The sequence below is a fragment of the Salmo trutta genome, chromosome 21, assembly GCF_901001165.1.
Source record: "Salmo trutta chromosome 21, fSalTru1.1, whole genome shotgun sequence".
Taxonomy (NCBI): domain Eukaryota; kingdom Metazoa; phylum Chordata; class Actinopteri; order Salmoniformes; family Salmonidae; genus Salmo; species Salmo trutta.
Genome location: NC_042977.1, coordinates 38,530,946 through 38,603,034, shown reverse-complemented (window position 1 = coordinate 38,603,034; position 72,089 = coordinate 38,530,946). Strand labels below are relative to the sequence as shown.

The 72,089-nt window shown below is 43.1% G+C and overlaps 1 protein-coding gene and 1 long non-coding RNA gene across 2 annotated transcripts; one reads left to right on the top strand and one right to left on the bottom strand.

The window, feature by feature from the left end:
- Nucleotides 1–43,494: 43,494 nt before the first annotated feature.
- LOC115157387 (uncharacterized) lies at nt 43,495–49,807 on the bottom strand. Its single transcript, XR_003868444.1, has 2 exons — nt 49,351–49,807; nt 43,495–43,927 (listed from the first exon to the last, which is right to left on the bottom strand). It is a non-coding gene; the product is annotated as an uncharacterized LOC115157387 (long non-coding RNA).
- Nucleotides 49,808–50,324: 517 nt separating this feature from the next.
- On the top strand, nt 50,325–56,112 carry LOC115157386 (uncharacterized). Its single transcript, XM_029705586.1, has 2 exons — nt 50,325–50,492; nt 53,423–56,112. Exon 2 carries the CDS (start codon nt 53,430–53,432, stop codon nt 54,861–54,863), a length of 1,434 nt encoding a protein of 477 aa, XP_029561446.1. The 5' UTR covers nt 50,325–50,492; nt 53,423–53,429; the 3' UTR covers nt 54,864–56,112.
- Nucleotides 56,113–72,089: the final 15,977 nt, after the last annotated feature.

The window sequence follows — 72,089 nt, the reverse complement described above, 5'->3', positions numbered from 1 at the left end:
CCTCGATTTCCTCCCGTGGGCGACAGTATTCCCCAGCCTGGTGCCAAGATCCAGCCCCGTCCAGAACTTCCTCCCAGGTCCATTTCTTCCACCAGTCCATCTCGAAATCCCCTTGCTCCTTACTCTGCTGCTTGATCCATTTGTGGTGGGAGATTCTGTCACGGTTTTCATCTGGAATGGAGGACCAAAACGCAGCAGGAATGTGGATGCTCATCTTGATTTATTTTAAAATAAAGTGAACACCAAAATAACAAACAACGAAGAACTCACGAACAACAAAACAGTCTTGTAAGGCTCACACAGGCAAAACAAGAAACAATCTCCCACAAACACTACACCAAACAATTACCCATATATAGGACTCCCAATCAGAGGCAACGAGAAAACACCTGCCTCCAATTGAGAGTCCAACCCCCATTAACCTAAACATAGAAATACAACTAACTAGACTAAACATAGAAATACATTAACATAGAACAGTGCCCAAAAACCCCGGAATACATAAATCAAATACCCTTCTACAAAACCACCACCCCGAACCACATAAAACAAATACCCTCTGCCACGTCCTGACCAAACTACCATAACAAAAAACCTTTATACTGGTCAGGACGTGACAGAGAGAGAGGTCTAAGGGTGGGAACAGGAATGTGCAGCGAGAGAGAGTTCCTAGAGTGGGAACAGGAACGTGCAGAGAGAGAGGTCTAAGAGTGGGAACTGGGACGTGCAGAGAGAGAGGTCTAAGAGTGGAAACAGGAACGTGCAGAGAGAGAGAGGTCTAAGGGTGGGAACAGGAATGTGCAGAGAGAGAGGTCTAAGAGTGGGAACAGGAACGTGCAAAGAGAGAGAGGTCTAAGAGTGGGAACAGGAACGTGCAGAGAGAGAGAGAGAGGTCCTAGAGCGGGAACAGGAACGTGCAGAGAGAGAGAAGTCTAATAGCGGGAACAGGAACGTGCAGAGAGAGAGGTCTAAGAGCAGGAACAAGAACGTGCAAAGAGCGAGAGGTCTAAGAGTTGAAACAGGAACGTGCAGAGAGAGAGGTCTAAGAGTGGGAACAGGAACGTGCAGAGAGAGAGTTCCTAGAGTGGGAAGAGGAACATGCAGAGAGAGAGGTCTAAGAGTGGGAACAGGAACGTGAAGAGAGAGAGGTCTAAGAGTGGGAACAGGAACGTGCAGTGAGAGAGGTCTAAGAGTGGGAACAGGAACATGAAGAGAGAGAGGTCTAAGAGTGGGAACAGGAACGTGCAGAGAGAGAGAGGTCTAAGAGTGGGAACAGGAACGTGAAGAGAGAGAGGTCTAAGAGTGGGAACAGGAACGTGCAGTGAGAGAGGTCTAAGAGTGGGAATAGGAACGTGCAGAGAGAGAGGTCTAAGAGCAGGAACAAGAACGTGCAAAGAGAGAGAGGACTAAGAGTGGGAACAGGAACGTGCAGAGAGAGCGAGTTCCTAGAGTGGGAAGAGGAACGTGCAGAGAGAGAGGTCTAAGAGTGGGAACAGGAACGTGCAGAGAGAGAGAGAGGTCTAAGAGTGGGAACAGGAACATGCAGAGAGAGGTCTAAGAGTGGGAACAGGAACGTGCAGAGAGAGAGAGATCCTTGAGTGGGAAAAGGAATGTGCAGAGAGAGAGAGGTCTAAGAGTGGGAACAGGAACGTGCAGAGAGAGAGAGGTCTAAGAGTGGGAACAGGAACGTGCAGAGAGAGAGAGGTCCTAGAGTGGGAACAGGAACGTGCAGAGAGAGAGGTCTAAGGGTGGGAACAGGAACGTGCAGAGAGAGAGGTCTCGCACAAAGAATTCAATGGAGCACATCTAAAAAATCAAACTGTGAAAAGAGAGAAGATGAAAGACTGTTTTTATTGCATGTAGACAAAAATAGCAATTTTCTGTTAATTTAATTAACATTGGAATCAATAGAAGGTAATGAGGTCTGCATCAAATGCTGGAAATTCCAATGAGAACTTTAGGGTGAAAGTTGAGCACAGGAACGTGCAGAGAGAGATCTAAGAGTGGGAACAGGAACGTGTGGAGAGAGAGGTCTAAGAGTGGGAACAGGAACGTGCAGAGAGAGAGAGTTCCAAGAGTGGGAACAGGAACGTGCAGAGAGAGAGAGTACTAAGAGTGGGAACAGGAACGTGCAGAGAGAGAGGTCCTAGAGCGGGAACAGGAACGTGCAGAGAGAGGGAAGTCTAATAGCGGGAACAGGAACGTGCAGAGAGAGAGGTCTAAGAGCAGGAACAAGAACTTGCAGAGAGAGAGGTCTAAGAGTGGGAACAGGAACGTGCAGAGAGAGAGGTCCTAGAGTGGGAACAGGAACATGCAGAGAGAGAGGTCTAAGAGTGGGAACAGGAACGTGCAGAGAGAGAGAGTACTAAGAGTGGGAACAGGAACGTGCAGAGAGAGAGGTCCTAGAGCGGGAACAGGAACGTGCAGAGAGAGGGAAGTCTAATAGCGGGAACAGGAACGTGCAGAGAGAGAGGTCTAAGAGCAGGAACAAGAACTTGCAGAGAGAGAGGTCTAAGAGTGGGAACAGGAACGTGCAGAGAGAGAGGTCCTAGAGTGGGAACAGGAACATGCAGAGAGAGAGGTCTAAGAGTGGGAACAGGAACGTGCAGAGAGAGATCTAAGAGTGGGAACAGGAACGTGCAGAGAGAGAGATCTAAGAGTGGGAACAGGATCGTGCAGAGAGAGAGGTCTAAGGGTGAGAACAGGCTACCGTCCCACCCACGGTTCACACTATTCAACAGCCACTGAAATATCAGGGCGGCAAATTCAAAACCACAAAATGTCATAATTCAAATATCTCAAACATACAACTATTTTAAACCATTTTAAAGATAGACTTGTCCTTAATCCAACCACATTGTCCGATTTCAAAAAGGCTTTACGGCGAAAGCATAAAGTTCGATTATGCTAGGACAGTGCCAACACAAGAAAAACCCCACAGCCATTTTCCAAGCAGGAGAGGGGTCACAAAAACCATAAATACAGCTAAAATTAAGCACTAACCTTTGACGATCTTCATCAGATGACACTCCTAGGACTCATTGTTACACAATACATGTATGTTTTGTTCAATAAAGTTCATATTTAAATCCAAAAACCCCATTTTACATTGGCGCGTGATGTTCAGAAAATAGTTTTCCTCCAAAACTGCCGGTGAATAAGCACAACAATTTACAAAAATACTCACTATAAACGTTGATAAAATATTAAACTGTTATTCAAAGAATTATAGATAAACATCTCCTGAATGCAACCGCTGTGACAGATTTCAAAAAAGCTTCACGGGGAAAGCACACTTTGCAATAATCTGAGTACAGCACTCAGAAAAATACACTAGGCAATACAGATACCCGCCATTTTGGAGTCATCTAAAATCATAAATAGCATTATAAATATTCACTTACCTTTGATGATCTTCATCAGAAGGAACTTCCAGGAATCACAGGTCCACAATAAATGTTGTTTTGTTCAATAAAGTCTATAATTTATGTCCAAATACCTCCTTGTTGTTAGCACGTTCAGTAAGCTACTCCAAATGTAGGAAGTGCGCCCAATATTTCATGACGAAAAGTCAAAAAAGTTATATTTATGTTCGTTGAAACATGTCAAACGTTGTATAGCATCAATCTTTAGGGCCTTTTTAACATAAAACTTCAATAATATTCCAACTGGACGATTCCAATGTCTTGAAAAACGTTATGGAACACAGCTACCTCTCACATGAACATGCGCCACTAAACTCATGTCATTTTCTGAGTCACCAACTTCCCGGCCTTCTTGTTCGCTCTGTGTTCACCGCAAAAGCCTGAAACTAGGTTCTGAAGACTGTTGACATCTAGTGGAAGCCTTAGGAAATGAACCCTAAGTCACTGTGTGTTAGATAGGCAATGACTTGAAAAGACTACAAGCATCAGATTTCCCACTTCCTGGTTGGATTTTTCTCAGGTTTTTGCCTGCCATATGAGTTCTGTTATACTCACAGACATCATTCAAACAGTTTTAGAAACTTCAGAGTGTTTTCAATCCAAATCTACTAATAATATGCAAATATTTGACTCTGGACCCGAGTATTAGGCAGTTTACTCTGGGCACGTTTTTCATCCGAAATCGAAAATACTGCCCACTATACCTTCACAGGATAAGAGTGGGAACAAGAACGTGCAGAGAGTGAGGTCTAAGAGTGGGAACAGGAACGTGCAGAGAGAGAGAGTTCCTAGAGTGGGAACAGGAACGTGCAGAGAGTGAGGTCTAAGAGTGGGAACTGGGACGTGCAGAGAGAGAGAGGTCTAAGAGTGGGAACAGGAACGTGCAGAGAGAGAGAGGTCTAAGAGTGGGAACTGGGACGTGCAGAGAGAGAGAGTTCCTAGAGTGGGAACAGGAACGTGCAGAGAGTGAGGTCTAAGAGCGGGGGCAGGAATTTGCAGAGAGAGAGGTCTAAGAGCGGGAACAGGAACGTGCAGAGAGAGAGAGAGGTCTAAGGGTAAGAACAGGAACATGCAGAGAGAGAGGTCTAAGAGTGGGAACAGGAACTTGCTGAGAGAGAGAGGTCTAAGAGTGGGAACAGGAACGTGCAGAGAGAGAGAGATGTCTAAGGGTAAGAACAGGAACATGCAGAGAGAGAGGTCTAAGAGTGGGAACAGGAACTTGCTGAGAGAGAGAGGTCTAAGAGTGGGAACTGGGACGTGCAGAGAGAGAGGTCTAAGAGTGCGAACAGGAACATGCAGAGAGAGAGTGGTCTAAGGGTAAGAACAGGAACATGCAGAGAGAGAGGTCTAAGAGTGGGAACAGGAACTTGCTGAGAGAGAGAGGTCTAAGAGTGGGAACTGGGACGTGCAGAGAGAGAGGTCTAAGAGTGCGAACAGGAACATGCAGAGAGAGAGGTCTAAGAGTGGGAACAGGAACTTGCTGAGAGAGAGAGGTCTAAGAGTGGGAACAGGAACGTGCAGAGAGAGAGTGGTCTAAGAGTGGGAACAGGAACTTGCAGAGCGGAACAAGATCCAATTGCAGGTAAAGACTAGTTAGATTGGTTCAACAGCATCGCTTACTACCTGATTTATTTAATCTACTTTACATTAGCTATGATAAGCTGATAGCCTACCCCTCCACCTTCTCTTTTAAGATTGTGATGCTGACAAAAAATAAAAGCCTATACTAAAGAACAGATGTTGAAATTTGACAACAGGAGCATTACATAATTAGCTATTAATGTAAGAAATGTATATGGGTTTTTCCCTTTTTCTTCATTTTGAGCACCTGCCCCTTCAAAGGTCTGTGCACGGCCCTGGGTGGGAAGGTGTGAAGGGTTTAAAAAAATCACCAAAACATCACAAGTCCTGTTGAATGATGAATGAATATGACTCACATAGGCTACTACACAAACCTGACTTTAAACCTTAGCACCTTGTTTTCTAAGAGTGTTCAGAATGAAAGGCTGTTCAACACTTGATATATGCTTGTTAGTAAAACAAAAAAAACACACAGCTCTCTGTGGAGTGTTCCAGGCAGCCGGATCTCAATTCAGTCACTATTCTGACTCTCTCCAAAGTAGCATCCACTAACAAACGTACGTGTCATTTCATTTCCCATTAATTTATGTATTATTAGATACAGTTGAAGGGTTGTTTAAGTCTATTTAGAATGCTTCCGACGGCAGGAAGGATTCCCGCTGGTTCCGAGCTCGATGGACAGCATCAACACATCGCCAGTGGGAGAGGAAGAAATGGAGGGAGTGAAGTAGTCGTTTAATCAAATGAGGACCTTCAGGGCCCTTTCCTCCATTCTTCCCTCCATCCTTCCCTCCATCCTTTCCTCCATCCTTTCCTCCATCCTTCCCTCCATCCTTCCCTCCATTCTTCCTGCTCGGTGCCTTGCTTTGGTATTATTAGGGCACCTTCTGTGTGACTCACTGCCAAGTGTTTTTTGGATGATGGTTGATATTTATAGAAAGAAGTACATGGACGTCGAACCGAGGACCAAGAATCACATGTAGTGGAGTGGTTAGAAACGTACAGTGTTCTTTTCTATCTCACACTCACAAATCAACTAGCCTACCCTTGCAAAGGGGAAAGGAATACCTCTACCTTACAGTCTCTGTCACTCATTGTCTGCTTAGTGTGGCTGAATATCTCTTTCACATTGAAATACACTTATCGTAAGGCGTGAGGATCAAGATAAAGACCTAGCTAATGATCAATGACATCTCTGGAACGTGGAGGTGTTGGCTTTCATTCTTGTCCTGATATTTCATTCATCCGTGGCACGTACTCCTACCATCTGTCATGTTCGACTCTTTCATAGATTGTCTCCATCATCTCTTCCCTCCGTCTTACTCTAGGCCTAGGGTTTTTAAGATGATGTATCAGGTTCATTTCCCCATCTTTTTTCAAACCTGGCTTCGCAGAGTCCGCCCACTCACCTCTCCTTCTCTCTTTCTCTCTCACCTTATTCTCCTCCCCCCATCCTTCAATATGGTTCCCATCAAATATCTTAGACAAGCAGGCCTGGAATCAGTCTGTCTTTATGTGTTGAGGTGATGAGGGTGAGTCAGTCAGAGTGTCAGATGGCAGTGGTGATTTCTGAAGGTCTTTCTTACAATATCTCAGTTTCAGACTGTTCTGAGAAAACATTCTGAAAGATTCCAATTGCATTTTGTTCTTCTCACATATGAAATGGAAATGTCTCACAGCTTAAAGGGATAGTTACCCAGAGTCAGATGAACTCATGGATACCTTGTTTATGTCTTTGCATGTGGTTTGAAAGAAGTTCAAGTTCGTTTCTGGAGCAATTTCTAACAAGCGTTAGCACAATAACTGAAAATCTATGGGATCAGCTAGCGTAAGCACAATCAGCTAGCGGATCCCATAGACTTTCAACTTCCTTCAAACTGCATACAGAGACATACAAATAGTGTCCATGAGTTAATCTGACTCTGGGTAAATAGAAAATAGAGCTTAATTGCCATAATCTTTAACTATCCCTTTAAGGGGAAACACAAAGCTTTGGTGCATAGCCGAAAGGGGCGATCGGATTGATTTAAGCACAGAAGATCTATGACAGTTTCATGAAATTGGCAGTAGCAGCACTCATTCTGGTTAGGCTATGCTGTAAACGTCCTATTTATAAATGTGAGATGTGCTCTATAGTACCTCCAATATCGTATTAAAAGTCTGTGCACAAACTCTCAACTGTCTCTCAAGTCTCATGTCATATCCAGACAAGAAATGTTCTGGACAGCAAGGTCTGCATGCCTCACTGCGTCTGTCTGGGACCACTCAGAAACATGACATGTCTCTAACAAAGCCAAGGAGGTGAAGAGAAGGAGAAAGGTGCACAGATATACTCATGTTCAATCAAACCCTCTATGTGGAAATCCATATACAAGTAAGATGCAAGTTGATAAAATATTTTTTTTTTGTTATGGTCCCTAGAGCCGGACAGTTACCGTGGTAATATAAGCAATAGAAACAGGTTGCAGTTCACTCTGTCTCCCACAGCCACTACGCAGGGTAAACAGCTTGAGAAACATCTAAAAAACAATCACAGCGTTACAATAGAAGAGTGCAATTTAAAGTAATCACATACTGTGGTGATGACTAAAGGGTATTAACAGTGGGGTTCAACACAAGTGCTGGCAGAAAGACGCAGAAAGTCAGCTGGCTGTTTGTTATTGTGGCAGTTTCTCTCATCCAAAGAGACTTCCAGTTAGAAGAAAGGGCACAGAGACAATGCCTGTAGTGTTCACCGTGGAGGGGGAGGAGAAATACAGGCGGAGGTGTGACAATAAACAGGCCTGCTATGAGAAAGAGAGAAAGAGAAATAACACTCCCACAGGCCATCATTTACGGATAAACACTGGTGCGGCGGGGTCCAAGATCAAAACATGGCACAATCTTCATTTCAACCCGAGTTGAACTAAGTTCCTTATATTATACCTGTAGCATTGATGTAATCACAGCTACCATCTAAAGCAGTGCTTCTCAATTCTATGGTAATGCTCCTGTTGTCATGCCGATAATCAGAGTTACAAGGATATATATTATCATGGTGAGGGGAGTGCCATCAACCCACACCTTGCACATATTGTTCACACATGTTGTCGGCAGCACTTACTCTGATGTGTTTCCAGTATGATAATACACCTCTTAGATCAAATTAAAAGCATATTGTATTTTATTTTCAAACGTAAAGGGGGAATGACATAAATAAATAAAGACAAAATAGATACACTATATAGACCTCATTATGAATCAATATATTCTCCCCAGTCAGACAGTAACATCTGTCCAAGCATATGCCAGCAGGCTTTTATGTTTGGCCAACTTACTCACACCACCCTGATGCTCCCCATTCCAGACACACAACACATTAGGTGACTCAACGTGATCTCATAGCAGTTCGTATTATTCTGTACGTAAATCCAAGACATTCCATTTAGATATTTTATATTTTGTATGGTACACTTTATGTACAAGAGTATGTGGACACGCATTCAAATTCTGCCCTCCTAGAGCTGCCCTGATCAACTGTAAGTGTTGTTATTGTGTGAAAATGTCTAGGAGCAACAATGGCTCAGCAGCAAAGTGGTAGGCCACGCAAGCTCAAAGAATGGGACCGCTGAATGCTGAAGCGCATAGCGCGTACAAATTGTCTGTCCTCGGTTGCAACACTCAGTACCAAGTTCCAAACTGCCCCTGGAAGCAACGTCAGCACAAGAACTGTTTGTCGGGAGCATCCTGAAATGGGTTTCCATGGCTGAGCAGCTGCACACAAGCCTGAGATCACCACGCGCAATGCCAAGTGTTGGCTGGATTGGTGTTAAGCTCGCCACCATTGGACTCTGGAACAGTGGAAATGCGTTCTCTGGAGTGATGAATAACGCTTCACCATCTGTCAGTCCAACGGACGAATCTGGTTTTGGTGGATGCCAGTAGAACGCTACCTGCCCGAATTAATAGTGCCAACTGTAAAGTTTGGTGGAAGAGGAATAATGGGGTGGGCTTTTATTCATGGTTCACTCTAGGCCACTTAGTTCCAACGAAGGCAAATCTTAACACTACAGCATATGACATTCTAGATGATTCTGTGCTTCCAACTTTGTAGCATGACAATGCCCTGTCAACAAAGTGAGGTCCATACAGAAATGGTTTGTCAAGATCAGTGTGGAAGAACTTGACTGGATAGAGCCCTGACCACAACCCCATCGAACACCTTTGGGATGAATTGGAACATTGACTACAAGCCAGGCCTAATAACCCAACATCAGTGCCCAACCTCACCAATGCTCTTGTGGCTGAATGGAAGCAAGACCCCGCAGCAATGTTCCCACATCTAGTGGAAAACCTTCCCAGAAGAGTGGAGGCTGTCATAGTAGCAACTCCATATTAATGCCCATGATTTTGGAATGAGATGTTCGACGAGCAGGTGTCCACATACTTGTGGTCATGTAGTGTACGTATTAAATTGTGGATGTCATCATCCATATCGTATGATACGTTACGAATTACAAATCCTATGATATGTTACAAATTGCAAATCGTACAATATGTTACAAATTCCAATTTCTTGTCAGTAATGTTAGCTAGGTGGCTAAAGTTAGCTAGATGGCTAACTTTAGCTAGGCTAGGGGTTAGGGTTAAGGTTAGGAGTTATGTTAAAGGATTAAGTTTATGGCTAAGGTTATGGTTAGGATTTAGGTTAAAGGCCAGACATATAATAAATATGAATTTGGAGGGCAGAATTGAAGAAAAAAAAAATCCAAGATGGCGTAGCAGTGCAGACGTGGTTTGTCGTCCTCTCGTTTACTTTTTGTATTTTTTGTATATATTCCAATATACACTGCTCAAAAAAAAAGGGAACACTTAAACAACACAATGTAACTCCAAGTCAATCACACTTCTGTGAAATCAAACTGTCCACTTAGGAAGCAACACTGATTGACAATAAATTTCACATGCTGTTGTGCAAATGGAATAGACAACAGGTGGAAATTATAGGCAATTAGCAATGACTCCATGAGGGTGGTATGAGGGCCCGACGTCCACAGGTGGGGGTTGTGCTTACATCCCAACACCGTGCAGGACGTTTGGCATTTGCCAGAGAACACCAAGATTGGCACATTCGCCACTGGCGCCCTGTGCTCTTCACAGATGAAAGCAGGTTCACACTGAGCACGTGACAGACGTGACAGGGTCTGGAGACGCCGTGGAGAACGTTCTGCTGCCTGAAACATCCTCCAGCATGACCGGTTTGGCGGTGGGTCAGTCATGGTGTGGGGTGGCATTTCTTTGGGGGGCCGCACAGCCCTCCATGTGCTCGCCAGAGGTAGCCTGACTGCCATTAGGTACCGAGAGGAGATCCTCAGACCCCTTGTGAGACCATATGCTGGTGCAGTTGGCCCTGGGTTCCTCCTAATGCAAGACAATGCTAGACCTCATGTGGCTGGAGTGTGTCAGCAGTTCCTGCAAGAGGAAGGCATTGATGCTATGGACTGGCCTGCCCGTTCCCCAGACCTGAATCCAATTGAGCACATCTGGGACATCATGTCTCGCTCCATCCACCAACGCCACGTTGCACCACAGACTGTCCAGGAGTTGGCGGATGCTTTAGTCCAGGTCTGGGAGGAGATCCCTCAGGAGACCATCCGCCACCTCATCAGGAGCATGCCCAGGCGTTGTAGGGAGGTCATACAGGCACGTGGAGGCCACACACACTACTGAGCCTCATTTTGACTTGTTTTAAGGACATTACATCAAAGTTGGATCAGCCTGTAGTGTGGTTTTCCACTTTAATTTTGAGTGTGACTCCAAATCCAGACCTCCATGGATTGATAAATTGGATTTCCATTGATTATTTTGGTGTGATTTTGTTGTCAGCAGATTCAACTATGTAAAGAAAAAAGTATTTAATAAGATTATTTCATTCATTCAGATCTAGGATGTGCTATTTTAGTGTTCCCTTTATTTTTTTGAGCAGTATATTTTTCATCTTTTTTTCCATTTTTAAATTAAATATACCTTCCGGTAGCCCGCCTCACTCAATGTGAAACGGATCCGCTATTTGTTTTTAGACCTTATAGCCAAAACTTTCATCAGAAGGTAGCCAGCTACCTTCTGCTACTAGCTATTTAGTAATTGTTAGCCACTGCTAGCGGCCTTTACCCTCTGTTCAGGCACCAGCTGTTTTTTAGCCTGGATAACACCTGCCAGCCTCTGACTGTTTTTCTCCACTACAACGCCGGATTGCTGCCGTAAACCCTGGACCATTGATATAGAAATTATATAAGTTAAGGGCTAAAAGTTAAAACAACCACTCAATGTATTGTGACAACTGTGAAACTGATAACCAGAAGGAGGTCTCCCAACCCAGGGAGGGGAGAAACCGTTAGGCTTGCAGTAGATTAGAAAACATGTTGCAGAATATGATAAGCAATGACCGTTTGGAGAAGACTTGCACATAGTATTCATGTATTGAGTTAATGCCAAATAATAGAAGGAGACATTTAACATGTGTGTGTGTTATAAAATAGGTTAGAGAAACATTAACAATTCTAGGATGGAACATGTCTGTGAGGATTTGCAGGAAACAATTGTGTTATATTACTCTGACATTATAGACTAGACGGTGTTCCGAGAGGAGAAGCAAGTCAGGCACTGGGAAACCACAGAGGTTTCCTGTTTTTGAGCTCGACTTGTCAATTGCAGACATGAAGATAGAGGAACCCGGTTAGACAGAAGGAGCTATCGAAGTAGAACATTGTGATATTGTGACAGAGTTAGGAAAGAGGAGGGGCATTCATCAAGTATATGTCATGTGAGGTATAAAATGCTATGTGCGTTGTATGATGGGCAGAGCTCTCTGAATAAAGGATTCTGACACTTGTAGAACGGGGCTCAGTTGCATCATTGTTAACTAGAACCTTACAACTTCCAGCTTCCGGGTTTGGAGCGAGTAGTCGCACTTAGCTTCGCTCCACAGGTAATATTACATTTCATTACATTACAACGGTTTGATTTGTTTGATCTGAGCATTTTTTCTTAGCTAGCTACATAGCTGTCTTTGTATCAAAGATAATTGTGTAGTTTAGAGTAATTAGAGTAATTATCGAGGTTAGCTAGCCAGCTATTTTCGTCCTCCTAACGTAGTCAACACTGCTAGCTAGCCAACTAGCCAACTTCTACCGACTAGCAGCACTGTAGAAACTATTACATTACAACGGAACGACTTGATTAGTGTAGTGTTAGCTAGCTACATAGTTGTCTTTACTGTCTTTGTATCTAAGATAATTGTGTAGTTTAGAGTAATTATCGAGGTTAGCTAGCCAGCCGCGACGCCGTTGTCCAGACTCCAGACTTAGTCAACACACCTAGTCATCATCAAACCCACTGCTAGCTAGCCAACCGTTACCGACTAGCAGCACTGTAGAAACTAATACATTACAACGGAACGATTTGACTAGTGTAGTGTTAGCTAGCTACATAGTTGTCTTTGTCATAGTTTGATAATTGTGTAGTTTAGAGTAATTATCGAGGTTAGCTAGCCAGCTATTTTCGTCCCCCGCGACACCATTTTTCCAAACCTAGCCAACTATTACCGACGAGCAGCACTGTAGAAACTAAATACATTACAAAGGAACGTCTTGATTAGTCCTATGTTAGCTAGCTACATAGTTGCTTTTGTATCATGATAAGGTGTAGTACTGAAACTATCGAGGTTACCTAGCCAGCTACACGTTCAAACAAAGTCAACAACGCAGCCACTGCTAGCTAGCCTACTTCACCAGCCAGCAGTACTGTATCATTTTCGTCATTCTAATCAATAAGATTTTTGCAACGTAAGCATAACTTTCTGAACATTCAGACGTGGAGTCCACTTGTCATTCCAATCTCCTTTGCATTAGCGTAGCCTCTTCTGTAGCCTGTCAACTATGTGTCTGTCTATCCCTGTTCTCTCCCCTCTGCACAGGCCATACAAACGCTTCACACAGCGTGGCCGCTGCCACTCTAACCTGGTGGTCCCAGCGCGCACGACCCATGTGGAGTTCCAGGTCTCCGGCAGCCTCTGGAACTGCCGGTCTGCGGCCAACAAGGCAGAGTTCATCTCAGCCTATGCTACCCTCCAGTCCCTCGATTTCTTGGCGCTGACGGAAACATGGATTACCACAGATAACACTGCTACTCCTACTGCTCTCTCCTCGTCTGCCCACGTGTTCTCGCACACCCGGAGAGCTTCTGGTCAGCGGGGTGGTGGCACTGGGATCCTCATCTCTCCCAAGTGGACATTCTCTCTTTCTCCCCTGACCCATCTGTCTATCGCCTCCTTTGAATTCCATGCTGTCACAGTTACCAGCCCTTTCAAGCTTAACATCCTTATCATTTATCGCCCTCCAGGTTCCCTTGGAGAGTTCATCAATGAGCTTGACGCCCTGAGAAGTTCCTTTCCTGAGGATGGCTCACCTCTCACAGTTCTGGGTGACTTTAACCTCCCCACGTCTACCTTTGACTCATTCCTCTCTGCCTCCTTTTTTACCCCTCCTCTCCTCTTTTGACCTCACCCTCTCACCTTCCCACCCTACTCACAAGGCAGGCAATACGCTTGACCTCATCTTTACTAGATGCTGTTCTTCCACTAATCTCATTGCAACTCCCCTCCAAGTTTCCGACCACTACCTTGTATCCTTTTCCCTCTCGCTCTAATCCAACACTTCTCACTCTGCCCCTACTCGGATGGTATTGCGCCGTCCCAACCTTCGCTCTCTCTCTCCCGCTACTCTCTCCTCTTCCATCCTACCATACCACCCTGCATCCAACTGCTGGCTTGCTTCTGATGCTAAGCAGGGTTGGTCCTGGTCAGTCCCTGGATGGGGGACCAGATGCTGCTGGAAGTGGTATTGGAGGGCCAGTAGGAGGCACTCTTTCCTCTGGTCTAAAAAATATCCCAATGCCCCAGGGCAGTGATTGGGGACACTGCCCTGTGTAGGGTGCCGTCTTTCGGATGGGACGTTAAACGGGTGTCCTGACTCTCTGAGGTCATTAAAGATCCCATTGCACTTATCGTAAGAGTAGGGGTGTTAACCCCGGTGTCCTGGCTAAATTCCCAATCTGGCACTCATACCATCACGGCTGTCTAATCATCCCCAGCTTACAATTGGCTCATTCATCCCCCTCCTCTCCCCTGAAACTATTCCCCAGGTCGTTGCTGTAAATGAGAATGTATTCTCAGTCAACTTACCTGGTAAAATAACGGTAAAATAAAAAATAAAATAAATAAAACCATCTCTTCCCTCTGCTCAAACCTTCTCCAAACAAAAGGAGGCAGAATCTCCTGATTCTGCCTCCTCAACCCTCCTCTCCTCCCTTTCTGCATCCTTTGATTCTCTATGTCCCCTATCCTCCAGGCCGGCTGGGTCCTCCCCTCCTGCTCCGTGGCTCGACGACTCACTGCGAGCTCACAGAACAGGGCTCCGGGCAGCCGAGCGGAAATGGAGGAAAACTCGCCTCCCTGCAGACCTGGCATCCTTTCTCTCCCTCCTCTCTACATTTTCCTCTTCTGTCTCTGCTGCTAAAACCACTTTCTACCACTCTAAATTCCAAGCATCTGCCTCTAACCCTAGGAAGCTCTTTGCCACCTTCTCCTCCCTCCTGAATCCTCCTCCCCCTCCCCCCTCCTCCCTCTCTGCGGATGACTTCGTCAACCATTTTGAAAAGAAGGTCGACGACATCCGATCCTCGTTTGCTAAGCCAAACGACACCGCTGGTCCTGCTCACACTGCCCTACCCTGTGTTTTGACCTCTTTCTCCCCTCTCTCTCCAGATGAAATCTCGCGTCTTGTGACGGCCGGCCGCCCAACAACCTGCCCGCTTGACCCTATCCCCTCCTCTCTTCTCCAGACCATTTCCGGAGACCTTCTCCCTTACCTCACCTCGCTCATCAACTCATCCTTGACCGCTGGCTACGTCCCTTCCGTCTTCAAGAGAGCGAGAGTTGCACCCCTTCTGAAAAAACCTACAGTCGATCCCTCCGATGTCAACAACTACAGACCAGTATCCCTTCTTTCTTTTCTCTCCAAAACTCTTGAACGTGCCGTCCTTGGCCAGCTCTCTTGCTATCTCTCTCAGAACGACCTTCTTGATCCAAATCAGTCAGGTTTCAAGACTGGTCATTCAACTGAGACTGCTCTTCTCTGTGTCATGGAGGCTCTCCGCACTGCTAAAGCTAACTCTCTCTCCTCTGCTCTCATCCTTATAGACCTATCTGCTGCCTTTGAAACTGTGAACAATCAGATCCTCCTCTCCACCCTCTCCGAGTTGGGCATCTCCGGCGCGGCCCACGCTTGGATTGCGTCCTACTTGACAGGTCGCTCCTACCAGGTGGCGTGGCGAGAATCTGTCTCCGCACCACGTGCTCTCACCACTGGTGTCCCCCAGGGCTCTGTTCTAGGCCCTCTCCTATTCTCGCTATACACCAAGTTACTTGGCTCTGTCATATCCTCACATGGTCTCTCCTATCATTGCTATGCAGACGACACACAATTCATCTTCTCCTTTCCCCCTTCTGATAACCAGGTGGCGAATCGCATCTCTGCATGTCTGGCAGACATATCAGTGTGGATGACGGATCACCACCTCAAGCTGAACCTCGGCAAGACGGAGCTGCTCTTCTTCCCGGGGAAGGACTGCCCGTTCCATGATCTCGCCATCACGGTTGACAACTCCCTTGTGTCCTCCTCCCAGAGTGCTAAGAACCTTGGCGTGACCCTGGACAACACCCTGTCGTTCTCCACTAACATCAAGGCGGTGACCCGATCCTGTAGGTTCATGCTCTACAACATTCGCAGAGTACGACCCTGCCTCACACAGGAAGCGGTGCAGGTCCTAATCCAGGCACTTGTCATCTCCCGTCTGGATTACTGCAACTCGCTGTTGGCTGGGCTCCCTGCCTGTGCCATTAAACCCCTACAACTCATCCAGAACGCCGCAGCCCGTCTGGTGTTCAACCTTCCCAAGTTCTCTCATGTCACCCCGCTCCTCCGCTCTCTCCACTGGTTTCCAGTTGAAGCTCGCATCCGCTACAAGACCATGGTGCTTGCCTACGGAGCTGTGAGGGGAACGGCACCTCCGTACCTTCAGGCTCTGATCAGGCCCTACACCTCTGGCCTACTCGCCTCCCTACCTCTGTGGAAGCACAGTTCCCGCTCAGCCCAGTCAAAACTGTTTGCTGCTCTGGCACCCCAATGGTGGAACAAGCTCCCTCACGATGCCAGGACAGCGGAGTCAATCACCACCTTCCGGAGACACCTGAAACCCCACCTCTTTAAGGAATACCTAGGATAGGATAAAGTAATCCTTCTAAACCCCCCCATGCACCAATTTGTAAGTCGCTCTGGATAAGAGCGTCTGCTAAATTACTTAAATGTAAATGTAAATGAACTGATGGTATAATTGAAGTTAGAGGTGTATAGTGCAAAATACTCTTAACAACCATTGATCATCACAGCTAGCTAGCTGCCACTGAGTGACCCAGCCCTGAAGCTAGCCCTGAGCAAGGCGCATCTCCTGGCTAGCAAACTAAATTTCCACAACTACAATACCTCTTTCGCCATATGGCCCTGTCCCTTCGTTGACACGGCGCCCCGCCGTAGCACCACGACTGGTCCGCAGACGTAATTCCATCAGCTGTGCCTTCAACCGGCATTTGCTGGGCGTCGGAGCAGACGCTTCTACCTACCCCGGCCTGCTAACTTTAAACGCTGTGTCTCAAATGTAAATATGCCTTGTATACTGTTATTTAGGATAGTTATCATTGTTTTAGTTTACTGCGGAGCCCCTAGTCCCACTGTACATGCCTCAGATACCTCCTTTGTCCCACCTCCCACACATGCGGTGACCTCACCCACTATAACCAGCGCCTGGGCTTACCTCCACTGTACCCGCACCCCACCATACCCCTGTCTGCACATTATGCTCTGAATCTATTCTACCATGCCCAGAAATCTGCTACGTTTAATCACTGTCCCCAACGCACTATACAACCAGTTTTGCTAGCCTTTAGCCGTACCCTCATCCTATTACTCCTCTGGTCCTCAGGTAATGTGGAGGCTAACCCAGGCCCTGCGTGTCCCCAGGCACTCTCATTTGTTGACTTCAGTAATCAAAAAAGCCTTGGTTTCATGCATGTTAACATCAGAAGCCTCCTCCCTAAGTTTTTTTTACTCACTGCTTTAGCATCCTCCGCCAACCCTGATGTCCTTGCCGTGTCTGAATCCTGGCTTAGGAAGTCCACCAAAAACTCTGAGATTTCCATACCCAACTACAACATTTTCCATCAAGATAGAACTGCCAAAGGGGGAGGAGTTGCAATCTACTGCAGAGATAGCTTGCAGTCTGTCATACATTCCAGGTCTATGTCCAAACAGTTCGAGCTTCTAATTTTTAAAATGAATCTCTCCAGAAATAAGTCTCTCACTGTTGCCGCCTGTTATAGACCCCCCTCAACTCCCAGCTGTGCCCTGGACACCATATGTGAATTGATTGCCCACCATCTATCTTCAGAGTTTGTTCTGTTAGGTGACCTAAACTGGGATGTGCTTAACACCCCAGCAGTCCTACTATCCAAGGTAGATGCCCTCAATCTCACACAAATTATCAAGAAAACCACCAGGTACAACCCTAAATCCGTAAACATGGGCACCCTCATAGATATTATCCTGACCAACTTGCCCTCCAAGTACACCTCTGCTGTTTTCAATCAGGATCTCAGTGATCACTGCCTCATTGCCTGCATCCGCTATGGGTCCATGGTCAAACGAGCACCCCTCACACTGTCAAACGCTCCCTAAAACACTTCTGCGAACAGGCCTTTCTAATCGACCTGGCCCGGGTATCCTGGAAGGATGTTGACCTCATCCCATCAGTCGAGGATGCCTGGTCGTTCTTTAAAAGTAATTTCCTCACCATCTTTAATAAGCATGCCCCTTTCAAAAAAATTGAACTAAGAACAGATATAGCCCTTGGTTTACTCCAGACCTGACTGCCCTTGACCAGCACAAAAACATCCTGTGGCGGACTGCAATAGCATCGAATAGTCCCCGCTATATGCAACTGTTCATGGAAGTCAGGAACCAATACACACAGTCAGTCAGGAAAGCAAAGGCTAGCTTTTTCAAACAGAAATGTGCATCCTGTAGCTCTAACTCCAAAAAGTTTTGGGACACTGTAAAGTCCATGGAGAACAAGATCACCTCCTCCCATCTGCCCACTGCACTGAGGCTAGGTAACACGGTCACCACTGATAAATCCATGATAATCGAAAATTTCAATAAGCATTTCTCTACGGCTGGACATGCTTTCCTTCTGGCTACCCCAACCTCGGCCAACAGCTCCGCACCCCCCGCAGCTACTTGCCCGAGCCTCCCCAGCTTCTCCTTCACCCAAAACCAGATCGCAGATGTTCTGAAAGAGCTGCAAAACCTGGACCCGTACAAATCAGCTGGGGTAGCCAATCTGGACCCTCTTTTTCTAAAAGTATCCGCCGCCATTGTTGCAACCCCTATTACCAGTCTCTTCAACCTCTCTTTTGTATCGTCCAAAATCCATAAAGACTGGAAAGCTGCCGTGGTCATCCCCCTCTTCAAACGGGGTGACACTAGACCCAAACTGTTATAAACCTATATCCATCCTGCCCTGCCTTTCTAAAGTCTTTGAAAGCCAAGTTAATAACCAGATCACTGACCATTTCGAATCCCACCGTACCTTCTCTCCGCTGTGCAATCCGGTTTCCGAGCTGGTCATGGGTGCGCCTCAGCCACGCTCAAGGTACTAAACAATATCATAACCGCCATCGATAAAAGACAGTACTGTGCAGCCGACTTCATCGACCTGGCCAAGGCTTTCGACTGTCAATCACCGTATTCTTATCGGTAGACTGAATAGCCTTGGTTTCTCAAATGACTGCCTCGCCTGGTTCACCAACTACTTCGCAGACATAGTTCAGTGTGTCAAATCGGAGGGCCTGTTGTCTGGACCTCTGGCAGTTTCTATGGGGGTACAACAGGGTTCAATTCTCGGGCCGACTCTTTTCTCTGTATATATCAACGATGTCGCTCTTGATGCGGGTGATTCCCTCATCCACCTCTACGCAGACGACACCATTCTGTATATATCTGGCCCTTCTTTGGACACTGTGTTAACTAACCTCCAAACGAGCTTTAATGCCATACAACACTCCTTCCGTGGCCTCCAACTACTCTTAAATGTTAGTAAAACTAAATGCATGCTTTTCAACCGTTCACTGCCCGCACCCGCCCGCTCGACTAGCATCACTACTCTGGACGGTTCTGACCTAGAATACGTGGACAACTACAAATACCTAGGTGTCTGGCTAGACTGTAAACTCTCCTTCCAGACACATATCAAACATCTCCAATCCAAAATCAAATCTAGAATCGGCTTTCTATTTCGCAACAAAGCCTCCTTCACTCACGCCGCCAAACTTACCCTAGTAAAACTGACTATCCTACCGATCCTCGACTTTGGCGATGTCATCTACAAAATAGCTTCCAATACTCTATTCAGCAAATTGGATGTAGTCTGTCACAGTGCTATCCGTTTTGTTACCAAAGCGCATTATACCACCCACCACTGCGACCTGTATACTCTAGTCGGCTGTCCCTCGCTACATATTCGTTGCCAGACCTCCTGGCTCCAGGTCATCTATAAGTCTATGCTAGGTAAAGCTCCGCCTTATCTCAGCTCACTGGTCACAATAAAAACACCCACCCGTAGCACGCGCTCCAGCAGGTATATCTCACTGGTCATCCCCAAAGCCAACACCTCCTTTGGCCGCCTTTCCTTCCAGTTCTCTGCTGCCAGTGACTGGAACGCATTGTAAAATTCGCTGAAGCTGGAGACTTACATTTCCCTCACTAACTTTAAACATCAGCTCTCTGTGCAGCTAACCGATCGCTGCAGCTGTACATAGTCCAACTGTAAAAAAGCCCACCCAATCTACCTACCTCATCCCCATATTGTTTTTATTTACTTTGCTGCTCTTTTGCACACCAGTATCACTACTTACACACCATCATCTGCTCATCATCATCTGCTCATCTATCACTCCAGTGTTAATCTGCTAAATTGTAATTACTTTGCTACTATGGCCTATTTATTGCCTTACCTCCTCATGCCATGTGCACACACTATATATAGACTTTCTTTTTTTTCTATTGTGTTATTGACTTGTAGTTTAATCCATGTGTAACGCTGTTTTGTTGTTTGTGTAGCACTGCTTTGCTTTCTCTTGGCCAGGTCGCAGTTGTAAATGAGAACTTGTTCTCAACTAGCCTACCTGGTTAAATAAAGGTGAAATGAAAAATAAAAAACTTTTTAAAGCATTTGACCTCTCACTACAGGCGACAGTCATACAAAGTTATACTTAAATCCAAACTGGCTCTCTAGCATATTAGTAAGAATGTCTCACCCCATGTTCAAGAATGGCGTTTCTCCCCTCATTCAGATTACAACCTCTCGCTTTTGCTTATTTGAAAATGTAATCATCTCCAAAATATCGCTATTATTAAAACAAGCCATAGAAAGTTGGTTGAAATTTCAGTTTTATCCACCAGAAAAGACTGAACAAATTTAACAACAAATTTTGTGGTTTAACTCAAATATACTAATTGATAAAAAATACAATTATTTTTCTAAAAAAGGTTTAAAAATTACAACCAACTAATTGCAGCATTACCGCAAGAATGGAAGAGACAAGTGAAAAGGGGAAAAGTAAGGAACTTGTCTGTCAGCCCTGCATTAATTAAAGACCAAAATTGTTCTTCTTCGGGATCGGTGTCCTGCCCACGGGACGGTGAGCTAACATAGGCTATTGCGATTAGCATGAGGTTGTAAGTAACAAGAAAATTTCTCTGGACATAGACATATCTGATATAGTACAAAAAAAATGTATGAAATGTATGCATTCACTACTGTAAGTCGCTCTGGATAAGAGCGTCTGCTAAATGACTAAAATGTAAATGTAATATTGACAGAAAGCTTAAATTCTTGTTATTTTAACTGCACTGTCCAATTTACAGTAGCTATTACAGTGAAATAATACCATGCTATTGTTTGAGGAGAGTGAACAGTTTTGAACATGAAAAGTTATTAATAAACAAATTAGGCACATTTGGGCAGTCTTGATACAAATGTTCTAACAGAAATGCAATGGTTCATTGGATCAGTCTAAAACTGTGCACATACACTGATGCCATCTAGTGGACAAAATCTAAATTGCAGCTGGGCTGAAATAATACATGATCAAATCAAATCAAATCAAATGTATTTATATAGCCCTTCGTACATCAGCTGAAATCTCAAAGTGCTGTACAGAAACCCAGCCTAAAACCCCAAACAGCAAGCAATGCATGTGAAAGAAGCACGGTGGCTAGGAAAAACTCCCTAGGAAAAACTCCCTAGAAAGGCCAAAAACCTAGGAAGAAACCTAGAGAGGAACCAGGCTATGAGGGGTGGCCAGTCCTCTTCTGGCTGTGCCGGGTGGATATTATAACAGAACATGGTCAAGATGTTAAAATGTTCATAAATGACCAGCATGGTCAAATAATAATAATCATAGTAGTTGTCGAGGGTGCAACAAGCACGTCCGGTGAACAGGTCAGGGTTCCGTAGCCGCAGGCAGAACAGTTGAAACTGGAGCAGCAGCATGGCCAGGTGGACTGGGGACAGCAAGAAGTCATCATGCCAGGTTGTCCTGAGGCATGGTCCTAGGGCTCAGGTCCTCCGAGAGAAAGAAAGAAAGAGAGAAAGAGAGAATTAGAGAGAGCATATTTAAATTCACACAGGACACAGGATAAGACAAGAGAATACTCCAGATGTAACAGACTGACCCTAGCCCCCCGACACATAAACTACTGCAGCCTAAATACTGGAGGCTGAGACAGGAGGGATCAGAAGACACTGTGGCCCCATCCGATGATACCCCCGGACAGGGCCAAACAGGCAGGATATAACCCCACCCACTTTGCCCCAGCCCCCACACCACTAGAGGGATGTCTACAACCACCAACTTACCGTCTGAAGACAAGGCCGAGTATAGCCCACAAAGATCTCCGCCATGGCACAACCCAAGGGGGGGGCGCCAACCCAGACAGGAAGACCACGTCAGTGACTCAACCCACTCAAGTGACGCACCCCTCCCATGGACGACATGGAAGAACACCAGTAAGTCAGTGACTCAGCCCCTGTAATAGGGTTAGAGGCAGAGAATCCCAGTGGAAAGAGGGGAACCGGCAAGGCAGAGACAGCAAGGGCGGTTCGTTGCTCCAGCCTTTCCGTTCACCTTCACACTCCTGGGACAGACTATACTTTATCATAGGACCTACTGAAGAGATAAGTCTTCAGTAAAGACTTAAAGGTTGAGACTGAGTCTGCGTCTCTCGTATGGGTAGGCAGACCATTCCATACAAATTGAGCTCTATAGGAGAAAGCCCTACCTCCAGCCGTTTGCTTAGAAATTCTAGGGACAATTAGGAGGCCTGCGTCTTGTGACCGTAGAGTACGTGTAGGTATGTACGGCAGGACCAAATCGGAAAGATAGGTAGGAGCAAGCCCATGTAATGCTTTATAGGTTAGCAGTAAAACCTTGAAATCAGCCCTTGCCTTAACAGGAAGCCAGTATAGAGAGGCTAGCACTGGAGTAATATGATCACATTTTTTGGTTCTAGTCAGGATTCTAGCAGCCGTATTTAGCACTAACTGAAGTTTGTTTAGTGCTTTATCCGGGTAGCCGGAAAGTAGAGCATTGCAGTAGTCCAGCCTAGAAGTAACAAAAGCATGGATTAATTTTTCTGCGTCATTTTTGGACAGAAAGTTTCAGATTTTTGCAATGTTACGTAGATGGAAAAAAGCTGTCCTTGAAACAGTCTTGACATGTTCTTCAAAAGAGAGATCATGGTCCAGAGTAACGCCGAGGTCCTTCACAGTTTTATTTGAGACGACTGTACAACCATCCAGATTAATTGTCAGATTCAACAGAAGATCTCTTTGTTTCTTGGGACCTAGAACAAGCATCTCTGTTTTGTCCGAGTTTAAAAGTAGAAAGTTTGCAGCCATCCACTTCCTTATGTCTGAAACACAGGCTTCTAGCGAGGGCAATTTTGGGGCTTCACCATGTTTCATTGAAATGTACAGCTGTGTGTCGTCCGCATAGCAGTGAAATTTAACATTATGTTTTCGAATGACATCCCCAAGAGGTAAAATATATAGTGAAAACAATAGTGGTCCTAAAACGGAACCTTGAGGAACACCGAAATTTACAATTGATTTGTCAGAGGACAAACCATTCACAGAGACAAACTCATATCTTTCCGACAGATAAGATCTAAACCAGGCCAGAACTGGTCCATGTAGACCAATTTGGGTTTCCAATCTCTCCAAAAGCATGTGGTGATCGATGGTATCAAAAGCGGCACTAAGATCTAGGAGCACGAGGACAGATGCAGAGCCTCGGTCTGACGTCATTAAAAGGTCATTTACCACCTTCACAAGTGCAGTCTCAGTGCTATGATGGGGTCTAAAACCAGACTGAAGCATTTCGTATACATTGTTTGTCTTCAGGAAGGCAGTGAGTTGCTGTGCAATAGCTTTTTCTAAAAGGTTTTGAGAGGAATGGAAGATTCGATATAGGCCGATAGTTTTTTATAATTTCTGGGTCAAGATTCGGCCTTTCTATTGCATTTCAAAGATGATGGTACAAAAAAAATACAAATGGTTTGTTTTTTCTTTGTGTTATCTTTTACCAGATCTATTGTGTTACATTCTCCTACAAACTTCAAAGTGTTTCCTTTCAAATGGTACCAAGAATATGCATATCCTTGCTTCAGGGTTTGTTTTTTCTTTGTGTTATCTTTTACCAGATCTATTGTGTTACATTCTCCTACAAACCTCAAAGTGTTTCCTTTCAAATGGTACCAAGAATATGCATATCCTTGCTTAAGGGCCTGAGCTACAGGCAGTTAGTTTGGGTATGTCATTTTAGGCGAAAATTGACAAAAAGGGGCGGATTCTTACAAGGTTAAAGCAAATTGTGCAAAATAAAAGTTTCATTTTAGGACCAACAAATTAAAAGCTGTGCCATAACGATTGCAAAAACAGTTGGGAAGAGATTTTTTATGTACCGATTCCTAGGCACATGAACTGACACGCAAAACGGATTGAAAACTTTATCAATTTACATTATTATACAAAATTCTTGAAAGCAATAAAATGTTATATACATATGGACAGTAACAAAGCAAATTATCTAATGATTTTGTCTCTTTGCAGCAAAATCTGAAGAGCTGGGGTGGTTGTATCCCCCATATACAGTTGAAGTCGGAAGTTTACATACACTGGAGTCATTGAAACTCGTTCTTCAACCATAACAAATTTCTTGTTAACAAACTATAGTTTTGGCAAGTTGGTTAGGACATCTACTTTGTGCATGACACAAGTCATTTTACCAACAATTGTTTACAGACATATTATTTCACTTATAATTCACTGTATCACAATTCCAGTGGGTCAGAAGTTTACATACACAAAGTTAACTGTGACTTTAAACAGCTTGGAAAATTCCAGAAAATGATGTCATGGCTGTAGAAGCTTTTGATAGGCTAATTGACATCATTTGAGTCAATTGGAGGTGTACCTGTGGATGTATTTCAAGGCCTACCTTCAAACACAGTGCCTCTTTGCTTGATATCATGGAAAAATCAAAATAAATCGGCCAAGACCTCATAAAGAATTGTAGACCTCCTCAAGTCTGGTTCATCCTTAGGAGCAATTTCCAAATGCCTGAAGGTACCACGTTTATCTGTACAAACAACATTACGTAAGTATAAACACCATGAGACCACACAGCCGTCATACCTCTCAGGAAAGAGACGCGTTCTGTCTCCTAGAGATGAACGTACTTTGGTGCGAAAAGTGCAAATCAATCCCAGAAACAGCAAAGGACCTTGTGAAGATGCTGGAGGAAACAGGTACAAAAGTATCTATTTCCACAGTAAAATGAGTCCTATATCGACATAACCTGAAAGGCCATTCAGCAAGGAAGAAGCCACTGCTTCAAAACCACCATAAAAAAGCCAGACTACGGTTTGCAACTGCACATGGGGACAAAGATCATACTTTTTGGAGAAATGTCCTCTGGTTTGATGAAACAAAAATAGAACTGTTTGGCCATAATGACAATCATTATGTTTGGAGGAAAAAGGGGGAGGCTTGCAAGCCGAAGAACACCATCCCAACCGTGAAGCACGGGGTTGGCAGCATCATGTTCTGGGGGTGCTTTGCTGCAGGAGGGACTGGTGCATTTCACAAAATAGATGGCATCATGAGGCAGGAAAATAATGTGGATATATTGAAGCAACATCTCAAGACATCAGTCAGAACGTTAAAGCTTGGTCGCAAATGGGTCTTCCAAATGGACAATGTTTCAGAGGACGCATGACTCAACCTTCGCCTCTCCTGAGTCCATTGGGGAGTTGCAACATTGAGACAAGTTCATAACTGAAAAAGGGGGTAAAATACAAACAAAGGAAATGTTAATAGAAAAATATTTTGTCATATGTAACCATACCAAACGTAATGTATACTAATTTGAGAGTCTCCGGATTTACGGTTACTATGTTACGTCAAGGCCAATCTGGGTGACTAAAAGAAAGGGATATTGTTATGAGAATTATGTTCTCAATGTTAACTTCAATTAAAATACTCCGTCTGCAACTCAGAGTTCGTAAAATTCTGGTTTAAATAAAACAGACAGAATTCCCAGCTTATAATAGTCACAAATATTTATTCACCAGAGCGCTCTGCAGTCCATTTTACAGAACATCATTATATACCAGCCTCCTCATTTACGCACACACATTACACACTAACCTCAAGAGCTAATTGTCCTCTTCCTCAGAACTCTCAAAACCGTAAATCCTGATCCTGTGAAATGTTTAGTACTCTAAGATTAGGGAAACCTGGAGGGTTCAATCTAGGTCAGGTCAACCACAGTCTAACAGTTCTTGATGTTTACTTAAACACACAGACCCAATTCCTCTCTTATCCTAGTCAATCACATGAGACTTCTGCTTAACCCTTTACTTACTCATTCTACAGGCTATATAGACCATATCCCTAAATTCAGGGAATAATTATTTAATCATTTACACTCAAGCAGAAATCTCCCAAAACAAATATGCTGTCTCCATTTCAGAGTCCAGTCTGAGCTAGCAATAAAACAATTTTAGAGTGTATTACTTTATACTTTTTGTTCAGCTGCTGTGCAAGGTTCAGAAATGTGTAACTCTCTTTGTCTTCACTGAGTGTTATTGTCAGCCCTCCTCCATCATTTTCAATCATGCCAGAAGTGCTTTCCTAGTGACAGATAAAACCCCACTTACTTCACCCACTGCCATTACTTTGATGCTTTAAAGATGTTACACTTCTTTCGATTTTATGTACATTTTAGTCGTTTAGCATACACTCGTATCCAGAGTGACTTAAAGTTAAGTGCCTTGCTCAAGAGCACATCAACAGATGTATCCCTTAGTTGGCACCCACGCACATAAATAATAAAAAACGTGCGGCTTCCCCTTTCTATCCCTTTATCTGGACAGGATGTGTGTGTCTCTGCAGTAACATCTTCATACAGGAAGTGTTTATCTTTCCATTTACCAAAGTCCAGTGAGGAACGAGAGAGAGGAGAGACAACCCTTAGTGATGTCTCCATGGCACATCTGACAATTACCTTACTAACACACACACACACATGCCAGTATTTACTAACAGCATGACAGCTCAGTCAGATCACTAATATTTTCATTTCCCCTCATCAACGGTGAAGATGACACTTTCTTGAGGCCAGTGTAATTAGGAATGGATTCTCAGAATTATGATTTGTTGAAAAATTCCACATTGATGATAATTAGTAACTGTACCTATCTAGCGTGTATGACTCATGTCTACTGTGTGCGTACGTGCGTGCGTGTGTGCGTGTGTGTGTGCGTGCGTTAAAACACACACACATTCTAATGAAGTTCAGCAGCAGGGCTCTCACCTGACATGTCCACATTAATCAGCTCATCAGCTCACACAGACGGAAAGCAAGACCCTTGAAGGTCATGTCACAGCTGGAACACACACACACACACACACACACACACACACACACACACACACACACACACACACACACACACACACACACACACACACCTTTTTATATTTATTTATTTTGTATTTTTTCAAGATGGTGCCGACAGAGACGACTGCCTCGCTTCTAGTCCTTAGGAAACTTTGCAGTATTTTGTTTATTTAATGTCTTATCTCTTACATTGTTATCCCAGAAAATCTTAAGTGTTATTACATACAGATGGGAGGAACTATTGGATATCAGAGCGACGTCAACATACCAGCACTATGACCAGGAATACGACTTTCCCGAAGCGGATCCTTTGTCCGAACCACCCAGGGCATTTGAACTGATTCAAGAGGCTGACCAAAAACAAAGCCGCCGGAGAAGAGGAAGACGCAGTGGTCTTCCAGTCAGACTTCGGAGGGGCACACACCAACCACCTCTTCCAAGTATATTACTCGCTAATGTCCAGTCTCTAGATAACAAGGTCGACGAAATCAGGGCAAGGGTTGCTTTCCAGAGAGATAAGGGATTGTAACAGACTCTGTTTGTCACAGGATCCAACGAAAGTGGCGCCCCTCCTCGGTCGGGCGGCGCTCGGCGGTCGTCGTCGCCGGCCTATTAGCTGCCACCGATCGTTGGTTCTGTGTCTTTTGGTTTCGTCTGTCTGTTCCGCACCTGTTTTGTGTCTGTCATTAGTGGGGCCTTATTTAGTGTGTGTTTTCAGTTGGGGTTTTGTGCGGGATTGTTGATTGTCCACTCAGGACGGTGGTCCGTGTTTTATTACCGGTTTGTTTCTGACAGTTTCACGAAGAGAGGATTTACCGGGCTGCGCCTTTTTGTGCCGCTTATATATATATTTTGTTCGCAATATTGGGAATGTGTTTTTCCCAGGCAGTCTGTCTGTAGCGCCCTGTGCCTCGCGGTTTTGTTTTGTGTGTCAAATTATTAAAAGGACACTCAACTCCAGCACCTGTCTCCTGCATCTGATTCCGCCTTACACCAGTCCAAGTCAACTGTGACACTGTTTCACGGAAACATGGCTCTCTCGGGATGTGCTGTCGGAGTCGATACAGCCATCTGGATTCTTTGTGTGTCGCGCCGACAGGAATAAACATCTCTCCAGGAAGAAGAAGGGCAGAGGTGTATGTTTCAAGATGAACAACTCATGGTGTAACTGTAACAACATACAGGAACTCAAGTCCTTTTGTTTACCTGACCTAGAATTCCTCACAATCAAATGCCAACCGTATTATCTCCCAAGATAATTCTCTTCGGTTAATGTCACAGCTGTGTATATCCCCCTTCAAGCCAATACCACGACGGCCCTCAAGGCACTTCACAGGACTTTATGCAAAACGGAAACCATATATGCTGAGGCTGCATTTATTGTAGCAGGGGATTTTAACAAAGCAAATTTGAGAACAAGGCTACCTAAATTCTATCAGCATATTGACTGTAGCACTCACGCTGGAAAAACACTGGATCACTGCTACTCTAACTAAAGGCCCTCCCTCGCCCTCCATTTGGCAAAACTGACCACGACTCCATTTTCCTCCTCCCTTCCTATAGGCAGAAACTCAAACAGGAAATACCCGTACTAAGGACTAGTCATCGCTGGTCTGTCCAATCTGAATCCACACTTTAAGATTTTTTTGATCACGTAGACAGGGATATATTCCGGGTAGCCTCAGAGAATAATATTGACGTATACGCTGATTCGGTGAGTGAGTTTATAAGAAAGTGTATAGGAGATGTTGTACCCACTGTGACTTTTAAAACTTACCCTAACCAGAAACAGTGGATAGATGGCGGCATTCGCGCAAAACTGAGAATCACCCAATTTAATCATGGAAAGGTGACTGGGAATATGGCCGAATACAAACAGTGTAGTTATTCTCTCCGTAGGCAATCAAACAAGCAAAATGTCAGCATAGAGACAAAGTGAAGTCGCAATTCAATGGCTCAGACACGAGACGTATGAGGCAGGGTCTACAGACAATCACGGACTACAAAAGGAAAACCAGCCACTTCACGGACACCGACGTCTTGTTTCCAGACAAACTAAACACCTTCTTTGCCCACTTTGAGGATAATACACTGCCAACGACGTGGCCCACTACCAAGGACTGGGGGCTCTCCTTCTCTGTGGCCGATGTGAGTAAGACATTTAAACGTGTTAACCCTCGCAAGACTGCCGGCCCAGACGACATCCCTAGCCATATTCTCAAGCATGTGCAGACCAGCTGGCTGGTGTGTTTACGGACATATTTAATCTCTCCCTATCCTAGTCTGCTGTCCACACATGCTTCAAGATGGCCACCATTGTTCCTGTACCCAAGAATGCAAAGGTAACTGAACTAAATGATTATTGCTCCGTAGCATTAATCTGTCATCATGAAGTGCTTTAAGAGACTAGTCAAGGATCATATCACCTCCAGCTTACCTGTCACCCTAGACCCACTTCAATTTGCTTGCTGCCCCAATAGGTCCACAGACGATGCAATCACCATCACACTGCACACTGCACACTGTCCTATCCCATCTGGACAAGCGGAATACCTATGTAAGAATGCTGTTCATTGACTATAGCTCAGCATTCAACACCATAGTACACTCCAAGCTCATCATTAAGCTTGGGGACCAGGGTCTGAACCCCGCCCTGTGCAACTGGGTCCTGGACTTCCTGACGGCCGCCCCCAGGTGGTGAAGGTAGGAAACAACATCTCCACTTCACTGATCCTCAACACTGGGGCCCCACAAGGGTGTGTTCTCAGCCCTCTCCTGTACTCCCTGTTCACCCATGACTGCGTGGCCATGCATGCCTCCAACTCAATCATCAAGTTTGCAGACAACACAACAGTAGTACGCTTGATTACCAACAATGACGAGACAGCCTACAGGGAGGAGGTGAGGGCTCTTGGAGTGTGGTGTCAGGAAAACAACCTCTCACTCAACATCAACAAAACAAAGGAGATGATCGTGGACTTCAGGAAACAGCAGAGGGAGAACCCCCCTATCCACATTGACGGGACAACAGTGGAGAAGGTGAAAATGTTTAAGTTCCTCGGCGTACACATCACGGACAAACTGAAATTGTCCATCCACACAGACAGTGTGGTGAAGAAGGTGCAAGAGCGAAGACATATGGCTTGTCACCTAAAACCCTCAAACTTTTATAGACGCACAATTGAGAGCATTGTGTCGGGCTGTATGACCGCCTGGTACTGCAACTGCACCACCCACAACCGCAGGGCTCTCCAGAGGGTGGTGCGGTCTGCACAACGCATCACCGGGGAAAAAGTACCTGCCCTCCAGGACACCTACAGCACCCGACGTCACAGGAAGGCCAAAAAGATAATCGAGGACAACAACCACCCAAGCCACTGTCTGTTCACCCCACTACCATCCAGAAGGCGAGGTCAGTACAGGGGCATCAAAGCTGGGACCGAGAGACTGAAAAACAGCTTCTATATCAAGGCCATCAGACTGTTAAACAGCCACTTTAATAATGTTTACCTATCTTGCATTACTCATCTTATATGTACATACTATATTCTATACTATCTATTGCATCTTGCCTATGCTGCTCTGTCATTGCTCATCCATATAATTATATCCATATATTCTTATTCCATTCCTTTATTTAGATTTGTGTGTATTAGGTAGTTGTTGTGGAATTGTTAGATTACTTGTTAGATATTGCTGCTCTTTCAGAACTAGGAGCACAAGCATTTCGCTACACTCGCAATAACATCTGCTAACCATGTGTATGTGACCAATAAAATTTGATTTGACACACATAAATACAAATACATAAATGTGTTTCATTTGTTCAGCATATACACTCAGATACACTCTTCATCGTTATCCTAAACCTACAGTGTGCTACTGTACTTCCCTCCTCCTGTCAAGCTTCCCTCTTAATTAGTCTTGATTGGCAATTAAGTGTTTAATTAAAGGTTTAGAGAGGAGGGAGTGCCTGCTGGAAACATATGGCAAATTAATCAGGTCCTAATTAACAGCCTGCCTTTGAAGATGTGAATGTGTGTGTGTGTGTGTGTGTGTGTGTGTGTGTGTGTGTGTGTGTCTTTGGGTGCCTTCCTTCAAGATCTGGTCTGTTACAGTACGTAAACACATGACATTTACAGGAAAACATGTCAAGCTCAAAATTGAACAACTTCAATGACTGTAAATGTGCATTGACCAGCTTTAGAATTATCCCAGTTAGCTTTTACTCTCAGTTTACAGGAGCATATTGAAGCCATCAAGAGTGGATCCTGAGATGAGACAAACTCAGACTGTTCACAGATTTTTATTGTATTTTCCCTTGAACTTAGCAGAAAGCTATTTGAGAACAGGCTCTCTGTTTTTACAATTCGCACAGATTATCCATTCAAATCAATCAATAAAAAGTACAAGCAGGTTGCAGAAATTTGACAGAGGCAATTACATAATCAGATATCAACAAAATATCAACTTGGCGTAATCAGTAGGAAATGGGATACCAATGTGTACTAAATGTTTAATAACACTGGAATGCAGAAGGACATCTGAGAACACAGCTAACGCAATGTACAAAACAATGGTAATACAAAAAATATAATGATTGTGAAAATTGTTGATGTTTTCTACATGACGGGGAGATTTCAAATTTCTCTGTTAATTCCTACAGTGACTACAGCTCATCTCTAATCCCTCTGTGATATGGTCTGGTCACGCTGAGCTCAACTCTCTCCCAGGGCAGGTACACGCTACTTCACTGGATCTTCTCTGCAGCATGAATCTGGCCTGGACCCCAGGAGACATGACCATACTAGAGTTATACGCATAGACATCACACTCAGGTACATCCTCCAAATCTGATCATTTTTCCTTACAAAAAGACATTGCTCATTGCCAGGTATTACAGTTGAGCATGGATCTGTTATGGGAAGTGTAGAATCGAACTCAGGAGTTATCCAACTTTATCTTCCAGTCAGTGAATTACTTTTTCACACACAGAAGACCGCAAGCCTTTCAATCCTAGACAAATTGCTGGAGTTAGACCTATAGCTGCTTAATGTAGATCAACAGGAATCTCTCCATTGGCATCATGAAACTCAGGACACCTACATATTTTGTTGACAATAGTGGGACGTCTAAAGAACCTTGTAAAGAAGTATGGTGCCTTCTTGTGGAGCCTGACCTGGAAACCAGTGTTGAGGTGTAGTGAGGTGTCCCAGCACCCAGATTCCATGTCAGCCAAGTCACTGTCTAGCTTGCTTTCACTGTCATTGTTCTCATAAAGAACCTCCATCACACGCAGGACCAAAAGTCTCTTGGGGATACCACTCCAGACTTTCTTGGCTTTTCCTTCTTGCGTGGTTTTCACTTCAACCTTAATTGATTTATAGTTGTCATCCTCCATGCCAATCTGGGTTTCAACTGCACCAAGCCTTCATGGTCTACATGACCCTCTGGAGGGTGCAAAGTACAATACAATTTCTATAAGAAGTGACAGACCATTAGAGCACTCTCCCGCCAGTTGTGTTCAAGATCATTCAGTATGTTGTTGTTGAACTCTACATGAAATCTACTTGGAATTTCAGATTGGTCAATGGTTGAGAGACTTTGGATCTGTCTTAAGAGGGTTGGGGTGATGCAGTAGGTGTTCTCTTGGTCGTATGCTGTACCTATGTTCTGAATGTATGGATGGTGCTCTGTGATGAAGACATTATCCACTACTATGGACTGACCTAACCTTTCTGGACGAACTTGGACTATGATCCTGTCCCTGTTTCTCTCATCTCTCTCCGCATAGTTGAGAAACATAACTGTGCTCTAACATTAGGCCTACTAGGAAGTGCTCCAACGTTAGGCCTACTAGGAAGTGCTCTGGCATCAGGCCTACTACGGAGTGCTCTGGCATTTAGCCTACTAGGAAGTGCTCTGGCATTAGGCCTACTAGAAAGTGCTCTGTCATTAGGCCTAGTAGGAAGTGCTCTGTCGTTAGGCCTATTAGGAAGTGCTCTGGCATTAGGCCTACTAGGAAGTGCTCTGTCATTAGGCCTAGTAGGAAGTGCTCTGTTGATAGGCCTACTAGGAAGTGCTCTGGGAATAGGCCTACTAGGAAGTGTTCTGGGAATAGGCCTACTAGGAAGTGCTCTGGCATTAGGCCTACTAGGAAGTGCTCTGGCATTAGGCCTACTAGGAAGTGCTCTGGCATTAGGCCTACTAGGAAGTGCTCTGGCATTAGGCATACTAGGAAGTGATCTGGGATTAGGCCTACTAGGAAGTGCTCTGGCATTAGGCCTACTAGGAAGTGCTCTGGCATTAGGCCTACTAGGAAGTGCTCTGGCATTAGGTCTACTAGGAAGTGCTCTAACATTAGGTCTACTAGGAAGTGCTCTAACATTAGGCCTATTAGGAAGTGCTCTGGCATTAGGCCTACTAGGAAGTGCTCTAGCATTAGGGTTGGGGTGATGCAGTAGGTGTTCTCTTGGTCGTATGCTGTACATATGTTCTGAATGTATGGATGGTGCTGTGTGATGAAGACATTATCCACTACTATGGACTGACCTAACCTTTCTGGACTAACTTGGACTATGATCCTGTCCCTATTTCTCTCATCTCTCTCCGCATAGTTGAGAAACATAACTGTGCTCTAACATTAGCCTACTAGGAAGTGCTCCAACGTTAGGCCTACTAGGAAGTGCTCTGGCATTAGGTCTACTAGGATGTGCTCTGGCATTAGGTCTACTAGGATGTGCTCTGGCATTAGGTCTACTAGGAAGTGCTCTAACATTAGGCCTACCATGAAGTGCGCTAACATTAGGCCTACTAGGAAGTGCTCTGGCATTAGGTGTATTGATCCAGTGCAGATGTTGTTTGTCGTTCTCCCGTGTACATTTGTTTTGTCTTTTTTTGTATATATTTCAATATATTTTCAATCTCTTTTTCCATTTTTAAATCCAACCTACCCTCCCTTTTTTAAACCCGCCTCACCCAATGTGATACGGATCTGCTATTTTTAGACCATATAGCCAGAACATCAGAAGCTAGCCATCAAAAGCTAACCAGCTAATTAGCTACTTAGTCATTGTTAGCCACTGCTATCGGCCTTTGCCTTTAGCACAGACACCAGCCGCTTTTAGCCTGGATAATAATTGCCAGTCTGCTAGTCTGCGCAGCGCGTTATCAACCCTGAGCATACCGGACTCCACTACAACACCTGATTCCTTCCGTAAGCCCTGGACCATTACTCCTGATCATCGCATCTAGCTAGCTGCTACCGAGTGGCCCAGCCCCAAAGCTAGCCTTGAGCCAGGCCCATCTCCCGGCCTCTGATGCCTCCCGGACTCTTCACTAACACGACTAGAATCAACTACACCACCAGATTCTTGCCGTAAGCTCTGGACCTTTGCATCGGATCATCGCTGCTAGTTAGCTGCTACCAGGTGACTATAGTGGCTAACGCCCAAGTCCCAAAGCTAGCACCACTTAGCCTCGAGCCAGGCGCATCTCCTGGCTAGCAAACGAAATTACTCCAGCTACAATACCTCTTTTGCCAACTGGCCTGGACCCTTTGTCGACACAGAGCCCCGCCGTTCCATCATGACTGGTCTGCCGACGTAATTCCATCCGTTGTGCCCTCAGCCGGCCTTTGCCGGACGTCGGTGCAGACGCTTCTACTAGCCCCGGCCTGCTAACTGTTTTTGAACACCATGTCTCCCGCTTGCTAGCGTAGTAACGACTACCTAGCGGCTTCCCTGTTTCATCTATTGCTGTTCACTGGACCCTATGATCACTTGGCTACATAGCTGATGCCTGCTGGACTGTTCATTAATCACGGTACTCCATTTTGTTTATCTGTCGGCCCCAGCCTCGAACTCAGACCCTGTGTGTAGTTAACTGACCCTCCCTGCCCATTCATCGCCATTTTACCTGTTGTTGTTGTCTTACCCGTTGTTGTCTTAGCTAGCTCTCCCAATCAACACCTGTGATTGCTTTATACCTCTCTTTATGTCTCTCTCTAATGTCAATATGCCTTGTATACTGTTGTTCAGGATAGTCATCATTGTTTTAGTTCACTGCGGAGCCCCTAGTCCCACTCAACATGCCTCAGACACCTCTTTTGTCCCACCTCCCACACATGCGGTGACCTCACCCAGCATAACTAGTGCATCCAGAGATGCAACCTCTCTTATCGTCACTCAATGCCAAGGTTTACCTCCACTGTACCCGCACCCTACCATACCCCTGTCTGTACATTGTAACCTGAATCTATCCTACCATGCCGAGAAATCTGCTCCTTTTATTCTCTGTCCCCAATGCACCAGACGACCAGTTTTGATAGCCTTTAGCCGTACCCTCAACCTACTCCTCCTGTCACGCTCTGACCTAGGAGAGCTGTGTTTTCTCTGTTTAGTTAGGTCAGGGTGTGATAGGTGGGTGGGCATTCTATGTTTTGTTTTCTATGTTTTGGCCGGGTATGGTTTCAATCAGAGGCAGGTGTCTATCGTTGTCTCTGATTGGAAGCCATACTTAGGCAGCCTGTTTTTCCCTGTGTTTTTGTGGGATCTTGTTTTTGTGCAGCTGTGTGTGAGCAGCCCTATAACATCACGTTTTGTTCCAGTTTTCACCTGTTATCTTGTTTTGTTCGAGTTCACCAAATAAAGATGTGGAACTACCGGCACGCTGCGCCTTGGCTAATTTATGACAGGGAATTCGAAAACAGCACTCGTGACATCTCCTCTGTTCCTCGGGTGATGTAGAGGTTAACCCAGGCCCTGTGTGTCCCTAGGCACTCATTTGTTGACTTCAGTAACCGTAAAAGCCTTGGTTTCATGCATGTTAACATCAGATGCCTCTTCCCTAAGTTTGTTTTACTCACTGCTTTAGGACACTCTGCCAACCCTGATGTCCTTGCCGTGTCTGAATCCTGGCTTAGGAAGGCCACCAAAAGTTCTGAGATTTCCATACCCAACTACAACATTTTCCGTCAAGATAGAACTAAGGTAGATGCCCTCAATCTCACACAAATTATCAAGGAAACCACCAGGTACAACCCTAAATCCGTAAACATGGACACCCTCATATATACTATCCTGACCAACTTGCCCTCCAAATACACCTGTGCTGTTTTCAATCAGGATCTCAGTGCTCACTTCCTCATTGCCTGCATCCGCTATGGGTCCGCGGTCAAACGAGCATCCCTCACACTGTCAAACGCTCCCTAAAACACTTCAGCGAGCAGGCCTTTCTAATCGACCTGGCCCGGGTATCCTGGAAGGATATTGAACTCATCCCATCAGTAGAAGATGCCAGGTCATTCTTTAAAAGTAATTTCCTCACCATCTTAAATAAGCATACCCCTTTCAAAAAAATGTAGAACTAAGAACAGATATAGCCCTTGGTTCACTCCAGACCTGACTGCCCTCGACCAGCACAAAAACATCCTGTGGCGGACTGCACTAGCATCGAATAGTCCCTGTGATATGCAACTTTTCAGGGAAGTCAGGAACCAATACATGCAGTCAGTTAGGAAAGCAAAGGCTAGCTTTTTCAAACAGAAATTTACATCCTGTAGCTCTAACTCCAAAAAGTTTGGGACATTGTAAAGTCCATGGAGAATAAGAGCATCTCCTCCCAGCTGCCCACTGCACTGAGGCTAGGAAACACGGTTACCACCGATAAATCCATGATAATTGAGAATTTCAATAAGCATTTCTCTATGGCTGGCCATGCTGGCTACTCCAACCCCGGCGAACCACTCCGCACACCCCGAAGACACTTGCGCAAGCCTCCCCTGCTTCTCCTTCACCCAAATCAAGATAGCAGATGTTCTGAAAGAGCTGCAAAACCTGGACCCGTACAAATCAGCTGGGCTAGACAATCTGGACCCTCTCTTTCTAAAAGTATCCGCCCCCATTGTTGCAACCCCTATTACCAGTCTGTTCAACCTCTCTTTCGTATTGTGCAAGATTCCTAAAGATTGGAAAGCTGCCGCGGTCATCCCACTCTTCAAAGGGAGTAACACTCTAGACCCAAACTGTTCCAGACCTATATCCATCCTGCCCTGCCTTTCTAAAGTCTTCGAAAGCCAAGTTAACTTCTCTAGGGTAGGGGGCAGTATTTTCACGGCCGGATGAAAAACGTCCCCAAATTAAACGGCCTACTACTCGGGCCCAGGAACTAGAATATGCATATTATTAGTAGATTTGGATAGAAAACACTCTGAAGTTTCTAAAACTGTTTGAATGATGTCTGTGAGTATAACAGAACTCATATGGCAGGCAAAAACCTGAGAAAAATCTAACCAGGACGTGGGAAATCTGGTGCTTGTAGTCCTTTCAAGTCCTTGCCTATCCAACACACAGTGACTTAGGGTTCATTTTGCACTTCCTAAGGCTTCCACTAGATGTCATCAGTCTTTAGAAAGTTGTTTGAGGCTTCTATGGTGAACAGAGAGCGAACAAAGGAAGTTGTAAGTTGTTGACTCAGGAAAGCACATGAGTTCATTGACGCACATTCACGTGAGGGGTAGCTGTGTTCCAAAACGTTTTTCAAGACATTGGAATCGTTCGGTTGGAATATTATTGAAGTTCTAAGTTAAAAAGGCCCTAAAGATTGATGCTATAGAACGTTTGACATGTTTGAACGAACGTAAATATCACTTTTTTTTACTTTTTGTTGTGACATTTTGGCCGCGCTTCCTACACTTGGAGTAGCTTACTGAACGCGCTAACAACAAGGAGGTATTTGGACATAAATTATGGGCTTTATCGAACAAACAACATTGTGGACCTGGGATTCCTAGAAGTGCCTTCTGATGAAGATCATCAAAGGTAAGTGAATATTTCTAATGCTATTTATGATTTTAGATGACTCCAAAATGGCGGGTATCTGTATTGCTTGATGTCTTTTGCAAAGTGTGCTTTCCCCGTGAAGCTTTTTTGAAATCTGTCACAGCGGTTGCATAAAGGAGATGTTCATCGATAATTCTTTAAATAACAGTTTAATATTTTATCAACGTTTATGATGAGTATTTTTGTAAATTGTTGTACTGATTCACCGGTAGTATTGGAGGCAAAATATTTTCTGAACATCACGCGCCAATGTAAAATGTTGTTTTTGGATATAAATTTCAACTTGATCGAACATAAAATGCATGTATTATGTAACATGATGTCCTAGGAGTGTCATCTGATGAAGATCGTCAAAGGTTAGTGCATAATTTTAGCTGGTTTTCTGGTTTTTGTGACGCCTATCCTTGCTAGGAAAATGACTGTGTGGTTTTTCTTGTGTTGGAACTGTCCTAACATAATCTAACTTTCTGCTTGCCCCGTACAGCCTTTTTGAAATCGGACAATGTGGTTACATTAAGGAGAAGTGTACCTTTAAAATGGTGTAAAATAGTCGCATGTTTGAGAACTTTGAATTATGACATTTTGTGGTTTTGAATTTGGCGCTCTGATTTTTCACTGGCTGTTGAATAGTGTGAATCGTGAGTGGGACGATAGCATCCCACCTGCCCAAGAGAGGTTAACCTGTTGGGGCTAGGGGGCAGTATTTTCACGGCCGGATAAAAAACGTACCCGATTTAAACTGGTTACTACTTTTACCCAGAAACGAGAATATGCATATAATTAGTAGATTTGGATAGAAAACACTATAAAGTTTCTAAAACTGTTTGAATGGTGTCTGTGAGTATAACAGAACTCATATGGCAGGCCAAAACCTGAGAAGATTCCATGCAGGAAGTGCCCTGTCTGACAATTTGTTGTCCTTCTAGGGCATCTCTATCAAAAATACAGCATCTCTGCTGTAACGTGACGTTTTCTAAGGCTTTCATTGACTCTCAGAAGGCGCCAGAAAATGGAATGAGAGCTCTGCAGTCTCTGGGCGAAAAACAGCAGGAGATTTTTTGAGTGGTCAGGCAGAGAACACTGACACTGGAGCGCGCGTGCACAAGAGGACTCCATGTTTGTCTTTCTCTCTTTGAACGAATACAACGTCGCCCGGTTGGAATATTATCGCTATTTTACGAGAAAAATCGCATAAAAATTGATTTTAAACAGCGTTTGACATGCTTCGAAGTACGGTAATGTAATATTTTGAATTTTGTTGTCAGGAAATGCGCCAGCGCGTCACCCTTCGGATACTGACCTCAACGCACGAACAAAATGGAGCTAAAGAGGTGTTGGCTTGGGGGTTGACCAGTGAGATATACCCGCTGGAGCGCGTGCTACGGGTGGGTGGTGTTACGGTAACCAGTGAGCTGAGATAGGCGGAGCTTTACCTAGCAAAGACTTATAGATGACCTGGAGCCAGTGGGTTTGGTGACAAATATGTCGCGAGGGCCAGCCGACGAGAGCATACAGGTCGCAGTGGTGGGTGGTATATGGGGCTTTGGTGACAAAACGGATGGCACTGTGATAGACTGCATCCAGTTTGCTGAGTAGAGTGTTGGAGGATAATTTGTAAATGACATCGCCGAAGTCAAGGATCAGTAGGATAGTCAGTTTTACGAGGGTATGTTCGGCAGCGTGAGTGAAGGAGGCTTTGTTGCAAAATAGGAAGCCTATTCTAGATTTGATTTTGGATCGGAGATGTTTAATAGGAGTCTGGAAGGAGAGTTTACAGACTAGCCAGACACCTAGGTATTTGTAGTTGTCCACGTATTCTAAGTCAGAACCGTCCAGAATATTGATGCTAGTCAAGCGGGCGGGTGCGGGCAGCGATCGGTTGAAAAGCATGCATTTAGTTTTACTAACGTTTAAGAGCAGTTGGAGGCCACGGAAGGAGTGTTGTATGCTGTTGAAGCTCGTTTGGAGGTTTATTAACACAGTGTCCAAAGAAAGGCCAGATGTATTGAGAATGGTGTCGTCTCCATAGAGGTGGATCAAGGAATCACCCGCAGCAAGAGCAACATCGTTGATATATACAGAGAAAATATCGGTCTGAGAATTTAACCCTGTGGTACCCCCATAGAGACTTCCAGAGGTCCGGACAACAGGCCCTCTGATTTGACACACTGAACTATGTCTGCGAAGTAGTTGGTGAACCAGGCGAGGCAGTCATTTGAGAAACCAAGGCTATTCAGTCTACCGATAAGAATACTGTGATTGACAGTCGAAAGCCTTGACCAGGTCGATTAAGACATCTGCACAGTACTGTCTTTTATCGATGGCGGTTATGATATCGTTTAGTACCTTGAGCGTGGCTGAGGTGCACCCGTGACCAGCTCGGAAACTGGATTGCACAGCGGAGAAGGTACGGTGGGATTGAAAATGTTCTGTTTGTTAATACCAATGATTGGTCTGAGTGTGAAGTCATCAGGATTCCCTGGTCTAAATCAGCTGCCACATCACACTGTGGTTCATGGTGATGGAGTTCCCCACCCCTCTGGGCTTACCTTACATTATGTATTTCACTTTCCTAAATGGTGGGTCAGGACTGGTTAGTGGGTAATGGCATATTCCATTTGCAAACCATAGTGTGAATAGGTATGGAAACCACTGTAGACCGACTTCAGTGACTGACTGCTGTTATGAGATTTGTTCAAAATCACCAATGTCCAGCTCCTGCATAATTCCAGTCAGATGTTCACACTCATCTTCCACGAGCATATCATTGAAGGGCTCAAGAGTGGATCCTGGGATAAGAAAAACTCCAACATTTTGTTTGTTTTTCTTAGGTTTTTATTGTATATTTTATCTGAAACTCAAAACCTCACACCTTTGCATGTACCACAAGGATTTAGTCTTCCGTCAGTTTTTCTCCCGTATCTACAGCACTAGATTGAAACTGTTTATTTATTTAACTAGACAAGTCAGTTAAGAACAAATTCTTATTTACAATGATGGCCTAGGAACAGTGGGTTAACTGCCTTGTTCATTGGCAGAACGACAGATTTTACCTTGTCAGCTCAGGGATTCGATCTAGCAACCTTTCGGTTACTGGCCCAACGCTCCAACCACTAGGCTACCTGCCGACTATAAGGTGCTTTGTTAATGTTCTCACACTGCTTACACTCCTGTACATACAATGCTAATATTTCCCATTACTTGGTCACTCATTATATTTCTGTCAAATGCAACATTAGTCTTTCTCACCATGTGCAGACTGTCTTATGACCAGCAATCAGTAACAGTTGCTACAAATATAGAATTTTCATTTGATCACCCTGTTGCAGGAGAACCTTCCTGCAATGCAAGAAATGTAAAACTTGTATTGTATTTGAGATTTAAAAAGGTTTCTAAAGTTAGTTAAAATTACAATGAATTTTCCAACTTGTTTTACCTTAAGAAAAATGTATTGACCCCTACAGTTTTTTCCAATTATAATCCACATAATAATTCAGATTTTCTGTTGCTGCAGGATTATTTTCCTGCTTTTGCAAAATGGCTCAAATTAAGATCCTACATCTGTAGATAAGTGACCTAAATTACTCAGTAACTTTTATTAATTAATCTAGTCTACAATACTTAATATGGACAACAAAGTCAAGGTATTGGAGTGGCCATCAAAGCCCTGACCTCAATCCTATTGTGGGCAGAACTGAAAAAGCATGTGCGAGCAAGGAGGCCTACAAACCTGACTCAGTTACACCAGCTCTGTTAGGAGGAATGGGCCAAAATTCACCCAACTTATTGTGGAAGGCTACCCGAAACATTTGACCCAAGTTAAACCATTTAAAGGCCATGCTAGCAAATACTAATTGAGTGTATGTAAACTTCTGACCCACTGGGAATGTGATGAAAGAAATAAAAGCTGAAATAAATAATTCTCTACTATTATTCTGACATTTCACATTAAGATAAAGTGGTGATCCTAACTGACCTAAGATGGATTTTTACTATGATTAAATGTCAGGAATTGTGAAACTGAGTTTAAATGTATTTGGCAGATGTACAGATCAACGTGGTACCTTCAGCCGTTTGGAAATTGCTCCCAAGGATGAACCAGACTTGTGGAGGTCTACAATTTTTTTTCTGAGGTCTTGGCTGATTTTCTTTTGATTTTCCCATGATGTCAAGCAAAGAGGCACTGAGTTTGAAGGTAGGCCTTGAAATACATCCACAGGTACACCTCCAATTGACAAAACAAACATTTATTGTGGAACTGGGATTCCATTCCGATGAAGATCATCAAAGGTATTTATATATTTATAATGCTATTTCTGACTTTTGTTGACTCCACAACATGGCGGGTATCTGTATAGCTTGTTTTGGTGACTGAGCGCTGTACACAGATTATTGCAAAGTGTGCTTTCGCCGTAAAGCTTTTTTGAAATCTGACAGCGGTTGCATTAAGGAGAAGTTTATCTATAATTCTGTGCATAACACTTGTATCTTTTATCAAAGTTTATGATGAGTATTTCTGTAAACAAAACATTTCTGAACATTACGCGCCAATGTAAAATGGGGTTTTTGGATATAAATATGAACTTTATCGAGCAAAACATACATGTATTGTGTAACATGAAGTCATGAGTGCCATCTGATGAAGATCATCAAAGGTTAGTGATTAATTTTAGCTGTATTTCTGTTTTTTGTGACGCCTCTCCTTGCTAGGAAAATGGCTGTGGTTTTTCTTGTCTAGGTGCTGTCATAACATAATCTAATGTCATGCTTTTGCCGTAAAACCTTTTTGAAATCGGACACTGTGGTTGGATTAACGAGAGGTCTATCTTTAAAATGGTGTATAATACTTGTATGTGTGAGAAATTTGAATTATGAGATTTTTGTTTTGAATTTGGCGCTCTGCTATTTCACTGGCTGTTGGCGGGGTGTGACACTAGTGTCCCACATTTCTTAACGACCGTTCCACAGGTGCATGTTCATTAGTTGTTTATGGTTCATTGAACAAGCAAGGAAAACAGTGTTTAAACCCTTCACAATAAATCAAAGTTATTTGGATTTTTACAAATTATCTTTGATAGACCGGGTCCTGAAAAAGGAACGTTTATTTTTGTGCTTATGGTTTTATCTATAAAATGTCTCGCACAAATAACGTCATGTTTTGACGTCATCACTTTACACATTTATTTTGGGGTTCACCCCCGGAAATGTAATTTGCCTGATGATGCGCAAGTGGAGAATGAGAGTCTCACGGCTCGTGTACACTAGCACACAATAAATTGCCGCCTGCCGATGTGGGTATGCTGGCGGCATATACCAGCACGTTCATTCGGTGGTGCATCACAAACTCAGCATAACAAGTTTGTATGACATTCTGGGTAAATGGGTAAATAGTTTAATCCATTGTCCGTTTCATGAATTTATTCACAGATACATAGCCATTGAAGCTCTTTTAAATTATGAATAAAATATGTTTAAAATCAGAAAATGTATTTAATTGTTTATTTGCATATAATAGGCACATTTTTGAAATACAAAATAATTGACACCAAATGACATGTCTTCCAGGTAATATGTAGATTTTTGGAGGGAGGGTATTTGCCTATAATAAGTTATTACATCTTCATATCTCTATTTCCATCATGAATGGCAAACTGAAGAACACTATTGGATATTGGGACAATCTATCAATGGTGGAAACTGAGGCGACGGCGCTCCATGTGGGTTCACCCCATCCTGATGGCCTGCTGCTGGTGTGGAGCTGTGGTTCCGGCCTGCTGCTGGTGCAGGAGCTGTAGTTCCACAATGATGTTCCAGGGCCAGTTCAGGCTTGGTAAAGCCCAGTTTGATGATCAGCTGTCCAGGATTGGGCCGACACGACAAGGAAGGGACGACACGACAATAGCCTATGAATAGATCAGAACAGTAACAAATAGCATTGTAATTTTTTTTCATAGGCTACAATAAAAAACATTCTTTATGGGATTAATTGACAAATGTGTATTGATTACATATTTGAGGGTACTGATGCTACTGTTGTATTGTGGTATTTACAGTGCATTCGGAAAGTATTCAGACGCCTTCCCTTTTCCACATCTTGTTAAGTCACAGCCTTATTCTAAAATGGATTCAATTAATATTTTCCTCATCAATCTACACACAATACCCAATAACGACAAAGCAAAAACAGTTTTTTAGACATTTTTGCTAATTTATCTCAAAATAAAAAAACGATACCTTATTGACATAAGTATTCAGACCCTTTGCTATGAGACTTTTTTCTACAACTTGAATGGAGTTCACGTATGGTAAATTTAATTGATTAGACATTATTTGGAAATGCACATCCCTGTCTAAATAAGGTCCCACAGTTGACAGTCCATGTCAGAGCACAAACAAAGCCATGAGGTCGAAGGAATTGTCTGTAGAACTCCGAGACAGGATTGTGTCGAGGCACAGATCTGGGGAAAGGTACCATTTCTTTAATGGTAGAAGTTTGGAACCACCAAGACTTCCTAGAGCTGGCCGCCCAGCCAAACTGAGTAATCGGTGGAGAAGGACCTTGGTCAGGGAGGTGACCAAGAACCAGATGGTCACTCTGGCAGAGCTCCAGAGTTCCTCTATGGAGATGGTTGTTCTTCTGGAAGGTTCTTCCATCTCTGCAGTCCTCCATCAATCAGGTCTTTATGGTGGAGTGGCCAGACGGAAGCCACTCCTCAGTAAAAGGCACATGACAGCCTGCTTGGAGTTTGCCAATAGGTACCTCAAGGACTCTTAGAGCATGACAAACAAGATTCTCTGGACTGATTAAACCAAGACTGAACTATTTGGCCTGAATGCCAAGCGTCACGTCTGGAGGAAACCTGGCACCACCCCTACGGTGAAGCATGGTGGCAGCATCACAATGTTGGGATGTTTTTCAGCGACAGGGACTGGGAGACTAGTCAGGATCGAGGGAAAGATGAACGGAGCAAAGTACAGAGGGACCCTCGATGAAAACCTGCTCCGGTTCACCTTCCAACAGGACAACAACCCTAAGCACACAGCCAAGACAATACAGGAGTGGCTTCGGGACAAGTCTCAATGTCCTTGAGTGGCCCAGCCAGAGCCTGGAATTGAACCCGATCAAACATCTCTAGATAGCTGTACAGCGACATCCCAATACAACCTGACAGAGATTGAGAGGATCTGCAGAGAAAAATGGGAGAAAGTCCCCAAATACAGGTATGCCAAGCTTGTAGCGTCATACCCAAGAAGAGTCAAGGCTGTAATCCCTCCCAAAGGTGCTTCAACAAAGTACTGCGTAAATGGTCTGAATACTTATGTAAATGTGATATCAGTTTTTTATTTTTAATACATTTGTAAATAATTCAACAACTTTTCTCTTTGTCATTATGCGGTATTGTGTGTAGATTGAGGGAATGAAAAATAAAAATGTTGAATAAGGCTGTAACAGAATGTGGAAATAGTCAAGGGGTCTGAATACTTTCCGAATGCACTGTATATATTCATTTGTGATGCTGTCCTTGTAGAAAAGGCCAGACCTTCATATTTAGTATTTTTCTATGCACCCGTAGTTTGTCCCTTTCGTTAGAATGTCCGACAGCGCATCAGTTAATCACCCCTAACTTTCTATCCAATCAGACATTCTCTTTAGCCTACTAGTTGTAACTCCCACTTCCAGCCAGTGAATTCGGTGAAGACCGAGAACAGATAGTGCGTGATTATCCACAGAAGTTATAAGACAAGTTGCAGCGTGTTTAACTGTATTTGTGTGTGCATCTAAAAGAAATTAAAGAACCCTAAAGAGTACCTGTGTGGTTCATGGTGGTGAGGTGACAAGTCAATAAATATCACATCCAAACTGGTCTAGCCGGCAGCCTTGTAGTGATTCAATATCCAACCCATATATACCTAGCTTAGCTATCACAACACATGTGTAACCCGTCCCTATTTTACAATCCGTCATATGATTCTGTGGTCACATGCTGCACATGCACAATGTTATCATGTGTTATGAAATATATTATACTTAAGCAATCCACAATAACCTGGTGATGTAAAAGTCGGACATTATCTTTCTTATTCCTACAGATACCTTGCAACTGGAGATTACTTCAAAACCATTGCTTACAGTTACCATGCAGGTTGGGTGCATCTTCAAGAGTGTCTCATGAGGGAATTCATGCCTGTCCCAACCAAGGACGACTGGAGGGCCATAGCTACTGGCTTTGAAGAATGGTGCAATTTTCCTCATTGTCTGGGATCAGTGGATGGCAAGCACGTAGTCCTGCAATCCCCCCTAAACTCCAGCTCCCTGTTCTACAACCACAAGGGGACATTCTCCATTGTCCTCTTGGCGGTTGTGGATGCCAATTACCTCTTTCAGTTAGTGGATGTCGGCAGCTATGGGAGGAAGAGCGGCGGAGATACTCTGGCAATCTGCCTTTGGTCCACAGGGATGGCACCCTGGACCTCCCCGAAGACAGCCTGATTCTGGAGCAGAGCACCGGGGACTAATGGTGCCTGGGTCAGCTGTTTGTTCACCTGCACCTGCCCACAATTGCTAATATCCTATCCGCAACCGTCCGACTATATGTGATAAAGTGAAAAGCTGAGGCCTGCACACAACCCTAACCTGCAAATATAGAAAATGCGATATAGGCTAGTCTGCAGAACAATTATTTTGACAGGGGGTACAGGATTTGTTGTTGTGTGATTTAGATATGTTTCTGCTTATAATTTCCAACATTTTGATAGGCTATTTGTTAGTCAATAATTTGATACATGTAGCTTCTCTTTTGTCATTGTTGCCCTAGAAGACTAAATAAACCCTTGCTCAACAGAATAATGTAATATAGATCGATAGAATGAATGCTTCAATCTAGTTGACATCAGTAAAGCTGTCTCTGATCTTTTGCGGAGAAAAGACGTTTATATGAATTACAAATCAGCCTTTAACTAGTTAAATCATGTGTTCTAGTCTACTGCAGAGTTACAATGTGTAAACATTGAGGTCCCAAGACCAGGAGTGGTAAACACTGTTAAAGTGTATAATTGAAATGCATATATGCAGTCACAGCATCATTCAAAACTGGAGTTTGATACTCCTGGTATTGGATATGACTGAAAAACAATGTCTCACATACATGAACCGTACCTTTTGCCAAGTTAGAGTACATGATCAGTGAATATATTCAATGTACAGGCTACAATGTCAGAAACTCATGCTTAGTAATAACTACATGTATTTAGTCTCTATGGGGGTGCAACAGGGTTCAATTCTCGGGTCAACTCTTTTCTCTGTATACATCCATGATGTCGCTCTTGCTGCTGGTGAGTCTCTGATCCACCTCTACGCAGACGACACCATTCTGTATACTTCTGTCCCTTCTTTGGACACTGTGTTAACAACCCTCCAGACGAGCTTCAATGCCATACAACTCTCCTTCCGTGGCCTCCAACTGCTCTTAAATACAAGTAAAACTAAATGCATGCTCTTCAACCGATCGCTGCCCGCACCTGCCCGCCCGTCCAGCATCACTACTCTGGACAGTTCATACTTAGAATATGTGGACAACTACAAATACCTAGATGTCTGGTTGGACTGTAAGCTCTCCTTCCAGACTCACATCAAACATCTCCAATCCAAAGTTAAATCTAGAATTGGCTTCCTATTTCGCAACAAAGCATCCTTCACTCATGCTGCCAAACATACCCTCGTAAAACTGACCATCGTACCAATCCTCGACTTCGGCGATGTCATTTACAAAATAGCCTCCAATACCCTACTCAATAAACTGGATGCAGTCTATCACAGTGCCATCAGTTTTGTCACCAAAGCCCCATACACTACCCACCACTGAGACCTGTACACTTTCGTTGGCTGGCCCTCGTTTCATACTCCTCGCCAAACCCACTGGCTCCAGGTCATCTACAAGACCCTGCTAGGTAAAGTCCCCCCTTATCTCAGCTCACTGGTCACCATAGCAGCACCCACCTGTAGCACACGCTCCAGCAGGTATATCTCTCTGGTCACCCCTAAAGCCAATTCCTCCTTTGGCCGTCTCTCCTTCCAGTTCTCCGCTGCCAATGACTGGAACGAACTACAAAAATCTCTGAAACTGGAAACACTTATCTCCCTCACTAGCTTTAAGCACCAGCTGTCAGAGCAGCTCACAGATCACTGCACCTGTACATAGCCCATCTATAATTTAGCCCAAACAACTACCTCTTCCCCTACTGTATTTATTTATTTATTTTGCTCCTTTGCACCCCATTATTTCTATTTCTACTTTGCACTTTCTTCCACTACAAATCTACCATTCCAGTGTTTTACTTCTATATTGTATTTACTTTGCCACCATGGCCTTTTTTGCCTTTACCTCCCTTATCTCACCTCATTTGCTCACATTGTATATAGACTTATTTTTCTACTGTATTATTGACTGTATGTTTGTTTTACTCCATGTGTAACTCTGTGTTGTATGTGTCGAACTGCTTTGCTTTATCTTGGCCAGGTCGCAATTGTAAATGAGAACTTGTTCTCAATTTGCCTACCTGGTTAAATAAAGGTGAAATAATTGTTTTTTTTAAATTACAGTACAACTTGTATCCTTGTCACAAAGTTATTACATTTTACTCAATCAATAGGCTTCATTGATGATTTCAGTGTCTTGACGTCAATTCAACCAGCTATGATAGCTGAAGTTCATACCTAGGTTCATAGCTAGCTAGCTAATATTGACATTGTACTATTGACATGTAACAATCATGTGCATATTTATTGGGGATTAACTGGTGGAAGCAATTAAAAACACTGTTCTGAACTAATATTTATACCAAAAATTTTAGGTTCCATATACAGATTGGCTACATAGCTAGCTACACATCCATAGGCATACAATGATTGTTATCCTCCACTACACAAAAAGCAAGAAGAGTTACCTAACTACATTACTTCAACTGCATTGCATGGAATATATCAGCAAGGCAAGCTAACAAAATCTTCATTCAATGTTGCAGTAAACGCTTTAGCTAGCTAGATTCTTTACATCCACTGTTTCACAAGACGACAGCCGGATTTTATGGTTTTCTCAGGAGTCCCAAAAACATTAAACAACACAAATTACAATTGCATACTCATGTCAAGACGCCCATAAAGGTAGCGAGCTCGCAGACTAATTTTAGCTAGTCAGCTAGCATGCTAAATAGCAACTTTAGTAAATTAACTTTATGACAAACAAATATGCATAATCGTTTCTCTACATTAACTAACATACTCAACTGTACATTTTGTTGGATGATTCGTTATGTTATAAATACTTACATTTGCTTCAATCCTAGTATTTTTGTCAGCCATCTTTTCTGGAAAACTCTCCAGCGTTGGGTTTCAGAGCGTAATATTCATAATGGGAATCACTCGACATGATTGGTCATTGGCCAGCGTTTGCCGCTTGTGAGTTGCATAAAGTTGGGAAACGCTGAACTTTTTCACCGCTGCCCACGCCATGCCAACGGGCCCTCATACAAGCACATTTTCATCCACGTTCCCTTTCCTCGCCACCTATCCTGTTTTAACTTGTACCTTTTTCAAAAGGACGGAAGAAATTACGCAGGAGTTGAGCAAATCCAATTGTACTGGTTATGTATCTGTAGGCTACAAGATAGTGATGGTTCGTTTCACTAACAAATGGCTCTTTTTGAACGGATCTTTTCGGGGAAGGTCGGAACAGAATCACTTGTGAAAGAGCCGTTCATTTAGCGCGCTGATTTTGATACTGTTACTACTACTTTTTGAGCTCCAGACAGCTATCTGCAGATAAAAACATTCTCTGAAGATGGTAATTCTTCAGTGCAGGAACAATGGGTAGTGAGCAGAGAGCCTCATTCTGGTACACACATTTTTGCAGTGCCATCTAATCATTTGGTCAATTAAAATGCATGTGAACACACATGTCAGGATATGATATCATGGCAGGCAACTTTTTAGGCTTTACATGAGAGATTTGCAAATGTTTCATAGTTGTAGGTAAAAACTTTTTAAGCGCAACTGAACGAAGAGTCGTTTGGGAGCCAAATAAATGGCTCTTTTAGCTGAATGTCGCCAAATGATCCGGCTCACCGAAAAGATTCGGGATGCCCATCCCTACTACCAGAAGCAATGGCTTTTATTTCTATAGAAACTCTCAGATCCCGCCCATTATATTCTCTGCGTTCTGAACGTGCAAGGTACTAACTCTAGGGATAAGTTTCATTTCTGATGAAACATGAGTGACCCAGTGACGTCATAGATCAGCATTTGTAAAACTCAGTTTTTCTGACCCTTGTCTTCTATCTGCCCTGTGTACTGGTTATGTGTATGTAGGCTACAAGAAGCACCTTTTAGTTAATTTCTATCTTGGGTTCTGTTGATAGAGAAGAGAGAAACAAACACAGTCAAGACTAGATTCTGGTATTTGGCAGTACAAGGTGAGATGATTATTATTATTAATACTTTTTTGATGTGAGGACTTATTAAATCACATTACAATAGAGTATTAATCATGTTTCCAAATGTTATTTTAGAAAAAACCTTATAGTTTAAAAACTTGTTGGGACAATACTCCCGTCTTTTTTTAGATTGTTTTGTTTTACTTGTTTTAGAAAATCTAATTCTCTGAGCAATTGTATTAGTATAAATTAATATAATATATACATTTCTGATTTTGCATATAATATAGCTTAGTATTCATATTTATTTTATGCAGTCTTTTTGCTTATCTTTATCAAGGGTGCCAATAATCTTTTACCTGGTAGGTCAGATTAAAGTGACATTTCACTCCAAAATGAAATTTGTTGATTTATTTCAGATATTTATAAAACTAACATTTTCAGATCTTTAACAGTTTTTTGGTCCTGAAAACTTTTAAAGGGCCAGTGCAGTCAAAATTAAGTTTTTCCTGTTTGGGGGTTTTATTAAAACCACACCACAAAAAAACAATATACAATACATAGGTACAAAAATGGAAAAGGTCTGTTAAAACAGGGAACTAAACCCATTAATCATAAATGTACAAATTAACAGATCAGCAATCTGCAACTTAAATGCACCAAATACCTGTTCATGCCTGTCACTGCCAGAAATACATTTCAGGCATATTGTTTTCCTGTCTATGCGAGCCAGCTTCTCCTGGTGGATATGACAGATGGCAACATGGGTCAATCTGCTTTGTGTCTTCGTTGAGCGCAGCCACGTCTTCAACCTCCCATGACAACCAAATGAAATCAGAATGAAGGCAACAACATTTGTTTTGTTTTGACTACAGGCAGCAAAGATGAGGAGTTGAACCGATAGTTCCAATCTCTGTGTGATGTAAATTGCTGTGCAACGTGCTTTACTACCACACTGCCTTATAATGGCTGGTCTTAACAATGATTGGGTTAGCTTTTTAAGAGGAATTAGATTCTGCTTTTATTAGCAAAATTATATATTAACTGTCTGGCAATAGGTATAGCTAGCTAGCTGACCACATAGTACCAGTCTATTATGAATTGCACAGTCCCAAAATATGTTTCTTGTCGGCACTCAAGTTTTCAAGATATGTGCCTTTCAAAATACAGAAATCATCCCCTATGATCCATTTTGCATCATATGATGCTGCGTTTTGATAAAATAAAGGAAACACTTGAGTAAATTAAGGACACAACGTATATTGAAAGTAGGTGCCTCCACACAGGTGTGGTTCTTGAGTTAATTATGCAAGTAATATCCCATCATGTTTAGGGTCATGTATAAAATTGCCCAGTTGCCCATTATTGTGGTTACATGGCTAAGAAGAAGAAGAGATGTCAGTGACTTTGAAAGAGGGGTCTCAAAGGAGCAAAGGGGGTTTAAAGTGTGTCAACAGATCTCAATCCAATTGAACACTTATGGGAAATTCTGGAGCGGCGCCTGAGACTACATTTTCCACACTAAATTATGGAATTTCTCGTGGAAGAATGGTGCCAAGGTGCATTGATGCTATTCTGGCTGTTCGTGGTGGCCCAGTGCCCTATTAAGACACTTTATGTTGGTGTTTCCTTTATTTTGGCAGTTACCTGTATATAAATAATTAGCCTACATCTCAAAGTGTAGTCTAGGTCATATAATGTAGGATAATTAACATGAATGTTTAAAGGCCTGATTCTGTTGACCTCCTTGAGGCATGTTTGTCAAATCAAATGTTCATAACAGAAAGAAAGGCCAGTACCTGGTGCACACATCACCCACCTTGCAATCCGAGCAGAGGCAGTTTGAAACTTTTTTACCATGAACATAATTATTTAAAACATGGAGGTTTATGCCATTTTATGAGGCATGTCTTACTTTGTTTCAAAGTAGCCTAACCAAAATTAGACCATAGAAATGTTGAGGGAGTTATTTTATAAACACTTCCTTATGCCATTGAAACCAGCATTTCTCCCATGTTCAATTGGATTTCTCATGTTCAACTTTCTTTCATTATCCAGCAGCCAAAGACACAATCTGGCAGGCACCCTTAATTTCAAGCCCTGTAGCTACCTCTCCTCAGCAAACACCACAAAGAGAAGAAGATAGCGAGAGCATAATATACTTTGTGCACGCTGATGAACTAAGTATACCCCCGTTACCCCCGCAAGTTATGCGCCTGCCACTCTCAGACAGTCCTAGCAAAATTCTTGCTTGATGTCACGATAATTTTCAATACCAATGATGATAACTAAACAATCATTTAAGCTTTGACTAATTCCCCGAGGTTTGTAAGACCCTGGGTTTAATAATAATTAGGCAAAGTCTCAGATTCTGCAAAAGGTTTGTTGTAGTTTATTCACGAGAGCTCTGAAGTAAAAAATGCATACACAGTCATTTTATAACTCTCACCCCCAGCTACACACACACACACACACACACACACCGTTTATCACTTTTCTACCCGCCTGGCCGTTTCTAGCCGTGTCTCTCCTCCCCAGATTAGAAGGGCCTTGGAAAGGCCCGCTTTCCTGTTGTCAGTTTTCAGAATTAAACCAGGTCATGTGTAGTTCATTTGTCCTTTGTTTTCACAACCATCCATTTCTCACCCTTGTCTCACACATACATAATTGGATTATAGTTTTATAGTTCTAATACATTTCACATACTCTTATACGTTTCAGGGTGGAATACTTTAGTCATTACTTTAAACATATAAATTCCTTTATCACTTGAGACATTTTTATTTGCTAAAAAGCTACTTTTGTCCACTTTAATGGAACTCTACTATAGTAAGGAACTTCATTGTTACCCAGAAATGAGTTGATATTGATATAAAATGTCTGCATTGGAACTTTAATGTATTACCAACCACTAGAAATAAGTTACAGATATCATTCCAAACGTTGACACAAACTTTGTTTTGTTTTAGGTTGACCATGGTTGGAAGGGGCATCCTGGGTTGTTTCATCTTGTTTCTGTCTCTGGCCTCAGTATCCTCTATAAAAGGAACCCTTAGTTCAATAAAGGACCTCAAGGGAATAGAGTTTGGTAACACCTCTCCTCGGCACGGCCTCATGCTGCTCCACTGGCTAGCCAACAACATTTACAATGACAACAATGGCAACATGAGACTCAATTTCAACCCAGCCAGGAGAGACTATGGCTTTCATTTCTATAGAAACGCAGATAATCCCCGTCCATTACCTATTCTGCCCCATCAACGTGGAAGTTACTACTCACTAGGGAACCTTGTTCAAGGTAACAACAACAATGATGCTTTGGCACTTCCTGATTATGTAACTCAAAGATTCCACAACTCAAGGGGACCTGAGAGCAACAGGGACAGGGTCATACTCAGAGTTAGGGAGGAAGGGTCCAATCAGTTCATAGTAGATGAGGTCTATGTCACACAGCACTATCCACAAAATGGAAACACAAGAACTGGCTATGATCCAGACAATACATACCTTGTCAGTTTCAGCCTCCTAACACAAATCCAACGTCTCGCAACCATTGGCCGAAATGACATTCCACGTATATATAATGTAGAGATCAACCACAACAGTCTGCAAGAACTGGAAAACATCTGGGGACACACACCTGGTCTGGCACTTCTTCTGGCAATCGTAGTGTCCTTTACATTTAGGGCGCAATCATATCATGCAACACCACAAAGTACCTTGAAGCATGAAGATAATGCATTGATTAAGCTTGAGGTGAAAACCACAGATAGAGGAAAAGCCAGGATCATCTGGAGTGGTATCCCCAAGAGGCTATTGGACCAGGGTGTAATGGTAGTTCTTCACAGTAACAATAACCCTGACAGTAAGAGCGAGCTAGACAGATCGTCGGTTGGGGTCAAAGCCTCTGGGAGCTATAACACCTCAGTACCCCTTAACCCTGGTCTCCAGGTCAGGCTCCATAAGGAGGTAAAAACATGGTGGAATTACTTGGGGTTTGGGTCCACTATCGGAGAGGAGATCTGGAGAGGTTCTGAGTTTCACAATGCCAACCGAGAGATTCCTGTTGATATTATCGGCTATGACGCCAGTCTGCAGCTCTTCGTAAAAGATGGAAAGGCCTGCGCTCGTCTGTACGTAAAGAAATCCTTCACTGACTGGAAGAAAACGTTTAATAACTCCTGGGTTGGGTTCTACTCTTCTGAAGGCACCCTGGATCATAACACCTGGCAATGGGCTGTAAAGTTCTCTGAGGAAAGCCACTCTGATTGGGCAGATATACCTGGGTATGATGTCTATGTGTATGAGTCTAGTATGACCATGTCTCCTGGGGTCCAGGTCAGATTCATACTGGAGAAATCTGGATGTAAGGCACGCACTCCACCCTGGGAGAGACTTGTCCAGGGGTGAGCTCACCTGATAACATTAAACATTTTGTTGATATTTTCATTTATAACTGCTTGTGGAATTGCTTTTGTTCAACATTTATGTACCCTGCTTTTCATTTAGATGTATTTTCATTGTTCATCTGTGTGAAGTGTAAAAGAGAATATGTTCCCAAAAAGCTACCTGGTATCCCTTCTGTTCCTCTTTCTTTGCTATTTTGAGGGGATGACTACGAGCTGTTGGTGTGGGAGGGAGTCTTGACCTGTCCTCATGACAAATCATTCAGTACATTAAATTATATTTTTCTCTTTATGATTTATCATGGGCTGGAGATCTTGTAGGGAAAGAGTGGATACCTAGTCAGTTGTACAACTGAATGCATTCAACTAAAATGTATATTCCTCATTTTACCCAATCGCTCTGAATCCACGTCATCGACGCCCGGGGAGCAGTTGATGTTGGGGGTTAATTGCTCAAGGGCAGAACGGCAGATTTTTCCACCTTGGCGGCCTGGGGATTTGAACCAGTAACCTTACTGGGTTGCTGGCCCAATGCTTTTATCCACCAGGCTACCTGCTTTTGTTGTTTCTGTTTGTTGGTGTTAATTTTTGTGTTTTGTGAAAGTTCTATAAAAATGGAATCACAAAAAAACGATGATAAATTCAGCGAAAATATACAATAACAATCTAAGAAAAACTAACAAAATTGTAGAGTTTTTCTTATCCCAGGATCCACTCTTTCAATGATATCCTCTTGGAAGATGAGTGTGACAAGATGACTGGAATTATGATGGAGCTGGACAATGGGGATTTTGGACAAATCTCATATCAGTAGTCAGTCACTGAAGTCGGTCTACAGTGGTTTCCATACCTACTCACACTATGGTTTGCAAATGGAATCAGCCATGACCCACCAGCCAGTCCTGAACCACCATTTAGGAAAGTGGAACACATAATGAATCACAGTATAATGTAGCAACTGATTTAGACCGGGGAATCCTGATGATTTCACTCTCAGACCAATCATTGGTATTAAAGGATCAGGTACATTTAGTGCCAGTCAAAGTGAGAAGAGAAAACCTGCAGACATTGTGGCTCCCAGGAACCCATGTTGAATACCTCTGGTCCAACCACAGCTGTGTGATGTACTGCCCTCTACTGGACTTTACAAAGTACTCTATTTATCTCACATCAGGGCTGAGTTCATTTAGATATTTTTGACCCAGAGTCATACAAAATTGTATGTTTCTCTACTCCAACAATTAATCCACAGATAAAAGGGAAAACCTAGTTAGTCTGATTAATCTTTGATTACATACTGAGTATGTGAGTTAGTATCACTGAGGTATCTACTTACGTTCACATACACCGTTTCGTAGTTGCTGTCATTTTTCTTACTGGGATTACTCCGCCTGCACTAGAGCTCAGTGCTCACTGGACAGACAACAGAATGCCATGAACATGCTCTGGGAACTCTGTTTAATATCTTCAGCTCTCCGTCAACAAACAATTGTAATAATTCAATAGATGTTTTGTGCGCAAAGGTAGTGACTAAAGTGTCTTATTAGGAATTTTCTCAATTGCCTTTCTCGGCCGTGATTCAGTTAAACTGCAATACGGAAACAATACTGTAGATGCAGTCAAAGCGTACTTCCAGTACAAAACCCTTGCCCCTTTGTTAGCCTGCTCGTGAAAACAATGAGTAGATGGGTCTCGGCATCAGCTGAATCAGAATATATTTAGATACTTAGATATATCTTAATTCCATTATTTTAATTTTAGATTTTGTTGTGAATTGTTACATACTACTGCACTGCTGGAGCTAGGAACACATTTCGCTATACCCACATTAACATCTGCTAAATATGTGTATGTGACCAATACAATTTGATTTGATTTGGTTTGAAGTGGTACTCGCTAAGCGTGACGTCCTTTACACATTCTCACATTGTAGTTGTAACTTCTCAACAGTAAATACAGGAGATCAACAATCCAAATAGCAGACATTACTCCAATTACAAACCATATTTTCAATAAACAGTTTTAATAAAGACTCAGTTTTAATAAAGAGTTTTTGTTGCTAGAATTATTAAAGGCATATAAAGTTAGAAACCTACATACACCAGTTAAATAAATTAATAAACATGTCAAATTATTAAATCATTTTTCAGAACCTAATATGAGCCTTGTATTTATTAGATAAAGGTGTGTATTTCTAATGAGTCAGGATTTTCAGGTTCTCATCAACAGTCCCTTGGTCAACCATGATATAACGTGATCAAATAATGTCACATATTCCCTCACGACCACATTATATGAAGGGGTATATGTAACTGTCACGTCCTGACCAGTAAAAGGGGATCTTTGTTATTGTAGTTTCGTCAGGGCGTGGCAGGGGGTGTTTGTTTAGAGTGTTTCAGGGTTTGTTGGGCTATGTTCTATGTTAGTATATTTCTATGTTTATCTAGTATGTATAGTTCTATGTTTAGTTAATTGGGTTGACCTTCAATTGGAAGCAGCTGCTCCTCGTTGCTTCTAATTGAAGGTCCTATTTAAGAGGGGTGTTTTTTCTATGGGATTTGTGGGTAGTTGTTATTTGTATAACCTAGTAGCCTTACAGGACTGTTGCGTCATTGTTTTTGTTATTTTGTGTTCACGTTTTTCCCTAAATAAAAAAGGAAGATGAGCATACACATTCCCGCTGCATTTTGGTCCACTCCTTACGACAACCGTGACAGAACTACCCACCAACAATGGACCAAGCAGCGGAGGAAGGAGCAGCAGAAGGACTATAAGGAGTTTTGGACTTGGGAGCAGATACTAGCGGGAGAAGGACCATGGAGGAAGGCTGGAGAGGACAGGGAACGCCATGCGGGAACACGGCTGGCAAGGAAGCCGGAGAGGCAGCCCCAATAAAAAAAAATTGGGGGGGGGGTACACGGGGAGTGGCTAAGTCAGGTCGTAGACTTAAGCCAACTCCCCGTGCTTATTATGGGGAGCGTGTGGAGATGAGAGTGCCGGTGTATGAGGAAGTGCGCACGATCTCGCCCATGCGCACGCACAGTCCGGTGCGAGCGATCCCAGCCCCTCGCAAGTGCCGTGCTAGAGTGGGCATCCAGCCTGGTAGGAGCATACCTGCACAGCACATCTGGCCACCAGTGCGCCTCCTAGGCCCAGGCTACCCTGCGCCTGCTCTACGTACGGCAGCCATCAGGCCTCTGCACAGCCCAGTTTGCCCTGTGCCAGCACTCCGCTCGTGCAGGGCTGCTGTTACCATCCAGCCAGGACGGGTTGTGCAGGCGGTGCGCTTCAGACCTCCAGTGCCTACTCATGACCTAGTGTATCCAGTTCCCACTCCTCGCACTAGCCTTGAGGTGCGTGTCTCCAGTCTGGTACCTCCAGTACTAGCCCCACTCACCAGGCATCCAGTGCGTCAGCCCAGTCCAGTTCGTCCTGCTCCTCGCACTAACCCTGTGGTGCGTGTCCCTAGTCTGGCGCCTCCAAAGCCAGCCCCACGCATCAGGCCTTCAGTGCGCAGTCCCCATCCAGAGCTTCCGACGACAGTTCCCCGTCCAGAGCTTCCGACGACAGTGCCCCACCCAGAGCTTCCGGCGACAGTGCCCTGTCTAGAGACGGCCCACAGTCCGGAGTCAGCAGAGACGGCCCACAGTCCGGAGTCAGCAGAGACGGCCCACAGTCCGGAGTCAGCAGAGACGGCCCACAGTCCGGAGTCAGCAGAGACGGCCCACAGTCCGGACCCGGCGCAGCCAGAGTCGCCCTACAGTCCGGAACCGACGCAGCCAGAGACGCTCATCAGCCCTGACTCTCCAGAGACGCTCATCAGCCCTGAGTCTTCAGAGACGCGCCCGAGGTCTTCAGCGACACGCCTTAGCCCGAGGTCTTCAGCGATGCGCCTTAGTCCAGAGACTTCGGGAGGGGTAAATAATAATAAGCAGTTAGCGGGGGTGGACAGGTTAGGTTGGGGAGTAAGGCCGGAGCCTGAGTCACCTCCGTAGTAGGAGGTTGGGGAGGGGGGGGTGTAGCACAAGAACCGTCGGTGACGGTGGCCACCCTCCCTTCCCTCCCTTTAGTTAGGGGATTATTTTGTTTTGGGGTTTATTTATTATTATTTTTTGTTTAAGATGCATCCGGGGTCTGCACCTTCTGGTCATGTCCTGACCAGTAAAAGGGGTTCTTTGTTATTGTAGTTTGGTCAGGGCGTGGCAGGGGGTGTTTGTTTAGAGTGTTCTATGTTAGTATATTTCTATTTTTATCTAGTATGTATAGTTCTATGTTTAGTTAATTGGGTTGACCTTCAATTGGAAGCAGCTGCTCCTCGTTGCTTCTAATTGAAGGTCCTATTTAAGAGGGGTGTTTTTCTATGGGATTAGTGGGTAGTTGTTCTTTGGATAGCCTAGTAACCTTACAGGACTGTTTCATCGTTGTTTTTGTTATTTTGTGTTGACGTTTTTCCCTAAATAAAAAAGGAAAATGAGCATACACATTCCCGCTGCATTTTGGTCCACTCCTTACAACAACCGTGACAGTAACACATTTATGAAAACAGTCATAACACCTTTGTGTTGCAGTATCATTAATTACAACAGTCATAACACATTTATTCCAAATCCTTCGTAAGGAATTCTCAAAATTAAAGTCCCTACGAATAGTTGTTAAATTATCAGTACAAAATGCATGTTTTTACTGTCATAGTACCCAACCCCCTGACACACTATTCACACAACAGTATGGGAGCACTGGGTAAGCCTCAGAGCATTACCCAGGTAGCATTAGCAATTTAGATGTTTATATGCCTTGCTCAAGGCCCCAATGGCAGTATAGGGGTTGGAACCAGACCTAGGTGTAAATAGCATACTTCAAATACTCTAACTAGCTGTACTTGATGAGTGAGTTTGCCTGGTGCAATGGAACCTATGGAATAGTCCCATAAGTGTAAAACCCATCAATCTGGCATTCCGGTCAGGCTCAAACAAATTGTTGAAGTATTTTATCAATTTCAAATACTATTTGAACCCAATTGTAAATCCCCCTACCAAGGCAGCAGGGGATGGCACCTGAAAAGTGATGTAGGTGTGGTTAAACTTGTGTAAGTATTGTGTGAGCTCCCTAAGCTAATGCCTACGCTTAAGCTCAGCAGGGTAACACAGTCTTGTTGCCTGCAGGAGACCTAGGCTACAAACCAGTCTTTTTATTTGGTGCAGTGACCTGAATAGGTAATTGTGTGGAGCTGGTGAAATGGGTGGTGGAGCATAACCAAGGAGGTTCTGTATGTTTAGTAACCTAAAGAGGCTAGAGTGACAGGCCAGTAATGGGAAGGTTGTCAGTTCAACCCTGGGTCTCTTGTTACCTTGTTGAAGTATGGCGCTGCATGTACTGTAGCCTAGAGGTTGGAGGGGAGGCTAACATCTGGGGGGTTGCTGGTTTGAATCATGGGGCTGATGGAAAAAATCTGGTGGAAGTGAACCTGCAATTGGAGGGTTGCAGGCGTCTATTTCTAGAAGCCATCTCCTGCCGTTGTGCTCTTGAGAAAGGCACAACCACAAAACGGTCTAAAGTGTAGTCTTTATCTCGGGGAAGCTAACACAAGTCTCACACAAGATTACTCAACAAGCAAGTGAGGTTCACCAAACAAAAAAACAACCCTGTTACACTTCACCCCATTTGACCTTCCCCTCCTAGCAGAGACCCGTCCAGACACAGACTGGATTCTAACCCGGGTCTCCTGGGCACCACAAGGTCTCACACAAGGTTACTCATCATGACACACAGCCTGTTGTGTGTCCGTTGTGTCAGGGGTTGGGCACTGTGACATCAAAATGACAAGTTCCAGTTGTACAATGGCAAACTGTGTGTAGGTGTGTGTCGGTGTGTGTGTGTGTGTGTGTGTGTGTGTGTGTGTGTGTGTGTGTAATTGGTGGTATGTGCTATCAAATTGAGGGAAGTAATACATAAAAACATTCATTTTGGTATTGTTGTGGAAATTCTACACATGGGACACCTGAAGTCAATCTTAAATTAATCATTGTTTATTAACAGCAAACTGGAGAGGTCACAGTCAAACTTAGATGCATAAAGTACCGGTCTGAAGTGAGCTCCGCTGGGGCTGTCCCATTAGTTCTCTTATATACTGCTTACACAGACAAGTTATAGTTGCATGATTAACTAATTCATAGTTCATAATTAATTCATCATTAACGTTTGGTTCATGCATGTGACAGACCAATACCTCACAAGGCTTCTTCTCTCCAAGCTGAAACCTTGAATCTGAGATATCCATTGTTCTCAAAACAAGGTTCTGGGTGTACTGTCAAATTGCTCTACTGATAGTGAGGTTTCTTCACAGGTAAACATTCAGTCAGTCACTTGCATGAACACAGAAATTGGTTATTAGAAAAGCACAAACATCCATCACAGTATGTTGTTACAAGATTGATTGAAGTTATTATCGCTATTCTTCAAAAAAGTTATTATTTGCCAGAATACGTAATAACCAGTGGGTAATGTAATAACTTATTACATTTAGTGGGAAAAGTTAATACGTTAACCGTTCAACATTTAACCAGGTTATCCGGCAAGTTATTATATTAACCAGTTTTATTACATAGAAACGTTATTACATTAACCGTTGTTACATGCCCTCCTAAATCGTAAAATGTACTGTGTTTCTCTCATATGAAGGAGGGCTCAGGACTGAGTTTCATTCCAAAAAGTGTGTTTCTTCCTTCTACCCTTATTACACTTTTCCTTCATTATAACCTTATTACTTCTACCTACATTACACAAAATGTGTATTTTGTATATAAATGTATTCTAAGCCATTGTGTAAAATAACCAAAATGAATAGTTTAGTAGATGCTAGTATAATAAACACAAACTGTATCTTTCAGAAATACAAAGATATGTTTAACTTGTTGCCTAGAAACAGGAAAATCACACTGTTGAAATTGCATACAGTGTTGATTCCCTCCACTGCCTTCACCCTGGGAGACAAGACATTATGTTTCAGGAAAAGTTATGGCAACGTTTTTCTGCTCCTAAGCAACAAGCTACCAACTGTTCAGGGCAAGGTATTTAGCGTAGAAGGAAGAGAACAACTCTACTGCAATGAAACTCAGCCATGAGTCCTCCTCCATGTTGGCTATGTGTGATAAATATAGTACTTTGTAATGACCAATAGAGGGCAGTACATGAAATCAAATCAAATCAAATGTATTTATATAGCTCTTCGTACATCAGCTGAAATCTCAAAGTGCTGTACAGAAACCCAGCCTAAAACCCCAAACAGCAAGCAATGCATGTGAAAGAAGCACGGTGGCTAGGAAAAACTCCCTAGGAAAAACTCCCTAGAAAGGAAAAAAACCTAGGAAGAAACCTAGAGAGGAACCAGGCTATGAGGGGTGGCCAGTCCTCTTCTGGCTGTGCCGGGTGGATATTAGAACATGCTGTGGCTGGACCAGAGGTGTGCAACATGGGTTCCTGGGAGACACAGTGTCTGATAATTTTCCTTTGACTGGCACTTAACTTACCTGACCCATTACTGCCCCTGATTGGTCTGAGAGTGAATTATTTTGGTTTATCTAAATCAGTTGCTACATCATACTAACATGCTGACCAAACCGGACACACGCGAGCGACCGTGTGTGCCATCGCACGCACATTGATTTTATTTACCCACACCAGAAGCGATCAGGTTGAAATATCAAAACAGACTCTGAACCAATTATTTTAATATGGGGACAAGTCGAAAATCATTAAACATTTATGACAATTTAGCTAGCTAGCTTGCTGTTGCCAGCTAATTTGTCCTGGGATACAAACATTGGGTTCTTATTTGACCTGAAATGCACAAGGTCCTCTACACCCACAATGAATCCACAGATAAAACTGTAAACCGAATTCCTTTCTCGTCATCTCTCCTCCTTCCTCAGGCTTCTTCTTCTTATTTTTGACTTAATATGGCAGTTGGCAACCAACTTTACAGCATTACTACAACCTACCGGAGTGTGGACCTAAATTAATCTTTCAATCACCCACGTGGGTATATGCTCTTAAAAACCTATGAGGAGATGGCACGTGGGTATATGCTTCTAAAAACCTATGAGGAGATGGCACGTGGGTATATGCTTCTAAAAACCTATGAGGAGATGGCACGTGGGTATATGCTTCTAAAAACCTATGAGGAGATGGCACGTGGGTATATGCTTCTAAAAACCTATGAGGAGATGGCACGTGGGTATATGCTCTTAAAAACCTATGAGGAGATGGGAGAGGCCGGACTGGCAGCATGTTGAGCGTCCCAAATAGAACCGATTTCTATTTTAGCGCCTGGCCACGCAGTCGCTCGCTGATGCCCACGAGCAGTGTGAGTGCAATGACTGAATAATGTGTATATGTACATTTATTTTGCAACCCTTGCGCACACAACATGTTCGCTCTGGTCAGCATATAAGGCTCCAGGACTGGCTGGTCACTGGTTAGTCATGGCTGATTCCTTTTTCAGCTCTGTCTCTCTATCTGCGATTGTTACAGATCTACCTGTGACCATCCCAACACAAACTACCCACTAGGCAAACACTGGTTGAATCAACACAAACTGTGTATTACCACACCAAACCCACCAGAGGTTAATACTGTAGGCCCATGGTTAATAGATCCATGGATTATGACGAGGAATTAAAAGTACAGGGTAATCTGTCTCTCTCTCTCTCACACACACAGAAACGAGCACACGTGCTGCGCTGCACTACACTACATTGGTAATTCAAAAGGGAGGTGGGGGAGGGAAATAAGGTCACACTGACATTTCAGCATCATGGGGTCTGAATCATGTAGCATGGACATGGGACATGTCAGCTAAATAACGTTATTAAGAGTCAGATCATATTGGAGGGAACCACTTCTGTTCTCAGTAGAACAACACATACTCCAGGTGTGAAGGGAGAAAAGAGAGGGAGGAAGGACAGTGTAGTGGGCTGGGATTGGATGGCCCGGCCAAAGCTAAATTCTATCCTAACTCATTCAAAATACACTTTTCCTCATAAATATTCTGTCAAGAGTCTTATGAGTTACTGGAAAGTGATAAAAATGTATTTGGAGTGGATAAGTAACCTAAATAACTCAATAACAGTAATGTTACTTGTTTTACTGTAATCAAATAAGAACAGCATTGCCATTTTTCATCTGCACTGTGTACTGTGCACCTGACAGACCCCGCCTATGACCTTTTATGACCACTGAAAGTGATTTACTCACTAGGGATACGTTTAATTTCAGATGAAACATGAGTGACCCAGTGACGTCATAGATCAGCCTTTGTAAAACTCTGTTTTTCTGCCCCTTGTCTTGTATCTGCCCTGTGTACTGGTTATGTGTATGTAGGCTACAAGAAGCACCTTTTAGTCTGTTTAAATCCTGGGATCTGTTGACAGAGAAGACAGAAATAAACACAGTCAAAACTAGATTCTGGTGGTAGGCTGCACGAGAAGGTTAGTGCGATTTATGGATGTGACTTATTACATCATATTACAGTATTGATCATGTTTACAAGTTTCCAAATGTTCTTTTGGAAATCCTTAGAGTACATATTGGGACATATTGGTTCGATATAGTGACAATTCACTCCAAAATGAATTTGTCAAATTTTTTCTGACATTTTGGGGGGTCCTAAAACTTTTAACGCATTGCCAACCACTAGAAATAAGTTACAGATGTACTTATTTGTTTATGTTTTACTGAAGGTGCAAATGTTGTTTTGTCATAGGTTGGCAATGGTTGGAAGGGGCTTCCTGGGTTGTTTAATCCTGTGTTTGTCTCTGGCCTCAGTATGCGCTATCAAAAGTACCCTTAATTCAATTAAGGATATCAAGGACATAGACTTTGGACACACCTATCCCCCACAACGGGTGACAGGTAGCCTAGTGGTTAGAAGCAGGTAGCCTAGTGGTTAGAGGCAGGTAGCCTGGGGGTTAGACCGTTGGGCCAGTAACCGCAAGGTTGCTAGATAAAAACCCAGAGCTGACAAGTTAAAAATCTGTCATTCTTCCCCTGAACAAGGATTTAACCCACTGTTCCCCGGTAGGCCGTCATTGGAAAGAATTTGCTTTTAACTGACTTGCCTAGTTAAATAAAGATTACATAAAAAAAATAAACAAGGCTTGATGCTTCTTCACTAGCTGACAACATTTACACTTACGGCAACATTTCAACCCAACCAGAGACTATGCCTGGTTCATTACCTTTTCTGCTTCCTGAAAGCAGAATATACTACTCACTAGGGAATAACAACTGCAATGACGCTATGGTACTTCCTGAGTATGTCACTCGAAGGTTAGTCAACTCAAAGAGAGAAATAGGGACAGGTTCATACTCAGAGTTAGAGAGGAAGAGTCCAATCAGTTCACAGTAGACGTCATACAGCACAATCCACTAAATGGAAACAGAGGAAGTGCCTATGATCCAGACAATAAATACCTTGTCAGTTTCAACTTCCTAACACAAAGTCTCCCAACCATGAGCAGAAATGACATTCTACATATATCTCATGTAGAAATCAACAGTCTGGAGAGTCTGGAAAACAGCTGGAGACACATACCTAGTCTGGCAATTCTTCTGACAATTGTATTGTCCTTTACACATCCCCAGACCTTATTTAACCTCTATGGGATCGGTGTCACCCCCACGGGACGGTTGAGCTAACGTAGGCTAATGTGACTAGCATGAGGTTGTAAGTAACAAACAAAAATCCCAGGACATAGATATATCTGATATGGGCAGAAAGCTTAAATTATTGTTAATCTAACTGCACTGTCCAATTTGCAGTAGCTGTGAAAGAATACAGTGAAATAATACCATGCTATTGTTTGAGGAGAGCGCACAATTATGAACTTGAAAATGTATTAATAAACCAATTAGGCACATTTGGGCAATCTTGATACATTATTTTGAACAGATATGTAATGGTTCATTGGATCAGTCTAAAACTTTGCACATACACGGCTGCCATCTAGTGTCCAAAATCGAAGTTGCGCCTTTGCCGCAATAATACATTATGGCCTTTCTCTTGCATTTTAAAGATTATAGTTTTTTCTTTGCATTATCTTTTACCAGATCTAATGTGTTATATTCTCCTACATTAATTTCACATTTCCACAAACTTCAGTGTGTTTCCTTTCAAATGGTATAAAGAATATGCATATCCTTGCTTCAGGTCCTCAGCTACAGACAGTTAGATTTGGGTATGTCATTTTAGGCGAAAATCTAAAACAAAAAAGGGTCCTCAGTACCCCTTCACACCTCAGTACCCCTTAACTCTGGTCTCCAGGTCAGGCTCCACAAGAAGGTAATGACCTTGTGTGTATTTGCCACTATTGGGGACGAGATATGTGGGAGTTCTGAATTTTATGATGCCAAAAGAGAGATTCCTGTTCGTAAAGGATGGAAAGGCCTGCACTCGCCTGTTCGTAAAGAAATCTTTCACTGCCTGGAAGAAAACCTTTAATAACTTCTGGGATGGGTTCTACTCTTCAGACATCAAAGACAACCAGGAAGAGAGCCTTGTCCAGGGGTGAGCTCACCTGATAACGTGATATATGACATTGATATTTACATTTTTAACTGCCTGTGGAATTGCCTTAATGTTTGTAACATTTTTGTAAAAAAATGTAATATTTTATCCAGAGTGACTTACTGTTAGTGCATTTCTAATATAATTATTATTGGTGATTCCACTTATCACTCTATTGTAAGCCAATGGGTTTTTTAGTTTTGGTTTTGTCTTGCATTCACTCATTCAACATGGAATCTTACTGACTGGTTTGCGTGGCTTGCTTTTACGAGGGGCGCTGTTTGAGTTACAATTGTCCCAGTCAAGTGCCAAACCAGTGGCAAGTTAACGGTTGCAAAGCACTGTACATGAAAAAGTAATTTTATTAGTCCTATGTGCTGATCTAATGTACAAGTTAAAGCAATGTGTTTGAAGACATTATATTGTACATGAGATGTTGTGTTTCCTTTGTGGCCATTTGTGATGCATTTTGTCTAATATAATTCCAGCCAATGCTACAGTAGCTGCTTATTCACTGTGTCCTGGGGGGGTTTATGTGTTTTTGTACAGCACGTTGCATGACATGTTATGCTGTTTCCTTTCAGGCACATAGTTGAAATTATTATTATACTGTGCATTGTAATTTTCATGTATTCCTGTTGTAAACTTGCATTATTTTTGGTAACTATGGTTACCCCAGTCAACAAGTGCCAAACCAGCGTGTGCGCAGAGAGTAAGAGGCTGATCTGTGGTGGCTTCATTGCATGAGGTGCTATCCGTGCTGTTTCCTATCAGATACTAAACCTGTGACTGGTGCTACATGCTGGAATCCTTGTCGATGACTGTTAACGCAAGAAGAATACTGTTGGGGATACTTCGGGATTTCGGCAATGAGGCCCGTTATCTACTTCCTCAGAGTCAGCGCTAGTTAGCAACTTCCTTGAAACTGCACGCAAAGACATAAAAATGGTATCCACAAGACTCTGGGGAAGTAGGTGAAGGTCCTCATTGCCAAAATCTCAAGGGATCCCTTTAAGATATGCTCCAGGAAACTGAGTGTGAGGGTGAAAAGATGACTGGGATTATGATGGAGCTGGATAATGGTGATTTTCTCATATCAGTAGTCAGTCACTGAAGTCGACCTCCAGTGGTTTCCAAACCTTTCGCACTATGGTTTGAAAAATGAATCAGCCATGACCCACCAGCCAGTCCACCATTTGGTCAGCCCAGAGGGGTGAGGAACTACACCATTAAGAACCACAGTATAATGTAGCAACTGATTTAGACTGGGGAATCCTAATGTCTTCACTCTCAGACCAATCAGTGACATTAAGGGATTAGGTAAATTAAGGACCAGTCAGAGGGAGAAGAGAAAATCAAATCAAATGTTATGTCACATGTGCAGAATACAACTGTTGTAGACTTTACAGTGAAATGCTTGCATACAAACCTTTGCAATTGAGGCAGAGTTTAAATATACTAATATAAAATTAAATAGCAACTAACACAAGAGGAATACAATAAAAAACACAAGAATGGAACTACATACAGGGAGTACCAGTTCCAGATCAATGTGCAGCGGTACAAAGTATTTGAGTTAGATATGTACAGATCAGCAGACATTGTGGCTCCCAGGAACCCATGTTGAATACCTCTGGTCCAACAACAGCTGTGTGATGTACTGCCCTCTACTGGTCTTTACAAATTACTCTATTTATCTCACATCCAAAATGGAGGGTCAGTGCTTAATTTAAGTTTAATTTAAGGGAGCTTTTGCCCAGTATCATACAAAATTGTATGTTTCTCTACTCCAACTATTAATCAACAGATAAAAGTAGAAACCTAGTTAGTTTTAGTTAGTTATCTTTAATGAATCTCTCCTTGTTCATCTTTCAAGCACCCATGTAGGTTATTATGCTTGTGATGAGTAGATGGTAGAGGCGGGACTTGCAGCGCGTCAAGCGTCTCAAATGGAACCAAATTCTATTTTAGCGCTCAGTTAATCAGAAGCTTGTTGACGCATGTGTCACTACCCTCAGAATGGAGATCTGAGAGCATTAGGATAGTCATCTGAAATGAGGTGAAAAAAAGGAAGCAAATGAGAATATTTCAACCTTATCAAGTGACTGTGTTAATCATTAATCAAAAGTTTAATAAATACACCCTTCATGGTTATCCTAAACATTATAGTGTGCTACAGTACTTCAGTCGTCCTGTCAAGCCTTCCCCTAATTAGCCTTAATTGGCAATGAGGTGTTTAATTAAAGGTTTGGAGAGGAGGGAGTTCCTGCTGGAAACGTATGGCAAATGAATCAGGTCCTAATAAACAGCCTACCTTTGAAGATGTGAATACCATAGTGTGTGTGTGTGTGTGTGTGTGTGTGTGTGTGTGTGTGTGTGTGTGTGTGTGTGTGTGTGTGTGCGCGCGTGCGCATGCGCGTGTGCGTGCGCGTGCGCGCGTGTGTGTGTGTGTCTTTGGGATCCTTCTTTCAAGTTCAGGTCTGTTACACTACGTAAACACATGACATTCATTAGACATTTAAATCAATCAATAAAAAGTACAAACAAGGTGCATCAATTAAACAAAAATCTAGAGGCAATTACATAATCAGTATAAACTTGCCGTAATCAGTATGAAATGGGATACCAATGCATACTAAACCATTAATAACACTGGAAGGCAGAAGAAGGACATCTGAGAACCCAGCTAATACAATATACATAATAATGCTAATACAAAAAATATAATGATTGTGTAAATTGTTGATGTTTTCTACATGACGGGGAGATTTCAAATTTCTCTGTTAATTCGTAATGTGACTACAGCTCATCTCTAATCCCTCTGTGATATGGTCTGGTCACGCTGAGCTCAACTCTCTCCCAGGGCAGGTACACGCTACTTCACTGGATCTTCTCTGCAGCATGAATCTGGCCTGGACCCCAGGAGACATGACCATACTAGAGTTATACACATAGACATCATGCTCAGGTACATCCTCCAAATCTGATCGTTTTTCCTTACAAAAAGACACTGCTCGTTGCCAGGTATTACAGTTGAGCATGGATTTGTTATGGGAAGAGTAGAACCCAACTAAGGAGTTATCTAACTTTATCTTCCGGTCAGTGAATGACTTTTTCACACACAGGAGACCGCAGGCCTTTCAGTCCTAGACAAATTGCTGGAGTTAGACCTATAGCTGCTTAATGTAGATCAACAGAAATCTCTCCATTGGCATCATGAAACTCAGGACTCCTACATATGTTGTTGACAATAGTGGGACGTCTAAAGAACCTTGTAAATAAGTATGGTGCCTTCTTGTGGAGCCTGACCTGGAGAAAAGTGTTGAGGGGTAGTGAGGTGTCCCAGCTCCCAGATTCTGTGTCAGCCGAGTCACTGTCTAGCTTGCTTTCACTGTCATTGTTCTCATAAAGAACCACCATCACACCCTGGTCCAAAAGGAATTTCAGATCGGGCAATGGTCGAGAGACTTTGGATCTTAAGAGGTTTGGGGTGATGCAGTAGGTGTTCTCTGGGTCATATGCTGTACCTATGTTCTATATGTACCTATATGCTGTACCTATGTTCTGAATGTATGGATGGGGCTGTGTGATGAAGACATTATCCACTACTATGGACTGATCTAACCTTTCTCAACTAAATTGGACTATGATCCTGTCCCTGTTTCTTTCACCTCTCTCCGCATAGTTGAGAAACATAACTGTGCTCTAACATTAGGCCTACTAGGAAGTGCTCTAACATCAGGCTTACTAGGAAGTGCTCTAACATCAGGCTTACTAGGAAGTGCTCTAACATTAGGCCTACTAGGAAGTGCTCTAACATTAGGCCTACTAGGAAGTGCTCTAACATTAGGCTTACTAGGAAGTGCTCTAACATCAGGCCTACTAGGAAGTGCTCTAACATTAGGCCTACTAGGAAGTGCTCTAACATTAGGCCTACTAGGAAGTGCTCTAACATTAGGCCTACTAGGAAGTGCTCTAACATCAGGCCTACTAGGAAGTGCTCTAACATCAGGCCTACTAGGAAGTGCTCTAACATTAGGCCTACTAGGAAGTGCTCTAACATTTGGCCTACTAGGAAGTGCTCTAACATTAGGCTTACTAGGAAGTGCTCTAACATTAGGCTTACTAGGAAGTGCTCTAACATTAGGCCTACTAGGAAGTGCTCTAACATTTGGCCTACTAGGAAGTGCTCTAACATTTGGCCTACTAGGAAGTGCTCTAACATTAGGCCTACTAGGAAGTGCTCTAACATCAGGCCTACTAGGAAGTGCTCTAACATCAGGCTTACTAGGAAGTGCTCTAACATCAGGCCTACTAGGAAGTGCTCTAACATCAGGCCTACTAGGAAGTGCTCTGACATTAGGCCTACTAGGAAGTGCTCTAACATTAGGCCTACTAGGAAGTGAAATTGTTGTCGTTGTTGTCAATGTTCATGTTGTTGGCTAGCCAGTGGAGCAGCATCAGGTCATGTTGTGGACAGGTCTGGCCAAAGTCCATGTCCTTTAGATCATCTATTGAATTAAGCGTTCCTTTGATAGCACATGCTGCGTTCAGGGACAGAAAAACAATGAAACAACACTTTAAGCCCTTTCCACCCATGGCCAACCTAAGAAAAAGGTAAAATAACAATGCTTGCATCTTTGATAAAAAATGTTTTACAGAGAACTGCGCACACACAATCTCATGATTAATTAAGTTAATTAAGTCTACCTGCTATATATATATATATATATATATATATATATATATATATATATATATATATATATATAGCATATATATATATATATATATAGCAGGTAGAGTGTTGGGCCAGTAACCGATATGCCCTTGAGCAAGGCACTTAACCTTATTGTGCTCCAGGGGCACTGTAATACTATTGCTGACCCTGTAACACAACACTTTTCACTGGACCTTTCTGGTGCATGTGACAATAACAAATATTTGTATGTTACGTGTGGATGTGTCTGCACGATACTTTATTACCCTCTTCTTTTGTCTTAATACAATGATCCAAAGATCCTAGGTTAATAGTACTGACTTCTCTGACTGACTGCTGAGATATGGCAAAAATCTGCATTGACCAGCTCCAGAATCATCCCAGTAAGCTTTTCATTCCCAGTTTCCAGGAGCATATTGAAGTCATCAAGAGTGAATCCTGGGACTTTTTTGATGTACTTTTTTAGCAAGTTTTTATGATGATGTTTTCCCTTGAACTTCCTCAATAGCTTACTGAGCACAGACTTTTTTCCCCTTCACACAGATTAGCAATTCAAATCAATCATTGAAGTGAACAAGCTGGTTATAGATATGTTAAACAAACATTAACAGAGGCAATTAGAGAGTTGAAGTCAGTTTTAAAATTGGTGGTGTCTTGTTTTGCATGCTTTGTACAAAATAATAAAATGCATCATTCTTTCTTAAAACTAATTTAAAAAAAGTACCCCCTTTTCTCCACAATTTCATCATATCCAATTGATAGTTACAGTCTTGTCCCATCACTGCAACTCCCGTACGAACTCGGGAGAGGCGAAGGTTGAGAGCCATGCGTCCTGCAAAACACAACCACGCCAAGCCGCACTGCTTCTTGACACAATGCACGCTTAAAACCTGTTGGGGCTAGGGGGCAGTATTGAGAATTTTGAAAAAAATATGTGCCCATTTTTA

Bases quoted from the DNA above. Each gene is read 5' to 3' on its own strand.
- LOC115157386 (XM_029705586.1), top strand. From the start codon at position 53,430: ATGGTTGGAAGGGGCATCCTGGGTTGTTTCATCTTGTTTCTGTCTCTG.